The sequence below is a fragment of the Xiphophorus hellerii genome, chromosome 9, assembly GCF_003331165.1.
Source record: "Xiphophorus hellerii strain 12219 chromosome 9, Xiphophorus_hellerii-4.1, whole genome shotgun sequence".
Lineage (NCBI taxonomy): Eukaryota > Metazoa > Chordata > Actinopteri > Cyprinodontiformes > Poeciliidae > Xiphophorus > Xiphophorus hellerii.
Window position 1 is genome coordinate 19,934,231 of NC_045680.1, and position 54,528 is coordinate 19,988,758.

The 54,528-nt window shown below is 38.6% G+C and overlaps 1 protein-coding gene across 1 annotated transcript; it reads left to right on the forward strand.

Moving 5' to 3' along the window:
- Positions 1-2,684: 2,684 nt before the first annotated feature.
- sbno2b (strawberry notch homolog 2b) lies at positions 2,685-54,272 on the forward strand. The gene is made up of 31 exons (XM_032573233.1): positions 2,685-2,792; positions 6,624-6,703; positions 12,317-12,440; positions 36,300-36,473; positions 37,695-37,775; positions 38,201-38,306; positions 38,401-38,561; positions 38,654-38,787; positions 39,675-39,765; positions 39,877-40,020; positions 40,121-40,238; positions 40,315-40,420; positions 40,913-41,066; positions 41,187-41,363; positions 41,944-42,041; positions 42,608-42,693; positions 43,206-43,388; positions 43,494-43,615; positions 43,701-43,832; positions 44,230-44,365; positions 45,746-45,858; positions 47,721-47,792; positions 47,906-48,014; positions 48,102-48,173; positions 48,250-48,393; positions 48,570-48,664; positions 51,351-51,443; positions 51,542-51,673; positions 51,995-52,071; positions 52,300-52,490; positions 53,170-54,272. Exons 1-31 carry the CDS (start codon positions 2,685-2,687, stop codon positions 54,270-54,272), a joined length of 4,716 nt encoding a protein of 1,571 aa, XP_032429124.1.
- The last annotated feature ends 256 nt before the right edge of the window (positions 54,273-54,528 follow it).

Genomic DNA, 54,528 nt, shown 5'->3' on the forward strand with positions numbered 1-54,528 from the left:
CTCAGTTTTTTTTTTTGTTAGATTCAAAGCACACGTGAAGTTGACTAATCTGGTTTCACCACATTGCTGAATAAGACCACCCAGGGAGATAGCGAGGCTGAAACACTTGAAAAGGGAGGACAAAAAAAACAAAAAGAAAGGTAACCGTTGACGGTATGAGCAAACTGAAGAAACTACAATCCAAAACACTCTTAATTAAAATGAGTTCAAACTGGTTGTACCTGTTTACAGAGGTTTTATGGAGATTTTCCGGAAATTTAGGTATTATTTTTGAACCTTTTACAATCATTTACAAAATGTACACAATTTACAAGCCTCTCCTTTGGCATCGGAGAATCCTTGTTTCCTTTTTTCTTTGTGTAAACTAACTAAACTCTGTCTCTCTCACATAGACGATACTCGTTTTTGTCCCAATAACAGCTTGCCTCATCACCTCCGTCTCCCTCCACTGCAGGAGTTCGGAGTAGTACGGGTGGGGGATTTGTTTGTTTTCCCGTAATGAGAACAGTTACAGGAAGGGGGTTTATCTGGGAGAACTCTCGCCGTAATCAGTATCGATTATCCTGAGAAGCCGTACTGATTATCAGGGGTGGGTGTTGGGAACTGAGAACAGCAAGGGGACACAATTTTCTGTCACTGAGATAGTCACCAGCATTACCCTGGTGGCATTCGTGTCGGTGGTTGCAGATCAAAGTATTGGAAAGAATTTGTGCTTCTAATAAATGACCACATTTAACAAGATGCAGTTTCACCTTTTGATGCTCCGAGGGTGGTGAAGTCTGTCTCCTCGGGCTAATGATGGAAACGTTAGCGGTCTCAGTCATCACAACTTTGTACTACCACACTTTATAGAGCCTTCTTAAACTCACTTTTCACAGGATAGCTTATTTTTCAAATTAACCTTTTATCTGGAATATACCAGTTTTGTTTTCAGGTCCTTTGTCTTAGAAATCAGCCCATTCTTTGCTTCTTCACGTTTGCTTAGTGCTGGCAGCCTGCAAGGAAAATGGCTTCCGCCTTGTGTCTCTTGGCATTGTGAGTGGGGAATATGTTGGGTCAGGTCTATTTCATGCACCCCCACTTGGACACACAAAGCAGCTCTTAGTTAGACCCACATGAACTCTATTAGTATTTATTACCTCATTGTTCATAGTGAACATGTCTGGCATGTGTTCCAGACTGGGAGCAAACTGGGGGAAGGACTGAAGTAAGGATGGTGTGAAATAGTGAGGGAAAAAACAGAGAGTTTCTTGTGAAAATTACAGGAAGACTGGCATTTATCAAGCATTTAATATAGTCGCCGCACAGCACTTTTTTTTGTGTGTGTTTTTCTTCCATATTTTATGTTGGATCAGCATTTCACACAATGCCTTTGTAACAGAGAAGAGAAACTCAACTATGTCTAAGGGAGAGACTCATTTCGAAATCCAAAGTGTTTTAGTTGATTTCATAAATCCTGCAACTAAGGAAGCAGAAACTCGAGCTGTCATCCTTAAATTTGGAGTTTGTTGTTTGACTTGAAGCACATAGATAGTTTCTCTAAACTCAGAATAAAAAATAAATTGTTTCCAGTGAACCAAAGGCACAGAGAAGAGAAATATAAATTTACATTGGGTTAGCATCATCAGAGCCACAAGTCAATCAAAATGTAGTCTTAAATGGTCCAGCATGAAAAATTATGTTGTTGGCTAATTTTGTTTTATGTTAATGGCATTTTAATTGTTAATCTCACTAAAATTAATGCAATAACACAGTGGGAAGGCTTAGGAGATGATGTGTCTTTGTAACCGGGGAACAAGATGGTACTGTTAAAGTTGTAAGTTTGACGGCATTGCAGGAAATCTTCGTGAGCGTCATTACTCTAGTCTAGCCGGTCTGACCTGTCTTTATGCTTGACACATATACACTTTGGATTGTAAAGCAGACAAGTATATGGTGGTTTCATATGGAAACAATCCTGTACATGCACATTTTTCCAATCGCACACTGTTCCTGCTTGCTGCTTGTAAACGTATGGAACATTTCAAAGCGCATTCTGTTGTGGTTTGTATTGATTCTCTAATGAATTTAAAACATTTCGTAAAGTCAGATAATGAAGGATATCAATCAGTTAGTAAAACTTTGAACTTTGTTTAATGTATGAGATCAAACACAGCTGGAATTATGCTTAAAATGGAGGCTTTAAAAAAATCTTTTTAATAAATTTAATATGGGTCAACTTTTTTAGATGTTATATTACAACGCAATCTGAGCAAAAACATGAAAATTGTGTCTACATCCTTGATATATTTTCTATTTTAGACAATTATGGGAGAAAAAGAAACTCCCATAACTGTTGTGTCGAAAACTATTTGAAAGAAGTGAGACTAGACACCCTTTTAGTTTTGATTACCTTTGTTGTTTTGGTTTCTCAATATGAAGAAAGGAAAATTCAAAAATGACTCAAAAACCTGTATTAAATGTGCTTCTGTTAAATATGATGTTGATCTTGTACGGCATAAATAATTTACTAACATCACATTCTCCTTTTCTTCTCCCTTCCATGAAACCCCACCATCCTCCCCAGGTCATGGAGAGCACTTGTCCTTGTTGAAGTACTGACTCGGACACAGCCAGCTCGTGGGTGGCAGTAGAGGGGTGCATAGTCTAAGTCTGCTGGTAGTCATGTGTGAAGCTCTGGTCTGATGTCCACCCTTACCTCAGTGCTGGCCATGGACGGGGAGAACTACCTGCATCCAGAAGGCCCTCAGCTGAACAGCAGCATGTTCTCAGTGGGCGCCTCAAACATGGAGGCAAGTCATGTATCTGCATTAAAGCTGTTGAGACTCGTTGTTGAAATTCAGAATGAGAAATGCAGGAATCGCATTCATGTCAAGTGTTTCGGTTAAAATTAATTGTTTCCTTTAAGTAATTTCTAAAATGCACAAGCAGGCATCAGTTCAGACGACTGAGAGGTGGTTGCAAAAATAATAATAATAATAATTTGCATGCATTATATAGTAAGACACAGTTTCTATCATTGTCTCAAATTAAGTCAGACTGGATATTTATTTTATTTTCTTGAAATTCAGAAGTTTGCTTACAATTTATAAACCAACATCAATGTTCTTTTAAATAATTTAGGAAACCCCAAATAACGCTGTCTTGAATTGGCTTCTAACAGGTTAAAGTTTTAACTAATTTAAAGAACAGCTGGGAATTTTTTAAGGCAACTCATCAAATATTGTACTTTCTTCTGTGATACCCTGAAAAAACAAAAGTTAAAATCAGGTAAGATACTGTATATGATGAAGGATAGTGGATCCCCACAAGTCTGGTTCACTGATGTCTAAATGGCCGAAGGTGCCGCTTTCATCTGCTGAAACAAGTATAAGGGAGATCTCAGAGCTGCGAAGATGACAATACTCCAAAAGCAATATAAAAAACCCCAGACAATAATAGAAAAATAGAAGAAGCTTGTAATGCTGAGAATACCATCTGAACTTTGAAGTGTGGTAGTGGCACCATCATTTCTAGGTATCTTTCTGCAGAAGGGACTGATGGACTTCTCAAAACAGATAGCAACATTAAAGTCCCATATATACAAATTTTGACATCTCAAGACGTCAGAAAGTTTAAATGTGGACGTAAATGTATTTAAGTCACAGTTTCTCAATTCCGGTCCTCAGGCCCCCCTGCCCTGCATGCTTTAGGTGTTTCCCTTCTGCTACCCACCTGGATTGAATCTATGGGTGATCAACAGGTTTCTGCAGCACTTGATGGTCATGCAATCATTTGAATCAGCTGTTCTGGAATAGAGGCACATCTAAAACATGCAGAGCAGGGGGGCCTGAGGACCGGAATTGAGAAGCACTGATTTAAGTGCACAATGACCATAAACAAACCAACAAATTTGTTAGAAAGTGGCCTAAAAACAACAAGTCGATGTTTGGAGTGTCCCTCATGAATCCCCAATGTCAGACACACACACAAAAAAAATTCTAGGCAGAAGAGAAAAGGTGTGTGGTTGGGTACAAACCTGACTCAGTTACACCAGTTCTGTAGAAGTAAAGGGCCAAAATTCCAGCCAGCTGTTTGTGGAAGCTTGTGGAAGCACCTAAAATCTTTACACCAAGAAATACACTTTAAAACTGTTTAAAAGACATTGTTTCCAAAAAGCAAGTAGGTGTAAGTAAGCTTCTGAATTTGTAGAATTTTTTTTTTTTTAAATCCCTGTTCCATTATAGGGGGGCATTTTGCAATAGAAATAATTTTGGTAATTCTGTCATAAAACAAGGCAATTTTAGACCTAATTATTGTAACAAAAAAAGTTTTTGTTCTTTTGATAGAGCGTAAGTAAACATCTGGTTTCATCTGCAGGCATGTTTTCATGCAGTGATCAATTTTAAGATGCATCCAAAAGAACTAAGAGAAGGAAACACTGCATAAAAAAATAAATATTGCAAAATCTAAGGATAGCACATCATGATAAACTAAATTAAAATTTAAAAAATAGATTATAAAATAAGCTTCTGCCTATATTTGAAAGCTGACATAAACAGCAAGATTTTCAGTGCTGATATGTAGGAGCCAGAAATTTAATGTATCGGATTTTTTTTTGTTGTAACATGTAAAATAATCTTTAAGTCAGTGTAACCTCTTGAAGAGGAAAGCATGTTCTGATCTTGTTTTAACAAGAATTCATTAGACTGTTCTTTTTTACCGCTACTAAGTCTACTTAAATGTTCATTTCTAAATTTGAATTTTCAGAAGTAAAAACATTGACTTCTGTGCTGACTGTCTTACGCCTGAGGAAGTTGTGTCCCATCCACTCATTGATATTATATGCATCTACTCTGTGAGGGGCTGTGGTCACTTGTTGACACATAAATGTAAAGTTGCATGTCATCAGTGTAAATATAGTTAAAGTAAAATGTTGCAATGCTCAGTAAGCTAGGCTAGGGGGAGCATGCTGAATAAAGAAGATCAAAGAATGAAGCCTTGAGGAACTTCTCATATAACCTCATGTGATCTTTGTTTGCTTCAATTTATATTTGCCAACAGAAACAAAGTAGTTCATGTTTGACATGTATGATTATGACACACTTTGTGGTTTATATTTTTATACTTTACGCCTTTCCTAGCAAGAGAATAAATACCAAGTCTGCCTAAAAACTTTGACCATAAAATCTTTAATTAATTACTGGAAACAAAAACCCACCTTCCTAAGTAAATCACTGAAAAACTGCTGTCAACTTTATTCCTGTGAAACATTTTTGTACCGAGATAGACAGCAAAAATGGATAGTATAAATCACATTCTAAAATGTAGTGAAATGAAAACTGAATAAAGTTACGCCCAACATGATTCAGAATTTGACAGGTCACAAGTAATTCCATCAAGAAGTAGGCAGAAAACCAGACAGATATGGCTCAAAATATAACATTGTATAAAAGGAGCAAAAATTGTTTTTATTGCACGTTTTTAAAAAGGCACGTCTAAAATCTCTATACATCATTCAAGCTCACTTTTAACTACTCTTTGCATGTTTCGCTGGTGTTTTGATATTTTTCTTCAGTGAAGAGCACAGACTCATTCAGACTCGAAATCCTCCTCGTCATCACCATAATCTGCAATCTGCCTTCACAGATTCTCGGTCAGATTGAACTTATTCTTATTCTGTAGTTGACAAACACTTAGTATAATTACCAACTCCCCCTGACACTTTGAAGGTTTTAGCTCTTTATACAGTAAAGATTTTTCTTTTATGTTTAAATTTCAATACACAGAAGCACTTCAAACACTTTTCAGTAGGTTACTTGTCCGATATTATTCTGCTTGAGAGTGTTATGTTTACTTGATTGTTAATTGATCATTTACAAGTCTTTATTGACAGTGACTTTTATTCTTTTGTTTAATGTGAACCTGTGAAACTGCTATGTCAAATGCAGTGCGGTCCAAAAATTTCAGGCGTGCCTATCATTTGTGCCAGTGCTCCTAAGAAAAAATTTTAGACTAGAGACCTGAAATCAATAGAAAAAGGAAGCAATCCTCTGGTGGAAGTTTTGCAGAGTTGAAACCAAGGGGTTTTCCTTCCCTTTGCAGAGTATTATGAGATATAATTATCATATAATTTGATTTGACTATGCCAGCAGCCTTTAGGGTGTTTGCGCCATATTTCTTCATAACTTTGCTTGGATACAAAGTGGATATTTGGTTTCAGTATAATTAAAAAGAATATTTTTAAAGCCAAAGTCAAACTTAGTTTAAACTTCCCTCGACCAAAGAAATATTCCCTAAAATGTTTAACTCGTAAAAAAGAAGAAAAAAAATCCTACCATGTCTGCTTTATGTCTGAAGCTCCTGAGAATTTCTCAAAATATCCACTCAGTAAATTGAAACCACATCGGGATGATTGCTTCTGTGAAATTCTGTTGAATTCATTGAGTCACACAGAGGAAATATGGAACAAAAAAGATCGTTGTTCGAACTGCTTGGTCAAAATTTTTTGGTAAAAAAAACCAAAACAAAACACAACCATATTGACTGCGGACAAAACTATACTGACTTCTAGGTCATAACTGAGTGGATTTATCAAGTCCAAAAAAAATAGATGTTATTTTAACTGTCTCTCTATGTTTCAGAGTTCAATATTTACCTCCTCTGGTACCTGGGGACCCTTTTCTCAGCAGCCTGGATACTGCCCTATGCAATCTGGAAACCAGTAAGTCAATCTAAAATCACAACTCTCTTTCACAGCGCTTTCACAAGACTCAAATTCCAGTTTTGACAGCAAAAACATTGCAAGTGAAATAAAGTTTGACATTACACAGCAGTAAAATTTGACCGTTAGGAAACAGAAAGGAAATGTTTCAGCTTTTAAAGAAACGGCTACAAAATTTCTCGACTTAAATTTCACAAATGCGCCCACTTGGTGTGACCTAATGCTGTTCCCTCACCACCAGCTCACTTCACGCCAGATTGGTCTAATCTGTGAGACCTCTTTTATTTCCTGCTGTGGGCGGCTTGACGTCAGCCTGCATTTGGGGTAGGGGGTTGAGTGTTAGACTTCCTGCAAGTTAGAGCTGCTTGTGTGATCTTGCCACTAAATACGACGTGTCATTTTGAACACAGTGTTTATTAGTCAGTTGTTGTGTTTCTGTTTCCTGTGAACCGACAAGAAAACACTGCAGAAATCTATCTGAATGTACAGAAACGGTGCTGCTTTGCGCAGGTGAATGTTGGCCAACCGCCAATTTAAGTCTGTATTAAAGAGCATGGTTTATATGGCACAGTGCAGGTTTGAATTTTTTGTGTTAAAAAGGCTTGATATGGGGGCGTGCCGTGGTGGCGGAGGGGTTAGCGCGACCCACATTCAGAGGCAACGTGGCCTCGACGCGGCTGTCGCGGGTTCGACTCCCGGACCCAACGACGTTTACCGCATGTTTTACCCCCCTCTCCTTCCGCCTTTCCTGTCAGCCTACCTTGAAAAAGGGACACTAGAGCCCACAAAAACAATAATAAAAAACAAATAGAAAAGAAAGAAAAAAAAGCTTGATATTTATAATTTCTGCCTATGTTTGTCTGTGTTGTAATTTACTGTCCAGCAGCTGATTATTGTAATAAATAGCATTTTGTCCCATTTGCTGCATTTTTTAAATTACTTTTAATTCTTTCGAAATGGGCCCTTTACTTTTTCTTTTCTTCTTACTATGAATGATGAATTTTTTCTTCACATCAAGAGTTTCGTTTTGTTACTGCAATGTGTTTCTTTGAAAGTTATAACATCTGGTGACGTGAAGGCGCTTTGTGTGGTTTTCAAGTTCACTCAAAGTGGAGCTTTATGATGTCAAGCTCATAGTAAGGACCTTATCTCACTTTCTATCTTACTATGTACAGGAGAGATGCAAAAAAGGGTCTGGCTCAGAGAAAAATTTTGTGATTGATTATCAATTTCTTTTGAATTGGGCTAATTAAACCTTATCGAGCGCAATTAAAGTGAGGTAACCTTTAAAAAAAAAAGCCTAAAATTTGCATTATCTTCAATGGTTTTGCGTTTGTAAAATTTTTGTTTTCAGAGATTTCCTGGAACACTTAGGCCAGGTTTTTATGAAACAGGACAGAGCACATAAAGCAGTAATTTTTGTATGACTACCTTTTATTGTGTTTGCTTCTGGTTTTCTGATTCTCACGACCTTGTAAGTCCACCATGCCGCCTGATGCCTGGGTAACTTTGTACTCTCCTGTCCAAAGTAAAATTGGTTAGACTCAAAAGTGCAATCTTGCCTGCTCAGACTGTTGTTGAGAACGTGCAGAGGAGTGAGATGATCACATGACACCAGTGAGGAGAAAACATGCATGGGAAGTGCTATGTTTGCTCGAATGTTGACTTACAGTGCCCACTCACATCTGCAAAGCACATACTGTTCCTATGAATGATCATAAGAACCGTAAAGACAACTATATCAGCCTCTTCATAATTAATCCTCTTAATTTGTGTGTTAGCATTCAAATTGCTAGTCAAGCAGATCATGCTACATTATCGTAATTGTTGCTTTAGTGCTGGAAAGTGTTAAAACTTGCTGTGCAGCATGAAGCTGCAGCAGATCTTCTGATGTATTTTGTGGAACCAGCACCAGACTTCTACAGACCACAGAAACCTCTGTGCGTACTGTATGTGATCAAACACTATCTTTTTAGAAAACTGATACACTGTTGATAGTTTACATAGTTACATAACATATCATGTGTAAAATAAATGTCAGAGTTTTTAATTCTAGGCAGCTGTTGGCTGTTAATTTCCTACATTTTTTTCTTCCCTATCTGAAATTAAATATTGACACATTAATGTGACATTTTTCTCAATAAAGTTACGTTAATGGGATCAGAGATTTATTTTTTGATGTCTTCAAAATCATAAGCTTGCTTACATTTCCTCAGTATTTGGTACCATTGCCTTTGCTGGTATCACGATAGTTTGAGTTCTGAGTCCCATTTCCTCCTGACAGAACCGGCACAACCCAGGTTAGGGTGAGGGTCAGGTTTGTAGTCCGCCTCGCTCACACGAGCCTTCTCAGATTCTACTGAGAGGAAATAAATTATGTCTTTTTATTCAGTTGAAACCAGATATACACGTGTTTTATAAAGAGACCTGTAACCTTTTTTTTTTTCTGACATTAACTATAAACTAAATATTCCCTGTTTTAGGTCAGTCAGGATCAAGAAGATTTCCTACGTGCCAGAATATTGAGCAGATTCATTCCATTTTATTAAGTAGCATTTTATTCAGTTTATGAATTATTTTTTACCTTCTTTCAAAGTCATTATTGGTAAAAAAAAAAATAGAACCCTCCTGAGTACATTTGCAAACCATAATCTCTATGTTTATGTTGTTTTCTGAGCAAAAGCTTCTTCTTCTCTGAGCAGCCTTCCAGCCCATGTTGGTACAGGACTGATGTGTTAATACTTCACTTTCGGTCCAGCTTCGCCCAACAACTTCACATGGTGTTTTGCTTTTGTTTGGGGTTTACTCGCGCATTTCGGACCAAAGCATGTTAATCTCTGGGTCATAGCAGCGCCTTCAGATATCTAGAATTGAACCCAATGGTGAACCTGGCTGGTGGCGGTCAAATTCTCTTTATCTTGGCTAATCTGTTGTTATGATGCAACAGAAAGGAGCAGTGTGTGTAGGGGTTGTCATAATATATATCAAAAGCCAATTAATCATTACTGTGTAAAGCTATGATATCACCTGGACTCTCCCAAATTGTTTAAATGAATAGTAATCTTAGCACAAGTAAAATTTTGATTAAAAAACATGTATCTAAGGATTTGAAACTATCAATATGATGTAATTTTAAAACTATTATATACGTTTTAAAATTACATTTTAGGGTGCCTGATTAGCCAACTTGAGGCAGCCAGACAAAACTAATCAGCCAATATCAGCTTGTTAATGTAGAAAGAGTAGAAAGGGGAAAAAAATCATATTCAGCTTAGTAATATGTTGAAAGCTACTGCCAAATACAGCTGTATTTATTTTAGATTTTGTCCAAGTTAAGAATTATTATGACAAAAAATAAATTACGTAACTTATTATTACAAAGGACTTTAAAGTTTTATAATATTTTATGGCATTATATGCAATGAAACAAAAATAGTGATTAAAAATGCAAAGAAAAAAAAAGGAAAGCAGCTATATTGCAAAACAGTCCTCAATGACTGGGTTCAATCATATTTTGTGCATGCTGCACTTATTGATGATCTCATAGAGTTCATTGATGATCTCGTGGAAAAATAGGTCAAACTGCAAAAAGCCTCACATTACAAAGCCAAAGTTTTGATCCACGGTGGTGATAATGGGACATGTTGAAACTCGGTGGCAACTCCTACATTTGGTTTAAGCTCCTTCCTGTGTAATATTCAAAGATACTTCCTGCTCACACGCTTTCCACAGCTAAAACCAAAGGTTCGCGCAATGCATTCAGTTCCTATTACTAGAGCTTCATCTTCATGTTTGTGTTGGCTACAAGGAAGTGTTCTTCCATGGAACCTTAGCAGCTTTGTGTGTGCATGCGTGTGTTTGTGTGGGTGTGCTCCTTCAGTGGTGTGTCACGCATAAGCTACAACTTGATAATCATCACTTCTATGGAAGTAGTGCTTAACTGTTGATAGTCATTGGGATGAAATTTGTCCACAAAGGAAGAAATTCCTGCTGTCACCTTCCAAAACTGTTTTTTTTAAATCACTTAACCTTCACTGGAATTATAAATTAAATTTCCTGGGACTTATATTTCATTTTTATCCCGTATTCCCAGTCATTTCTACCTCAAACCTGTTTGGTTTTGTTAATTTTCCAATCAATGTTCCAAGAAATCACAGCAGTAATTTTGCTACATGACAGCTATGAAGATAAAAAATAGAGAAGTTTCAGTGCATAATTGCTTTTTAAAATGATGTGGTGCTTGTGCCAAGTTTAGAGATCGTGCACCACCAGAAAATAAACCGCTAACTGCTTTGGCTCAAGTGAGACATCATTGCTGAATGATGGGATTTTAAGCAATGAATTGTGGGTTTTAAAAACTGAGGGAAGACAACTTGTGGGACACAGAGAGGTCAGTCCATTGCTGTGCCTGTGAGCCCCTAACCAGCTTTGTTGATGAAAACTGCTGATACCTTGTCTGCCAAGAAGTTTTCTGTAATAATCATCCTCTGCTAGGGAAAGAAAAACCACAAAGGGGATTTCCAGTCTGGATGATTTTTACCAATCACACTGCGTTTCCTCCTTTGCTCTCCTTAAATCCATTAATCATCAGCAATTAACACCTGTGTTAGTGATTTTCCCTGTGCTGGCAAAGAATTTGTTGTTTGTGTAACTGTAAAAATTGTGGTTATTTTAATAGCTTTAATTTTGAACAGAGGTGCCATATATACAGTTTAAGCACAGACAACTGTAAATAATTTTTACATCAACTAATTAAATTTCTATATAGCAGTATTAGGTGGTCCTCTTATGGTGGTTAGGGTGTTTTGAAACCAAATCAATCAGTAACTGTGATCTCTGACCAGGAGTTTAGGACACAGGAGCCTAATCCTTTGAATAGCTTTGGCTCAGCTCCAGTTGTTTTAGTTTGAGCTCTGGTAGCTGATTGGATAGCAGGACAGTTTCACCTTTACGCTTCTTTAGTTTTGCTTTTGCTTTGAATGCTCACGTAACCCTGCTGCTCTGCGGATTTCTCCATAGGCTTGTGACTTATCGACTCAGTAGGAAACTGAAAACATATCATGTTAGAGGTACAGGATCTGATCGTTTGTGGCAGAAGTTAACTTGAGGCTCCAGAAGATGTTTGGTGTTCAGGAAACGTGGGTCTTGATAAAGGGTAGGAGCTCTCTCTGTCCTGCTTAGGTTGCTGTCGATGCCCGGCTATTGTCCTTATCATCTCTACCCTGTCTGTCTGGTTTGCAAATAGCCAAAGTTTCATTTGTTTGCCTCTTTGTCCGTTGAATATGCTGTCTATTCATTTGTTAGACAACCAGTCACCTTTTAACTACATGATTGAAACTGAACACTTTAGTGCTTTTTAAATGTAAGTTTTGTTTCTGTGACAATGAACTGTGTTTGGGATTCTTTGAAGCTGATTTGTTACCTGTCTTCTTGCTGCTAAGTATAGTTACCAAAAACTGATTTTGGTTTATATTTCACTGCTTTATAACGCAAGTAGCAGCTTAAACTTAGCTGATATCACTTCCCGTAATAATGAAAACATCAGCAAAGACTGTTCTGCTTCCGTACAATGCACTTTAAACCAACTAAATGTCAATTTCTTTTTGTCCGCAGGCAATACCACTTGAATAACAGCACTACCACCAACATTCCTGATATGCACATGAGCATGTACCCGGGATTCTCTGACATGGACTTTCCCAGCCTCCCTAAAAATGGGAATGGAGACTTCGCCCAGGTTGGTTCCATTTCACTACTATATTCATTGATCATCTGCAACAAAAGAAATGTAACATGCTGGGATTATGTGAGCAATATAAATGTGAATATGTCCTCCAAAGCAGCTTTCTATCAAGTGCTTGCTTTTACTTTCATGTGATGAGAAAGGGCCACACGTGTGACCCACCACCTCCTGCAGCTCATCTTTCATGTTCATCTATGACTGAAGTGTAACATGGTGTGTGCCTTCTTGCCTTTTTAGTTCATTTAGTTACAGTGACACTAACAGCAGCTACTGTGATGAGACAGATGGGCAAATTTCTAAATCCTGAATCCATTTAGGCTCTTGTCAAATATAAGCTTGGGTCAGTGAGTCTCAGTTTTTTGTTACACTATAATCGAATAGCTTTTGTGTTTAAAAAAAACATGAGAAATATTCCTGCTACTGCTGAAATTACAACATATTGATTGTTGCAGTTACAATAATATTTTTTGCAATTATTTTTGCCTGCCTTGATTTTGATACACAGACTTTAGTAAAAATATAAACAGCTGCAAAATTTAGTAGTAGTCCTAAAATGCATATTGCTGACGATATTGTTGTTGCTTTTCTCTTCAAACTTTAAAACCAGCTGATATCAGCTGGTCAAGTAGTTCAGCTTTTTGTGGCAGTAAAGTGTGTGGTGGGCAAATTAATAGATATGCCACTTGTAGCAAGCCATGTTTTCAAAGCACTATTACCTTAATAAGTGATGACGGATGCTTCTTTAGTTTCCACTCTGATATTATCTTTTGGCTTTTGCGACTGGGAATGTTTTCAAACATCTGAGTTGTTGTAAGCAAGTGACCTACAGCGTATAGTAATAGGTTGGGGAGGGACAGCACTGTCTTCTGTGGAAACACCGGTCACTTTGTCACCTCCCAAACACCATGAAGAGAAAAGCTATGGAAACCCTGGGGCTACCGTAGCTTCACTGTGTTGTGATTGTCAGTTCCTTCACTCTAAAGAAAGTGAAAAGTTGTGTTTTACTGAGTCACACTGACAAAACAAGTGAGCAAAACAAATTAAAAAGCACGATTTCTGAGACCTTAATGCAACAAATATGATGAATAAAGTACAGCAGCTGGTCAGGGCCCAGAAATTAGGAACTGTTCACACACTGTTATTCCATCACCTCAGTAAACCACATTCACACTCCTGAAGAAGGTCTGTAAAGTGTTTCTTTTTCTTTTAAAACACAACATGAGTTGACTGTTATCTTAGACTGATGTGTGCTCTTTTTTGCCTGATTGTCACTAATCCTTTAAATAATGCAGAACGTTCCAAAAACCTTAACCATTGCCAATCTAAAGTGACCAGTTTTCCCAACATGTTTACGTTTTTACTGTAGGAGGCAGTCAGAGGAAATTCAGGGAGCTGAATAAATAATTTTTTATGCAGTGAGGTGACAGCTGTAAACTCTTTGTCCCTTTACTTCCACAACACCCACTTTTAACTAAGCACTCGCATGTAGAAGTGTAGAACATGGAGGCTGTCAATACTAATTGATCTATATCCCAGTAACACCATTTTATTTTCTCCTGAAACCATTTGCTCCTCCAAGGTAGGAGAAAACCGGAAATTAAACTTGCAGGATTGCTGCAGTTATCAACCCAATGCAATCGTCTGGGCTTTCTTGGATAAGTTACTTTTTCAAATTTACTGGATTTGATTGTACTGTAGTATAAATAATAATCAAAATGGTCTGTATGATTAGAATGTATGGGGATAAATCTTATTGGCATTAAACCAATAAAAGTTTGGACAATTCTGGATTCTATATGCATATGAATTAGACTGATTTGCTCTGATTCAGATTGCATTTTTAATAGGTCCTATTTCAATTAAAAAGAAAAAAAATCTAACAATATTTATCATGTTTGCTACATCAGAGCATTGAGTTTCATAATGTGTCCAAGTCCATTACATTAGCTGTGTAATGGAGAATCTAACAAGTCTTTCACCAAGTCTCAGAGGATTTCGCTGTTTATGTTGCATCTCAGTGACTTATGCAGACAACATGATCCGTGTGTTGGTATCGTTTCAAGATTAACCCGCTTATTCACATTTGAGCAATACTAATATCCAAAAGTGAAGCATTCTGCATCAGAATTTATGTTCCAAATATTTTGTTTACAACCTTATATGACCGACACAACAATAATGATCATGCATGTTTTTTCATATTTCTTAAATAAAGAAAATCAATCAAATTTCCAGGTGCAACCACTGAAACTGTTTATTGTAATTGGTTTAGAGAAGTGACTCCAAAGTTGAAGCAGAGCAGCTTCACATCGCTTCAGCTTCCAGGTGTGTAAATGGGTGTGATGCTTGACTGGAACAAAGTGCTAAGTTATTTCTAGAACAAAAGCAACATATGAATGATTTCAAGAGAGAAAAGCAACGCGTCACCCTTGTCACGTGGATCGATAATGTGGGGATTCCCTAGTTTCACATGAGCCTGTGTAGTTGTGTCCGGCTAAGTTTTTTTCTCCTAAAGAAGTCATTTTATACATTAGTCATTCAGGTTGAGTCATATTGTATTCTACATTTGACTTTATTTGTAAAACAGTTGCATACTTTATTTTAAACTTTTCCAATTTTGGTTGGTGCATTCAAGCTCTGCCTTCTTGTGCCTGTCAGCGTCTCTGTGAAGGAAAAAAACAAAAGAAGAGACGTTTTGTGCTTGTGTTGTGCTTTCTCAGCTGTTCTCGCTGCATTTGGACACATGGCGTCATGTGAGTCATGTAGAGAAAATGTAAGTCATGGGGTCATCATGACTAATAATGCCGCACCTCACTGTCAGGCCATTTTCTTCCATTTCATTCCCACCATTTGTGCCAGTCCTGCCCTATTTTTCCCTCCTTCTCAGTCTGCTGTCTGGTGGCATCATATCTACTGTCTGTTCAATCGCCGAATTGTAATAAAGTAAATATTCAGAGTTGTGTGGCCGGGTCGATTGGTTTATGAGGTTATTTAGTTTATCAAGTGACGTTTGTGTTTACTTCCATCTCCTCATCTTATTTACTGCAATGGGGTCATTAGGGAAATCTCTTTTGGTTTGCATGGCTTCCCACAGTGTGAGGGTTTGTTTATGCATGCACCAGAACTCATTTCTGGAACCACGGTGCTGCAGTCTGTGGACAGAATGTGTTTCCTTATATCTGTTGCTTTCAGAGGTTTGTTTTGTATTACAACGAAGAGGCTCCCCTCTATGTATACACCCTAAGAATTACTAGATAATAGATTAACAAGACAATAATTGAAGTGGCATATGAGGACACTGGCATATAAATCAGATAATGTGAATTTGTTTCAGTTATCTCCATGTAAAACTGCGTAACACTGTAATATAAAAGGGTGTTGGTCAGCTCTGCCATAATTTCAGGCAATTATATTCAATGTGTTTGAAAGTTTCTGCTGAGTCTGATTGAAAAGGAGATTGTTTTATTTGAAAAACTAATTAAAGATAATTTATTCACCAATCAGAAGTTACTTTTCAAGTATACAACCATTTCGAAAACAGCTTTAAAAGCGCTTAATTTTTTTTTTCTCATATTGTTTCTACATTTTGAGCTGTTTATCAAAACTAATCAAAGATATAAACTTCAGGGATCCCTTATACTCTAATATATTCTGAAATCCCTCTGCTGGGTTCAGCATTTGAACTTTTGTTTCTTCTAAAAAAAAAAAAAAAAAAAAGACTGCCAGAATAAGGAGCACGTTTCAAAATCCAAAAGTGACTTTCAAAACAAAACATTTAATTTGTTGTTGACTGGTGTATCACTTCTACCACGATAACATTTTAAAATTGACACTAGCTGAGAGGTACCTTGTAATAAACAGCCCACTTGTGGCTCAAAACTGAGCAGAATGACACAATTAATTGACTAACAAGCAGTAGTTTGTTAAGCACCCCTTCATGAAAAGGGAATGAGAGAAATTCAAATGTCTGGCTAAATCGTAGCTTTTGTATAGAGTTACCAATATTTTTTATGAATCTGGCAACTTGATTCTTTGAATATTGACAAATTTTCTTTCAAAAGCTTTTTTTTCTGCATAACATGACATAAAATACAAGCAGAAAACTGTAATGTGAAGGATGCAAAAATATGTGAAAGGTTCCTCCATTAGCACACTAAAAGCAAATAAAATGGTACACTCAATATTGAAATAAAAAAGACTATGTATTCATACATTAGATTAAACTGAAAATGAACAAAAATAGGACCTTTTCACCCATAACTGCAACTCAAAAGGAAAAAGAATCTCTTTCTATTACTACCTTTTACTTGAAATGAAGTAATAGACATGCTAGTATTTCCATGTAAGTTACAAATTCCTTTATTTAATATATGTATTACCTATGTCTTTGTCTGGTTGAAGTATTATTTTTTTATTTAACCTTTATTTTACCAGGATTAAAAAAAACAAGATTAAAAACTTCTTTTCCTCTTTTTCAATCTGAAAAAGGCTACTTGATTCATTTAGAAATCACCATTAGCTACACACTTAGTAACTAAAACAGGGTAAACTTACATTTATTTTGTCATCTGCACAAACTCTGCACATTGACACACTGGCACATAATTCATCCTTGAACATGGATCTAAATGCGTCCCTGAAAACGTCTTCTGGAAGAAATGTAGTAAACAGACAACTTGCCTAGCTTCAAGTAGCTTTAGAAAATCTACTTTGGGTTCATCTTTACTGTCGACATCACTGCTTACATCAACAAGTTATTCTCAAGTGCAGCCTGTATTACTTACTGTTGAATCCAGTGTACATCTTGTTTAAACACTTTTAGCATGACAGACTGGCGCTACAGTGTCTCTGCTGACTGTTAATGTCTTCTGTGAAGTCAGAGTGTTGTGTATGCGTGAGTCTCGGTGTGTTAAGTAGGCGTACATGTTGAAACGCTTGTGCTCCTGCTCTTTATGTGCATCTGTACATCAACAATGAGGCAACAAACTTAGTGTTATATCATAATTTCAAGCGGCAGTAGTAGCTGTCGCCATAGTAATAGGTGGAGTAGTAGTAGCGGTGGTGGGCTGCATAAAAGCAGCTACATTATGTAATGCGTGCATGGTCAAAATAATTAGGTATTGAGTTTAAATACTTTAAATACATTTAAAACTACAATAGCTAACTTATAAAAATATGTTGGGGTTTTTTTTGTTGGTTTTTTTTTCATAATTTTTAAAACTAACAAATATGCAAAATTTTGTTAGTTATGAGATAAATTGACAAAATCTAGCTCCTGTGCCTCCTCCAGAGGCCTCTTCAGAAATAAACTGCTTGACCAGAAACAACCGATCAGAGTCAGGAGGATGGTCCTAGCACTTTCAGTCATGCTCGTGTACGCGCTCCTCATACACAAGCAGCACATACCTTGCAATCACAGGAAAACTGTTTTTCTGCCCTCATCGACGGTCATGCTAACTGCTGTGTGAATTTACAGCAGGAGCTGTAGCAGATCACAGAGAAGGGGGAGGGTGTGAAAAGTGAGTAAATGAGTTTTATTGACAGTGCTAATACCCTTTAGGATAAAATTGAGAAAAGTGCTACTTAAATGCCACAGGAATGATGAAATAATACATCACTTTATTTCATGATACACTATGCAGTCACTCCAGCTGCACTGATGAAGGATTACTTACCTAAGCATTCTGAGTGCTTGGAGTGGCTCCAATTGACTGCTGCTTTCTGATTAATACAGCTAATAATTATTCCCACTGCCATTGGGGGGTGTCATAGAGTTTCATTCTCAGACAGTTTACTTATGGAGAGGGGAGAAACTTACTATTTCCTGAAACTGTTTCCCCATGCTTAAGGCGAATAAACATGCATTCTTTTTAATCACCAACGTACAGAACAAGGTGAGAAATTTCCCCAGTAATAACACATACACAAAGTAACCTTTGAAATAAGAGCCACTCCAAATTGCAATAAAAGGATTATAAACCGTGGAAAGTAATTATTGGCAGAATAATATTTAGCATAACATTTTAAGGAGACTATTTTGTGTAGAATCAATTGTAAGGGGGGAACAAAAGTAAATTACAAAAACAACAATCTGAAAGAACCAACTGTAAAATCGATCACATGCCTCTGTGGTTTTAAAAGAACGGCACACTTCTTCACAGTCACATCTGCATACCTGCCCAGGCTTAAATGTGGTTTAAAAACCCTAAAAAATGTGAATATTTCTGCAGAGAATGTGAGTCGTTGCAACATTTACTGGAAGACAGCTGAAAAAAGGCAATTCACTCAGCATTCTGGCTAACCTCAAACAGTGAAGAACACTTTGTAAGCACAGATTTTGACATATGCAGTACATTGCATGCTGTATGTTTTTGCATGTTACTCAGCAGTATGCACATATAAACATGGTCCTTTTAGGGTCTTTCTACAAACTATTCTTCTTTGTTGTTCCTCCCATTTTTACACTCATCTTTTTGCTCTGTGCGGTTCGAGGAAGAGTGCATTTGCATCAGATATCCTTTTACAGCTCTTTTCAAGTTTGCAGGATATATCACATTTAAAACAGCTTGTTTTTAGCCGACCTTGCTTGTACAGCGCACTAACAGATGAATAATGTCTTTCTTTGTGACAGTTGCTCATACTGTGTCCCTACGTAGATTTAAAATGGGATATAATTCCAGCACACACAGGAGTAAAAGAGAAAACTGCTTCAGAAAACAGGAAGACTCTTGTGAGAATACGTAAACAGAGGTTCCTGTAAAAGCAGCACTAAGTGTTTGTATTTGAAAACTCCTGCAACTCTGCAGACATTCTAAATGCAACTTGAAACTTTTAAGAAATATCTTTTTAGGTGCAGTAGTCAATCATTCTTGCATGATCTTGTGATCTTACTGATGATCCACAGGTCCAATACGCAAAAAAAAAAAGAACAGATTTTTAAAAATTCAGTAAATGCATTAAGCTGAAAACTCCTTTTCTCATGTGTTACTACATCAAGAAACAGTAACATTCAGAATAAGGTTCCTGACTTCCTTCAAAAGCGTCCATTTAACTCATATGTATAGATTAGATAATCTTATAATGACTTTGTTTTCTCTTGGACTCAAAACTACAACTTCACTCAAAAGATGCTAGATGTGTTCATTCAAGTCTGCTCAATACAGCCTTGAATTGTTTGGTAATGGCAATTAAAACATTGTTGAAGCGGAAAAGAAATCTTTATCCAACTGAACACTAACACGGGCGTTTCTTCACATTTTTCCAAGTCAGTGAGGACTTGAATGTGTTTGTAATTCTGGGCTACTTCCCTGTAGGTTAGTCAAACAGAAAGTGTTTTTAGTGCCCCGGTTTGAAGGAGGAAGTTAAAGGTTAATTTGAAAGTTGATAAGCGTGCTGTTTTTGTGGAGTTACACGTGATTTACTTTAGCTTCAAGATGCATGTTAAATTTGATCTCAGTTCCCACCCTTGACATGTATCTCGTATGTTAAGTGGATTTAGAATGTATTTTAATCCCAGTTTACAGTTGAGGAGTCGTTAATTTCTACACTCATTGTGCACTGTGTTATATTTGGAGTTTGAAATATTCCTGGGTTTATTAAAAGATATTTTTTCACATTGATATTAATACAGCAAAGTGTTGACAGTTGTGCCACTTGCTCCACAAAATACAAAGTACCAGAAGTTTTGCAAGGCATATTTACAAATATCTAAACAAAAATAAAATTTTGCAGGACTTAAGAAATGTAGATGAGATTTTATAGAAAAGTGTCATTACAGATGCTTTTTTTAACCTTGTTCAAACTATGTATGCTGTTATTTTTATTCTTTAATGCAATAAGGTGAGTGCTTTGGCTGTTTGAGTCTAAGGAATCTCATCAATAGTGATTTAGTGTTCCCTGATGGCCCCCGGTGCTCCTCCAAACACACGAATATACGCACACACACTCACACACAAACTACTGAGAGGATTCCCACTCATAGAACGATGACACCATGGATAGGCGCCACGCCGCCTCTTAAGAGTCTGACTCCTCTTCTGTCCAGCAGAGATGGACATTACAGGACCTCACCGTCCCAGCTTGATATCATTTGTTCCTGGAAGCTGACTGCACAAATGGACCGACTCCTGTATGAAAGAGACAAATTGCATTATTTTAAATTCTTATTTACGAGGATCATAAACAGTCAAATTGCTTTCCCCACCAAGAAAAACTGATATGTCATCCTTGATCAGCGTCTTGGATTTGTCTGAATTGTCCAATTTGCAAAAAAAGAGAAGATTCCCAGAATAAGCTTTTGTGCACTTGTATGTCTTTTACAATCACGCCCTCAGTTCCAGTAAGCAAGAATGACTTTTTATGATGAAGGATTTGTCTGTGATTGTGTATACTGGCTGATGCATGCAAAACTCTTCCTCAAAAGGAAACTTGCAGTTCACCCTGGACTTGTTTCATTCACAATTTTAAGGCTTTTAGAATATTCTTAGAGGAGTCACTTCTACATTTTGAGCTCTGCTGTCTTTAATCATAGATTTTTATTAATGAGACAATATTTTGACACACTTATTTCTAAATGAAATCTGCTCCTGGATCTGTGTTTGGATGCTCACATTAGTGACTCACTTCTTCTTTTATTTTTTAAAACACGCTCATCAGGTATTACTTGCCTTTCCGCGTCTGAGTTACTGACAGAGATTAAAATTCAAATTAATTGCAAGAGCAGCAGACTCTTGCAATTAAGAGTCTGAAATTGAATATTTGCAGACAAAACAAAGAAACAAAAAGCAGAGGCACAGTCTAGTGGGGAGTCAGTCTCTAAATATAATAATCATTAAATGGTGGGCCAGGCCCATTAAACATAGCTGTAAGCAGCGCTGTGTGAGGAGCGGCCAAGTCCACAGCGCAACACTGTTTACACTACAAATGCGGTTGAGTTACACCATGTACAGTAAAATGGGCCTGACTGCCAGTAACTCTAGTCACTTACCAACAAAAGCATCATTTCCTGAAAGCTCCTCCCCTCCTCCCTCCCCTTTCTCCCCTCCCCTGCCCTCCCCTGCTCACTCACTCACTCACTCTCCAACCACCTTTCTGCACTCAAATGAACTAGTCCACAATCACTATTAGTGAGTCCTCTCTGTCAATACCTGCCTGTGTCCCTGCGAAGCAGGGGAGCATGTTTTAGACGTGCCCGTGTCTCTGTCTGCACCTGTGTGTGGTGGGGGGTTTGAGGCAGATGTCTGCGGTGAGCCAGGGAGAAGCAGTCACAGGGCCAGCCAGGGTCCGGGATGGGGTGGTAGCCCTCCAGCTGTGAGGTGGTCACCGGCGTTTTGGCTTCCTCATGGAAGTGACTGACGGATTCAGGGAATTGAGGTGAAGTAGGAGCTTATGTTGTGTGTATTTTCACCCGTGCCGTACCGTAGCGGTTGGACCCATGTCTCTCATGCAGCTCTGGACTAAATTATACGCTCAGCTGGGACGCCCGCTTCCCAAGGTACGGGTTCTGTTCACTTCTTTTTCTTTTTTCTTTTTCTTTTGGCCATCTCTATAATGCTATAGCTTATTGATTCATTGTCTTTCTACATGAAAATTGCTTCTGTTAATTGTTTTTAACACAAGCAAGACTTGTTTAAGAAATGGCTGATTATCAGTGTATGCATGTGCTTGAATTTTTAACTTCCTTGAATGAATTGTGAACATACTTCCTTATACTCACTGTGTTACAAGATGATTTTATCTTTTGTATTAAGTCCACACTTAGTACACTTGACCTGATCAGGTATAAACAATAGTGTTCATAGAACAATAATAGTGACAAACTATACTGTTGGAACATGCAGTTTTTATGTGTAAAACATGGCTGTCTGATCATAGGTAAAGAAATAATCAGATTATTTAATTGTAATTGAGATAATTATGCTCAAATTTCAAGCCACTCTGCATTTATTGCACTGAAAAGCAATAAATGTGAAGTAATATCTCAAATGAAATTTTTCTCTTTATCTTCTTCTATAATTTTACCCTCGCCACATGTTTTCCACATGAAAAATCTAATTAAATCCATAATTGTAAGAAATGCTGCCTAATTTTAAGGAAAAAACTGTAAAAAGCGTAGCTTCATCCCAACAGAAAGCTGCAGTGACCAATACACTCTCTCCATTGCTTTTCTTTCATCGTTAGCGTCATCATAAAGGCCGGAAAAACGTAGTTTTCCGAAGGAAAACCCATGTGTGAGATCACATAGGCATATTACAACAAAGTACAAAACAGTCTTCCAGTTTTCCAGTGGATTCCTCCTTCTATGGTTTCTCACATCGCAAAAGTGACAGGGGAAGTGGAACATGACCGAATCGATTGAGTTCTAGTTGAGTTAAACTTGATGTTTAAATTGAACAGGGCCCAGTTTAAGACCTGTAGATGTCTGCGAATAGAGTTCGTTTTCATTACAGACTGACACAGAGCTTTCATGCGGGTCCACTTCCAGTGAACAAGAACACATTGAGCTCATTTATTATTATTTGTTAAATAGGATTTGAAGTAGAAGTCAGCCAGTAAGTAATCAGAGCCTGTGCCAGTCGATCCTCCATCGCTCCACTGAGATTCATCCTTTCCAACAGGAACTCTTGACAAATAATTATCTACTTTGTTCCTTTCTTCCTTCCAGTAAGTGCTACAACCTGATACCGTCAGACTATATAGCACTCTTGTACATTGTCTTATCAGCTGTTAAATGTAGCTGTTTTCGCTATGAGTTGTAAATAGAGCCACCTGTTTTTTTCTCATACCAATTCATTAGCTGATATTCTGGTTAGATAGCAGTTCATATCTGTGTAATATGACTTCATTGGGGCAAGGAGGCATTTAAGCATTTATAAATAAGGCAGACAATAAAAATGTCTTTTTTTTAAATTAGTGCATTGTGGTGTTATGTTCATAAAGTAGTTTCTGGTTATAAAAAAGGAGTTCTTCTTATATTCTCAAAACCACAATAGTTATTTACACTTTACTTTCCTGCTCATTTCAAGATACATTCATCATTTATATTTTTATAATTAGTGAAGTAAAAAGAAAATCATCATAATTTTTACATTTTTAAACATGTACAAAATATATTCGGTAAACAAGTTTGAAAGTGAAGCTGATTGTTGGTGTCTCTGTTTAATGTATATTTTTAGCAGCATATCTCTGTCCCTGTATTTGTTTGTTTCCTGCTTAACGTCATTTCTTCTTGTTTACATTCAACCTACAACGTTATATCAATTTGTAAAGCACTTTACAATTTGTACTTGGATTTTATTAGTAGGCCATCGCAAACTTTAAATCAAACCTTTTTGCTTTCATTTTGTGTGGTGAGAATGTCTTAATTTCTATTTTTAAAAGCATGGGTAGACTCTCTAGGTGGGCACATGTTGTCAGTTTCCTGGTATTACTTCAAACCTCAAGTATGACCCTGTGCGTGCAGCTTACGGGAAGTGAATAAACAATAATGGAGAGGATGAGTGAGAAGCATTGGGCTGGGAGGGCCGGGGCGGGGTCTGCTCTCTGAGAGAAGTGAGGAGAATTGGTGTGAAATAAGTAGTATTTTTATCCTTTTAAACGTTTTATATCGTAACCTTGATTTGTGTGAGGGACTAACCTCTTTATTCCCATGTGGATCACACTCACTGTGTTAACCAGCAAATTGCTTTGTGTTGCTCGACATCAGAAGATACGAACAGCTGCTAGGGAAATGTGCCAGAAATGGGATAGAAGTATTTTATACAGTGTTTGAATTGTTTTTTCCCCCAACATAGTTTGTACAATGGAGAAAAAACGACATAAAGAAATATCTTGTAGTTTGAAGGTGACAGTGAAGTGTGTGTGGAATATTAGTTGAAAAGCTTGAGATGCTTCTTGAACGCCGACATTTATTAACTTTGTCTGACTTCTCAGTGAGATATTCCACACTTGACCTGTAAGAAAACATATTAATATGAAAATTCCTCCTTTGCCCCCAGAAGTTTTAAACAGAGTCAGTTCATGTCTGCATGGGCTTTTTTTTATTGGTTTTATGTTTTCTTATTTATTTTTTTTCAACCTAATATCTTGCAGCTCCGTCAGGGATGAAATGTTTGATTCAGGGCACACACCCAGCAGTCAACAGCTTGTAAAAGAAAATCTTTGCTCATTTTCACGCGATTCTTGGCTTTTGACCAACTTTACAATTTACGGGCACCGGCCTCACAGCTCTGAGTCACGGAGAGACATTGGATCTTTGACCATTGGCGTGTGACAATGTGGGTGTTCCCATGTACAGGCTTTAGGGGTATTTGAGGCAATATTTAAAGCTGACCTGTTTTAATTCAGTTTGTATTGATTTCACAATTAGAGGGAGAGAAAAAAATAGCAGATGCTTTTATTTCAGACTCAAGAACATTCTCTTTTTTATGCTTAACATCTTTAAATATTTCTTATATTACCCTCCTACATTAATGGAGCTAAACAACAAAGAAAATCTTTAAAGTATGGTTGTCATGGTGACCCCAGGATGCAACTCGGCTGCAGAGATCTTTTTAGATATTTTCCTTGCCATCCTTTTCTTTTTGCATTGTGGTGAGATAACCTTAGATCTTTTCCAGTCTCTTTGTTCCAGTTCTAGTTATTGCTCTAATTGTACATATGGGGCAACTTTGTCATGTTGCTATTTTCTTGTAGCCATTTCCTGAGTTTCTCGTTCTGTTGTCTTTTCTAAAAAGCGGCAAAGAGATATGGATGTCGCTATTGAATCCTATTTATAGATCAGAGGGCAATGAAGACTGAGTTTATGAAAAGAAATGTCCTAAGCACAATGATAAACATATAGTATGTGTTCAATAATGCTACAGTTATAAGGTTTGTCATATATCTTCACCAGAAATACCAATAAACTTGGACGACTGTGTATGAGGAACTAGTTTTCTTCAACATCACCAAAAGTCCCAGAGTTAACGCAAGAGCTCGTCTGTGATCTCTGCAACTGTCACAAATGGCAGAGGTCGCCACAGTGTTGCAAAAGTTTTGCGTAGTGTTCTTTCTTAAAATGTCATGCATGATTGTGACTGTGACTGTGACTCCATAACTTGTGTCCACACTCCTCTCACATTCACTTATTTCAGCTCTAGGGGTGCACAGATTGTCACATGACACATAAATACATTGAGACTCTGTCTTAGTTTTTTTTTTTTTTTTTTAATTGGGTGAAACATCCTTGGAGAAGGCTGATGTGGCTTTTGGTGTATATTTAGTCACAATAGTTCTTTCTAATTCATCGCTAGACGTTTTGCTGAGAATTTCAAGATTAAACTGTGTAGGAATCATTCTCGGTGACAAAAAGCGCTGGTTGGGGAGCAGCTGCTGTGGGGACCCTGATATCTATAAATCCTCACTGAGCATTATTAGGATGCTTTCAGAAATCTAGCTGCCAGGAGAAACATGCTTACCATTTAATTTAATTTATTTCATATTTTTGCCACTGGTTGAAACCACTGCAGAATAGGAGTGTGCCTTTTGTGCATTTCACATTTATGGCATTCACAGCATGTGGGTTTCTTTCTCAATCATAATATCTAATCTGGAAAACCTGCTTTCTTAGATTTTTATTTTTTTTAAAAATCTAAGAAAGTAGGAAATAACATTCATACTGGTAGAAAATAAAATAAAAGATATCCACTAATACTTTCTTACTAGTATAAATAGTATGTAAATGTTGCCACAGCCTCAGTTATTCCAATATGAAGTACATTCAAGAATGTCTGAAAATCCCAAAATGTTTTATGGAGTCTTAACATTTAACAGCCAGTTTGAATATGCAATTTGGATATCCATAAATCAGTTCTTAGTCATAACAACTAACAGTTCGGAACTCCAGAGTGAAATATTTTTATATTAAAAATCCAATTTCAGATGGCTTTAATATCATTTTTCAAAGAAGAAATTACATCACTTTTCCCATACTTGTGTTTTAAGATTGCAGCTGCATAAATACGTCCGTCCTATCCAGAATGAATGTGGTGGATGTCTGCAACAGAATTGCTGCCAGGAGAAAATCTAATTTAACTTATCCAGAGTCCCATTGTTATGTGGATAACTCTAAATAATCAATATATGTATTGTTGCGGGTTACTAATCTAATTACTATGGTCTAAAGGTGCTTTTAAACTCATGAAAAATATGAATCATAGATAATCCAAATTATAATTGTACTTTTATAAGATCTCTGGATGTCTGAAATTAGCTTAGTGAAATCTGTTATAGTTTTTAATTTTAATTGTCTGAAATTAGGTAATTTAGATAATTGCCTAATTATCTAATTACTTGTTGCAATTTCAGTTTCTCTTCTGCCATATATCCAAGCCGACACAAGAACAGAAAATGTGACGTCATATGTCACATTTGACGTTTGAGATCGCTGAAAGGTCGCTTGCGAATAGGAAGGACAGGATTCTCGATGTCTCGAATGTTTATTTTTACTGGAAAGATTGAATTTTGGATATTTGCCCCATAACATCCTCCCTTGAGATAATTAAATGCCAAAAAGGCCTGCTATATGGGCTTTAGGCTCTGCTGTCTACAAAACTTGTAGCACTGGGCTTTGAACTTGCTTCGTCTGCTCGTTGGGACACTTGACATTGCATCCTTTTATTTTCCAGAACATACGGAAACAGTGGAAAATTCCAAGGAGGAATGTAAGCAGCAAGCTGTCCTTGGCCTGCTGCTTAAAGACTTGGCACACCATGAAGGCCTGCTTCTCAGGAGGTTGTTGAACTGGGTATATTACTTTGATTGGCTATGGTTAGCAGGTCTGGGACAGGATTCACTGGACTCACTGTGCGTTGGTGAAATACACAACCGTTTTGACTCTTTAGGCTTTGAAAAGTTTAAACATTGAAACATAATCACTCATTATTCCCCTGAAAACGTTTCTCTTTTTTTTTTATCTCTGAAGTTGTTGAAATTGAGGCTTTTCATTGAAGACAACCAAGTATTTGAATATGTTTTCATTGAATAGATTTTTTGGGTCAGAGCAAACCTAAAGCCTTCAGTGTGTATTAAAACAGTAGCTGCCAGACAAATTGGCTCTTCTAAGCCATCAAAGGAAAACCTGATTTATGTCACATCAAAGATGATTCATACTGTCCAGGAAACTTCTGGGGTAAAGCGTGCCACAAGCCACAACAAATCATTTTATTACTTTAACTGTCAAGTTAACCAAAAGCAGCTGGTTGACACAAGCAGTCCCCTTTTTATAGTACCTCGCAAAACTATTCATACCCCTTGAACATTTGCACATTTTTAGATAGATCTGCAAACTCAATATGTTTAATTGAGGACGTTATAGAAAATCACAAATAATTGTAAAGTGGAGGAAAAATTATCCATTATTCAGAAATATGTCTGAAAAGTGTGACCTGCAGATGTTTTTATTTTCCTTCAGTCTGATACTCTGAAATATAATCTACTACGACTACGGTAGTTGTTTTGGAAGTAACATCATTTGCAAATAACGTATACCTTTGTCTAATTCAGTTTTAGAATAAAACCAGTTGTGAAAACTCTTAGAGAACATTAATTAGCAAAGTACATTATTAAGATCAAGAAATATAGGAGACAGGACTGGAATAAAGATATGAAGTGGTTTAGAGCAGAGTAAGGTACTTTAATTTCTTATTTAGCTCTGGACATCCTATAGACCAATGTTCAGTCTGTCATCCAAACTGAAATGAACTGGCAGGCTGACGAAGGATTAACAGAAGAAGCAGCCAAAACTCCTGGGTCATCTTTTGCATTTTGCTAAAAGCAATGTCAACATATAGAGGAAAGTGCTACAGTGAGATGAAACCAACATTCAATCAACTTTTGAGCCTGTGAAATGCCATTTGTGGTTGAAAACTAAACCTGTGCATCACTCTGAACACGCTTTTCCTATGAAGAGACATGGTGATTTCAGCATCATGCTGTGGGCATGTTTTTCATCAGTAGGTGTGAGGGAAGCTGGTCAAAGGTGATGAGAAATGGATGGAGTGAAATATAAAGCAGTACTAGAAGAAAATGTATTATGGATTTGAGGCAAGGGGTGGTGGTTCACTTTCTATAAAGACACTAGAACTGTAGCAGTTAATAAGATTAATCGGGATTAATCAATATTAATCAGATTATTGAAATAATGGTCGACTAATTTAGTAAATGATTAATTTTTAACTGAAGTATACTAACTCAAAAAAGGCCATTTGCTGAAAGAACAACACTCAGAGCAGTAATTTAGCCAAAACTGTACAAAATATCTACAATCTGGATTTAAAAAAACAAGCAGAAAGCTGTAAGTTTTTCACATGTTGATGTTAGAAGTATTTTTTAGCTGCAAATGCGTCCTTTGCTACAAATGATCAAACATGCACTAATTAGAGGAATGCTGTGTTATTAAATGTTAGACAATACAATTTTTATGGTGTTATTTGAAAAAGGAATTGAACTATTTGTTTATTTGCATCTGTTCATGTATTTCCAATATTGCATAAAAAAAGGTTTAAGTAGTTAAATGAAAATTCTTTAGAATACGTCACTTTTTTAATCCAACTATTCAATTAATAACGGAAATAACTGATAGACTAACCAATCACTAAAATAATTGCAAGTTGTGGCCCTTGCAATCATAAACATGCAGTTGGGGCTAAAAGGAAGGACTTAGATTTAAACAAATGTGCATGTTTGATTGGACCAATCAATATCCAAACCTAAATAAATGAGAATCTGTGGCAAAACTTACAGGTCGATGTTCACAGACAATCACCATTCAATGCGACTGATATAATTACTAATTGTTGGCCTGTCATTTAAATTTCTAATTTAAGTATGCGGTTGTGATTTTTAAGCATGAAAAAGTTATGTCTGAATACTTTTGTGATGTATTTTTAGTCTGGGTGAAAATCAAGACACATCTATGAAGGGCAGAGAGTCAAACGGGAGCTGTTTCAGTCAGCTGGACATAGGGGGCGGTGTGAGATGTTTCACAGCTCCACCACCCGTCACAAACACACACAAGGAAACCACAGAAACTGGCAGATGAGATATCGGGGCACGTAAATGGCTTGCTTTCAAAGTCTCAAGTCGCCTACAAACAGCTGCTACATCATTGGATTTTTAGATATCGATCTCATGACCAAAGTGTAACTCACATCCTCTGCCTCATTACTGTTTTTGCAGTCTTTTTTTTCAGCAGCTTCTACAGATAACAATAGTCAGTGTTAAATTTGTGTGTTAATTTTCCTACAGAGTGACTTTCACAGTCGCGTTTGTTAAAGTCACTCTTGTGTCGCAACCATAAAAACAAAAATCCCCACACTACAACAGATTACCAGTGAAGTGTTAAGTCTAACAGTGCTGTGACAGAAGCCTTTGGAAAATGGACACATGTACAGAGAAGTCAATAGACCAGATGGAAAAAAAGGGGCAGAAGTGAGTAAAACAAGTTGGTCTGTACCTTATTAATATGGCAGAGTGAATGAAAATATGAAGGGATGTACAGCTAAAATGGTGAGGTCATTTTAGGTGTCACTTTGTTTGTGTGTCATGGTAGATGTGCAGGGGAAAGGGGGTGGCCAGGCCTTTTCCAAGGTCTTCTGACCTTGGAAAAGCAGCCAAGCTGGCAGTGTGTGGGAGGGGAAAGCCCTGGGCAAAGCACGACTCAAACCTCAGTCTTTGACCGTGCACCAAAGCAGGTTATTGAGTTTAACAGGATGTGGCTCAAGACTGATAAACACTGGCTCATACCTCAGTAGAGATTCACCAGTCAGGCGTTTTTTATAGCTGGTACAAATTACCGTTTTTCTTTGAGAAATATGACTGATTCCAAGGACTCTCAAAAGAAAAATGATCTACTGCAGGTGATTTGATAGAGGTTTCTGTTGCCATTAAAGCATTTATCATGACCATTTATCAGAGCTTTATTTGACTCAAGAAAAAGGATATCAATGTTGATGTGGCTAGTAATGTGCTTATAGACCACAACTGGAAGGTGTACTGAGTTTTGTTTCATTTGATACACAAATACAGATACGTTAAGTTCAATATTTAAGCTGAAGAAATTGAGTGATTACAATCAATTCATTTCTTGTTGAAAGTGGCGTGTTTGTATCCAAGCTCGTGGTCAATTTTGGAAGAATATAGTCATGTCCGTGTAAGCAAAGGAGAGTAAAAGGACAGTTTTAAATTTTAAAATATCACTGCAAATTTTGCTCTAGTAGGAAGGAGAACTAAGTTTAGTGGAATGAAGGTTTATGAAAGCTTGGTAAGAGACGTGGTTGCTAGATTTCCATGTACGGTAGCAGCTAAGCTTATCACTGCCACTGTGTCATATCCGGTGTCAGTGGATCGGGAACGTCTGTCCCTCATTTCTCCTGACAGACAGCTTCTCCCGTGGCAACTGAAAGCTTTGCTCCCAGTTTGGTGTTTGCTAATTTTTTATATATATTTGTCTGAATGTACTTTTAACTGCAACAGGAAGAGTCGAAATGAAATATGTTTATTTTTTTCTGTCATATTAAGAGAAGATTAAATGTAAACCGACTGTAATTAAGTCCAATTGGAAATACTATGTATGAATTATAGTTTATGCCACACTTTAATAACTTTATGTTATATTGTAGCATTCACTCTTACAGCACAAAAGAAAAGAAACAAAAAGGAACATAGGTTTTATACTGAAAGTGTAGATTGGATTGTCGGCAAAACATATCTCACAAATAATGACAACCATACCTCACTGTTCTTTGGGGCATTTTTAAAACGTTTACTTGGTGTATAAAACATTCTTAGTTCCCCATAAGATTTACTTCACATGTTCACTCCTAAGGCAGACTGACAACAGCTTCAGATATTTGTCTTGACCTTTAGTAGAGTAACACCTAAATTTTTCCCAAGTTCAGACTTTGTGTCTTTCACTTAAAACAACTTCTGAATACAGTCTGAAGATTATTGTATGTTTTGTACATCATTACTGTAGTATTTAGTTCTAGTAAATTGAATAGCTTTAATTTGTATAAAATAATGCTTTACCCATTTTATTATTGGTGGGTCAGAAGGGGGCTGGTGCCTTTTCCCAGCAGTCAATGGGTGAGATTGTGCATGCTCTCAATGCGTTTGCGAGAGCATGCAAACTCGATGCAGAAACTCCCCACCCCACGATCTGAACCTGTTGCTGGAAGGCAACAATCCTGATAGCTGTGCCACTATGCAGCTCCTGTTTAGTTTAACCTGAACTGAAATTCAGGTTTCAGTCACATCATTCATCTGTAGATTTTTTTATTGTCTTTGTAAAAACATACAACAAAATTAAGTGCACTCAACAATTGTGTTTCATTTAAAATTGAAGTAGACAAATAGATAATAATTAACATATCCTCTCAAAAAAAGCTACATATTCTGACTGACCCTTGAATTTGTCTTTTACTTATACTAATCCAGAAGCTTCACCGTTAATACACAGCAAATGACTAAGGTGTGTGATTTATGTCCCAGCTCTGATTCTTAGATCTGATAAACAACACCTTCTGCCACAGCAAAACAAAAAAAAAATGCCCCTGCAGCTTTGCACATATCTTGCAAGCTTGTTTTTGTCTCCGTGTGCATGCATTAATCATCATCAGGCATGCAAATGGTGGTAGCGTTTGGAAAATGCTGTCTTAATGGACACATTGTGTCTCGTATATATATAGATTAATGCAGCAAATGTTGGTGGTGTTAGTTTAGGCTGGTAAAAATCACATTAGAGGAGAAACAAAAATAAAACAGGAATAAGTCAAAGGCCAAACAACAGAGTGAACAAACGACAGGAAAAACCAGGCCGGTGGGGTTTCAGACACACAACTCAAACTATTCATTAAGCTTTCAGACAGCATTATTTCCCAGAAACCAACAATGAAAGACACATTAGCATATATTTGCAGATCATGAATTTCGTGTACAGCAGGAAAGAAAAAAGAAAGTGTTATAACGACAGAGAGAGAGAGAGAGAGAGGCAGGATTAACAGTTAGAAGACTACAAGCTGTGTGCTGTGAAAGCAGTCAGATTACCATCGGGCCAGTTGGAATTCAAGCCTTATCTCTGCTTGGCAGGGCCCACTCACAGGAGCGGTAAATGAAGTAGCCCTGGGTACGGGCCTGCAGCGGGGCAAACACTTCTGCCTCTGTTACACCCGGCTGCACTACCCGATTAGCATGGCACCGAGCGCGGACGTGTCTTAGTTAAAACCGCTCCAGCTCTCTGATTCCTCAGCGTCAGGTTGGTTGAGTTAATAACAGCGCTGCACAGAACAATGACTTGGAATCTCTGAAGACTTAATGGCCAGACAGTCAAGTAATGGATGTTTCATTAGAAGAAAATGTGGAATGACTGCTTTATTTCTAAGACTAGTTTCCAGACTGAATAAATTGTTGTTATTTTCCTTGAACTCCTATTTAAAAAAGAGTTGTCCCTCTATTAACTCTCATTCAATGTCTGGTTTTCTTCTCATTTTCCATTGTGAAGGCTTGTTCTGTGTCCTTTTTTATTTCAAGTCTAAAGTACCGAGGGCAGTGGATGCCAACAAAGAGAGGGATGCGATGCGATGACAGACAGAGATTACTTTAACGAAAAAGAAATGGGACAGGTAGAACACGACAGGTTATGTGGATCACTACATAAAAGCGGGCTGTCCCACTTCGTTTTATCCTGGGTAGAGAGCAACCTTGCAGACTTCCTGCAGCTTTCATGTCTGATCCTGCCCTCAGGATCAGGCAGGATCCTGAGGGCAGGATGTCAGCAAACACTGGCACCCAGACAAAAGGAGAAAAGGAAAGAGTCAGTCACAGAGTTACCAGAAAACATTGAAAACTGAATGCTGCACGTCAAGAAAAGACTTTTTTGACTTGCAATCTGTAAACCATATCCAACATGTAAGCTACATGTAAACAGCTAACAGTGCTGCTGCCTCATATCATCCGCGCTGTGTACCATTCCTGCATGATGTCGTCATGTTGACACTGGGAGCTCTCATCTTCTCATGGTTGTGAAACTATTTCAGATGAACTGTGAGTAACGTCATAGTAGGTAGCCATGACAGTCGTCCTAGCAGCTTCCCGGCAGTCTTCAGTACCAGCATATGGTTAACAGTGAGTCAATATGACGGCTGACCATTTCACTCAGTTTCTCCTCCTAAGAGCTGTGTCATTCTTTTGTGAAAGGCCATTTTAGGTAATTTGGTGGAAAGATTGTTTTCTTTTGTCTGTTTGTTCAGTCTGATACGTCAAACATAAGTCTAAAGCAGTTAATCGCATTTATCTCTCTTTGGCTTGATCTGTCACTTAAAGTTCTTATGAAATACAATGAATTTTGTGGTTTTATTTGGACAAATTGTGGAAGAATGTAATGGGTGTGAATACATTTGCCTGTAAGCACAACTTTGTTTATGAAACTACCTTAATGGAGGGTCAGAAATCAATTTTTTTTTTTTCCGAAAAGCAATGTAAAATTGATATTCCTTTGTTTCTAAGTCATTAGGCTAATCCCTTGTAAGGTGCTTCTCTAGTCTGTACTTTTACTAGAAGAAATAACTACTCTGTCTCACTGTTTTGTTCAGTTGCATGCCTGGAAACTGGAAAACAGGGCCTACTCTAGATTTAGTTCAGATTTACTTTTAGAAGGTAAATCTAACATAAAACATGTCTAAATTCTTTAGCTACAATCACAATGGTTAAAATCTACCAGCAGCTGAGCATTTGTCAAGCATCAGCAAACATTTCAGCCCTTTTAACAAGCTGTTCATGACAAATATTGAAACCGACAGCCAAATCCTCGTCTTCAATTTCTTGCTAAAGACTACCGGTCACTCTCGTCTCCCTAGCTATTGCTTCCTGTCATAATTCTTCTGATCATCTGGATTTGTTTGTTCCTCTCTTTCTCTCTCTCTGCACAGTTTAGCTAACGTTAAACTAAGTTGTTTCACAAGAGTCTCCATTTTGTTTACATTTCCTCTCTCATGAGATCACATGAGGAAGTGGTGCATTGCTCCCTCTGGCACAATAATTACAATGATATCCTGCAGTGTGTGATGGGCTATTATTTACAAAGCTTATAATGCCTGCATGTGTGAGTTTCTGGAGCAGAGGGTGTGGGAATTTCCACACATAGCTGAGAGCAAATCGTGGAAGTAAACTTTGATGAAATTACTCTCATTGACTATGTGCTAAATTATAATGATCTATCTCCACAAACAGCTTGGTTAACCTTTACCCATCCCCCCCACAGACACACACACACACACACACCTACACACTTCTATGTTTACATGTCTCTGGGGGGCCATGGTGGTTTGGGAGAGTCTAGTTAAAGAGTTTGGCATGCAAATGATTTTAGAAAGGGCTATGAGTGGAGGGTGAACTGCTAGGCAGCCAGAGCTGAAATGACACACAAAACTCAGAGTGCCAAGCTCTCACTTCTCCGCTTTGTATCGCACACATCTGCACATGAAAACATTTGTTTGAAGAAGGATTTTTTAAAATTATTGTAAAGATCTGACATGCCTGTCTGTTATGATTTCTTATTAAGAGCTGTAATAATAGGAGAAGATAATAGGAGAACCGTTCGAGATATTCTTTTACAGCCTTTGTAGTCATCAATTATTCACATTACGAGCAAAGGCCATGTCACACCACATGTGTGGGAAAGTAGCGGTTAAACTGAAGTTTAGTATTTTAAAGCGAAGACAAAATCATCAAAAGTTGATGTTTGAAACTCTCATTAACATCTGATATCAGCCATTAGCATGATCAGTGCAGAGCCTTACCTGAAAAGTATGATTATATTTCCAAACATACTTAAGACCAGGACAAACAAGAGGTTGAAAGCCTAGATCAGGGGTGCCCAAAGTTGGTCCTCGTGGGCCAGCATCCTGCATGTTTTAGTTCTCTCCCTGGTGGTAGTAACAACCTTTTCAGCATGTCAATGTTCTTCTTAGGCCTTCTATGAGACATCATTTGATCCACGTGCGTTAAACCAGGGAGAGAACTAAACATGTAGGATGCCAGCCCTCGAGGACCGACTTTGGCACCACTGGCTTAGAGGGATAAAATTGTGCAACTTCACTTTACAGTGGACTCCTAGTATTCACGGAACCGCCTGGGAATAACTAAAATATGCAAATATTTTACATCTTAGAGCACTTAAACCTGCCCATTTTGTTTTTCCAAAATATATTTATTAATTTTCATTTTTACAAAAGAAAAGCTCAGCAGTGCAGTCTAGTGAGGAAAAATAGAAAGTTAGGGGGCTTACACATTTTGATCATTTTATAGTCCGAGTCTAAGCTAATAAATGCTCGAAACAGGATGCTGATGTGTTCTTCGTCAGCATCCTTCAGCATAGTCCTGGAAGGGTTTCCAAACATGCCTATTTTAATAATTCCTACATCAAACAGCTTGATATTCACTAATGCAAAAATTGAAAGCTGACTTTACAGCAGAAGCTAACATCCACGCTCTTCCTTATCTTCTTCACTCAGTAACAACTTCAGCACTCAGATGAATTCTTGTTGTCAGCTCTGTCTGGTAGCGCTTAGCGTGATGCAGCTCATCTGTACCGATGTTAATCTAAAAGAATCTCCATGATTCTTGTAATCATTTTGCATTTGACTTATTTTTGATTCATTTATTCATTTTTGCTTAACCTTTCCTTTAAGGGTGGGCTAGAGATGCTGCTTGTACCTGCATTTGTATGCTTGCCTCAGCTAGTGTAAGCTTTTATCATTTTTTGTTCATTGATGTCGAGGTTTTAATAAATGCCTCCTGTCTTCTTCTTGTCTTTAGGACCTGTCCTGCATTGATGACCTCTCAAACTCTTTGTTCTCTTCTCCCGCGGACTCGCTGTCGGAGTACGCCGACACCCAGTCCTACATCCCCTCCAATCACCCGGATCCAGTTCCCACACTCTGGGACATTAACACTAGCCCCGCCACCACACAAGCACAGAGCCACTTAGAGGTCAGTAGCAAGAAAGCTGCTATTACTATAACCACTTCTGAATGCTAATTATGAGAGATTTGTTTCAATGAGTGTACTGGGAAGGGTGGTGTTAAAGGAAAAACATCACGTTTTTGTCACATTCCCGTCACATTATTTGTATTATTTACAAATAATATTTGTAAATATTATTGCTGTGCTCACTCTTACGTTTTGTCGTCTATGGCAATATACAGGCTAACTCTAATCCGTATGAATATTATTTATTAAATAAATGCACTAAAACTGTTTTGACTAATGACATTAGATCAACTGGCAAAAAAAATGTAACCTTCATCAGTGTTTGATTTGATATTACCTTCTGCTAAACTGATTTTTTTTTCTGGTTAAAGAAATCCATTTGTCCTTCCTAGCTTGTTTATTGCATAGAGGTAAAACTCAATTGCGGTTTTATCCCCAGAAGAGTACTTGTTAATATTTGTATCCATGGATACCAGCATACTTCAGCTAAATAGGTATAAAAAACAGATTGCGACTGTCCTGCCTCTGATAAAAAGTTCTCCAGCTAATAAAAGCAAAAAGGAAAATTTTAAGACAAATATAGATATTATTTGACATTTTACCAGTATTCAAATAATGTTCTTTTTCCACATTTACTATGCTACCGATACTAGCATTTCTTTAATTCAAGAGTTATTCTCTTGTTTTATTGCATATCAAAGATCTATAGTTTGTTATTAATTTCTCTTATTTTTCAATTATTTTCCAGTTTTATTTTACAGCTTTTGATGAAGTCGGTGATCTTAAAAAAGCAACCCTTCTACCCCATGCTCTTGATGCGCTGCTGCCTGTTAGCGGCCTATGAAACTAGATGGGCCCAATGATATTTTTGATATGATCAGACTTCATTGAGTTCACCGACTTGCTGAAAGCTTTTATATTTTCCTTTTCATTCTGCCCTCATTTCAGCCATTATGTTTCCCAGACACGTGCCGCTTTATCTGCTTTTTGTTGTCGTTGGCTTTTCAGCGCCAGACGTACAAATTGCATTGTTGAGTGGTTCTCTGAAAGACATCCCTGAAATACCCAGATCCATAGGTTGACAAACAAACACAACCATTTCTCAGATTTGTGTTCTTTTTTTTGTTGTTTCTTTCTTTTTATTTGTTTATTTATTGCATTTAGCTCTGTGATCTTTATTTGAGTTTTTGAGTATTTCTTCATTTTATGTTTTGTTGACAGCAAAATGGCGACAGGTTTCAAGGCTTGACCAGTTTGGAAGATATTTCTGCTATAATCAGCACGCAAGCTTTAGGACTCCAGGTAGCAACCGTCTCCAGCCGTCTGATGGTTTAACCAAATGAGCCTCTCCATTATCAGTTCTCACTAATATACAGATACAAGCCTGTTTGGGTGTGTCTGAAAATCAGGAAAATTCCTATATTGTTTTCACTTATCTAGAGATCTTGTTTTGACCCGGTAGTTTGATCAGTCACACTGTAACATATATTCCACGTATCATAAATAAATATCCTTGCACATCCTCCAGAGAGAAAAGGATCCTCTGCTCTCTCTGATCTTCAGATAATATTTTCGTGACAAGACTCTAGTATGCTGTTGTTTTTTATACAGTTCTCTGCCTACATGTTTCACAGATTTTTTTCATTCTTCTGTAGTAACTAAACAAGTATAACGTCAAAATTCAGAAAGTCAGAGTGTGTTTTGCATCATTTTTTTGGTGTTTCCAGACTCCAGTAACACAACCACCACCAGAGGAAGAAGAGGAGGCTGAGGAGGAGGAACCAGAGGAGCTCGGCCATGTTGACACATACGCAGAGTACAAACCCTCAAAATGTGAGCTGCTAGACTCAATATCAGGATTTGATTCCTTCATATTTCTCATTTTGTGCCTTTTATACGTTTCTAAGACTATTATTTGTTATTTTAGCCACAATAGGAATTTCACATCCTGACATTGTTGTGGAAACCAACACGCTGTCCAGCGTCCCTCCTCCGGACATCACATACACTCTATCTATTCCGGACTCAACTATTAACAGTGGCCTGCTGTCTGCACTGCAGTTAGAGGCCATTATCTACGCCTGTCAGGTGAAAATACCTGCACGAAATCTTCAAATCATCTTTAATCGTTCATTAGTTCAATTCAGTTCTAAAGTCATGTTTTTCTTCTCTCTGTACAGCAACACGAGGTGATTCTCCAGAACAACCAGAGAGCAGGCTTCCTGATTGGAGATGGAGCAGGCGTTGGAAAGGGACGCACCGTGGCAGGAATCATTCTGGAGAACTATCTTAAGGGACGAAAGAAAGCACTGTGGTAAGAAGATACACACATCAGAGAGGTGCTAAATACAGTGCCTTGCTGTATCTTTTTGTCATTCTAAAACTATAAACCTACTATGTGATAGACCAAAGTTTGTTTTTTATGTTTTACTACTAAAAATCCGAAAAAGCATGGTGTGCTTAAAATCGTTTGCGACGTGTGCAAAACAGGTGGAAGAAGGTACTCTGTATTTTATTATATTATAAATAGCCAATATTTAAAGAGGGGAAATTATGTAAAATCAACTTTTTGAGCTTTACACCATGTTATAATGTTATTTCTTCATCAAAGACATACCTGGAGATTTGCTGTAATTCTTCCATGCATGATTGAGAAGTCCTTCAATCTCTTGTGGCAACCATTCAAAACGCTTGCCCTGACAAAGCACCGCCCATTTCCACAAAGCTCCTCCCAACAGCTGCAGTCTCCAGTCTCCTTAAAGAGACAGAGGCCAATTTCAAGGCGTCAAAGTGACATTTCTTTGAAGCTTTGATTGATGTATGTGGTATTTTACAACAATTGATTGTTACTTCTAGTTTAAAATAGCACTATCTAACTGTAAAATACATAATACCATCCCTTTAACATTTTAGTTTTGGGGTAAACTAACATTGCACGTCATTTTTCACCCCAAAATGAAACATGGTAGTGGCAGCATCATGCTGTGGGTATATTTTGAAGGAATTTTGCAAAGACAATTTGACAAAAACGAGAGTCTGGATAATAGACACATACCCCAAAAGACTTCAGCTGTAGTTCTAGGAGGAGGTGGGTTTAATGAAGTAAGTTTAGGCTTATTGTGCACTAAATAATGCTTATTATGTTCGAGCCTGTGAAATAGCTATCAGAGTTACATATTATTTTTCTGCTCCTTTCCTCAGGTTCAGCATATCCAATGACCTGAAATACGACGCAGAGAGAGATCTCAAAGACATAGATGCACCAAATATCCCGGTGCATGCCTTAAACAAGGTCAGTTAAGGAAAACAATTAGCGTAAAACTAAAAGGATTTGTTTCTGTTGTCCATGCGGGCATCAATTTGGATGGTTCTTTATTTTCAATCATTTTGAATGTTCTTATAGATAAAGTATGGAGACACAGCTACCTCAGAAGGAGTCCTGTTTGCAACTTACTCTGCACTCATCGGAGAGAGCCAGGCAGGAGGCCAGCACCGGACGAGAATCAAACAGATCCTGGACTGGTGCAAGCAGGACTTTGATGGAGTTGTATCCTTTCACACCCATGTTGCACAAACTGTCATTTCTGCTTTCATTTGAACTCTAAATCCATCTCTGTCGTTCACACCTTGACCTCTCGCTGCCATAGATTATTTTTGATGAATGCCACAAAGCCAAGAACGCCACATCCACAAAAATGGGCAAGGCAGTTCTTGACCTGCAGAACAAGCTGCCACACGCCAGAGTGGTGTACGCCAGTGCCACAGGTAAAGATGACAAAAAAACATCAGCTGATGCCAAGAAGGATATGGGACAGGATTTGAAAATATACGTGTCTTTCAGGTGCCTCTGAGCCAAAGAACATGATTTATATGAGCCGCCTGGGAATCTGGGGCGAGGGCACACCCTTCAGGACCTTTGATGACTTCCTGCATGCCATTGAGAAGAGGTATGTAGAGTGTGATTTATTTATTTGGAAAGAAAAATGCTTTCGAGCCTCTGACTTGAAGGTTACATCCTGAACTAATCTAGCTACTAATGTAGCTCTGCTAACTACCTAGCTAGCTTTTCTGCTTCTGTCATAGGTAAGTGCGGATGTTTTGCCAGTTGGCTGGATAACGTTTGTTTTTGCCACTGGCTCACTTCTGTTGCCAACCGAAACGAGGCTAGGTGCAGAAAAAAAACTTTTAAGCACTATGGAGGTTTTTGCGATGATGATTATAATTCACTAGGATCTGCCAACCATCCCTTACATTTATTGTTTTCCAATCTTAAATTTCATTCAATGTGGCATTAAAAGGGTCTTAAAAAGTCTTAGTTTTGACCTGCAGATACTCTGTTAAATCCTTTTGATGCTTTAGCTCTGATAGTAAAACACCCTTACAGATGCAGCTATTTCTGTTTCACCCATCGGTTAATCATGTAAATGATTTATTTACAGAGGGGTCGGGGCTATGGAGATTGTGGCCATGGACATGAAAGTGAGCGGCATGTATATTGCCAGACAGCTAAGCTTCTCTGGCGTTTCTTTCCGCATCGAGGAGATCGGCCTGGACAGCGACTTCAAAGAGGTCTACAACAAAGCTGCCAAGCTGGTGAGTTTTGCCTCTCTCTCAGAAGTGAATCGGATCACCCTGCCTTTCACGTTTTTTTGTCTTAATTTCTTTTACAAACATCTTGAGCTTTTTCAGCTGACATCTTGACTCTGTGTGCAGTGGGCGGAGGCATTGAAAATGTTCATGCAGGCAGCTGATGAGCTGGGGCTGGTCAGCAGGAAGTCCCTGTGGGGACAGTTCTGGTCATCTCACCAGCGCTTCTTCAAATACCTTTGTATCGCTGCCAAGGTGCGCTGCCTGGTGGAGCTGGCTCAGAAGGAGCTGGAGGCTGGAAAGGTCAGTACAGCACACCCTGGAGTACAAGTCTTATTTTTCTTATTGTTATGAGACAAAGATTAAAGCATCAGCTGCTGTTCTGCACACTGAGAAAGGGTGGAATATTTGTTTAAGTTCGTAATAATTTCAGGCACAGTTTCACTATTTGTTCTACAAGTTGTTTTTGTCAAACATTGTGAAAAAGAATGGAGATTGATTATTTGTATTTTTATGATCTGGATAAGTATGGGAAAAGAAAACATTTTGGAAAAACTCCCATTGTCTGAAAATAATTATCAGTTAAATTTTTTTTTTTTTATTTGTTTGTTTGGCCACGTAGTGTCTTGTTTTCTCTGGTTCCATATTTAAAGATGCTCCAATGTGGAGGCATTTGCTATAATGTTAGTGTGAACCTTTGAATTTAGATTTTAAAATGAGCTAAAAAGAAATTCAAGTACCGAATTTTAACTCATAATTTTTGCATCTTTCTGTTCCAAAACAAGTCCTTAAATAAACAAAATCTAGAAGTTAGTCTCTATTTAAGCTGATTTATATTCAAGAAAAGCTGATGTAAATTCTTTTTATTGTTATTCCATCATAGTGCATCGTTATCGGACTGCAGTCCACTGGAGAATCACGCACCAGAGAGGTCTTGGATGAAAACGATGGGCATCTTGACAGATTTGTTTCTGCAGCAGAGTGAGTAAAAAATTGTCCTAGTTTTTCTGGCTATTTGGTTTCATTTCTGATAGTCAAAACCACACCAGCATTAAAATAGTAATGTTTCAAACTTTCATTTTAAGTATATGACTGACGGTATTGACCTTGTTTTCACTGTTTGATGTCTGGATTAATTTCACTTTGCGTCTTTTTTGCGTCAAATGATCAAGTAGTGATTCAATTTTTGAGGTTGTTCCTCACAATGTGTGAGTGGCTCGCGTCACACAGCTTGGTTTGTGCTAGTTTAAAGCGTGTTACCTCTTTGTTAGCTGCAACTATTTAATCATAGAATGACTCATTCATGAAAAAAAAGGAAGGAAGTTTTGGGTGCTGAACTTAGCTGACCCCAAACCTTTTGCGGCAGACATGTCTGAAAGCCGGTTCATATTAGGTCGTCCAGTAGCATCTTCATCTGCCTTTCAGCACCTGGCAGCTTTAGGAAGCCTGAAGAAGGATTGCACAGTGTTGGAAATCTGCGCTTCATTGTCTTTATTGCTTTGACATCACAAAAAAAGTTTGTCTCTCTTTTTTCTTCCTCTCTCCAGGGGAGTATTCCAGTCTCTTGTAACAAAGCACTTTCCTTCAGAGAAACAAAGGAGAGAGAAGGCACCAGGGAATAAAAGAAAAAAAGGTACAAAGCACAATGAATCTATTTGACTCACAAAACCGCAGATGACAGGGTTTCTACAAAGTATGGAAGAGTAAGAAATTAGCTTTTATTATTTCCCGGGTGTGGAAAAGTATGAAAAAGACACACTAAAGAACTTTTTTATCTGTACTGTGCCTCATCACAGCATGATTTTTTTAAACATTTCAGCATTTTCGGTTTTTGACTTGCTACTGAATTCACACTCATAATAAAAAAATGAAATCACGGTTTTGGACTTTAAATGCAGCTTTAACGGGACCTGTGATTGATCAAAATGACAAACCATCAAAACTCTTTGTTTTTAATAGAACAAAGATTCCAATGTTCACCAAACTTGGTTTTAAATAATCTGTATTTAGTGTAAAAAAAAAAAAAATCCCAGTCCTTATTTACAAGGCCCGAAGAGTTTAGAAGTTACAGACTTTAAATCCAGATCTTTGGAGTAAAACACAATCGAGTGATTACTGTAACATCACCTCCAATTTTCCATTCAGGGAAGCCTCGAGGTCGCCAGGCAAAGATGCCCAAGCACACAGTGGACAGCGGCGGTGTGATCAACATCTCTGACGACAGCAGCAGTGACTCTGAGGGGATGGACACCGACTCCAACTCTTCGCCAGACTCCCTGCAAGACAACGATGACGTCATCTTTGTTAACCACACTAGCCACCAGTCAGGTAGAGCCTTTGACCATCAATATCTTTCCACTGTCGCCTCGCAAACAGGGTAGATTTTACAAGTCTGTGACTTGACTGTTCTCTTCTTTTTTTTCGCATTTACAGCTAGGATAGATGAGATGAAGCACAGCCTGCTCAATAAAATTGCTGTACTGGGAAAAGAACTACCTCTCAACACATTGGACGTGCTCATAGATAGGTTTGGAGGACCAGATAAAGTTTCAGAGGTATGAAGTTTGTCTATTTTTATATTTTGCTGAAAATGTTTGAATTGAAAGTCAGATTTTTTTAAAAATATATGTATTTTAACAGATGACTGGACGTAAAGGTCGCGTGGTGCGACGTCCAGACGGCACCGTTCGCTACGAGTCCCGGGCCGAGCAAGGCTCCACCATCGACCAAATCAACATCAAGGAGAAGGACCGCTTCATGTGTGGAGAAAAGGTCAGCAAAGACAATTTAACAAAATGAGGGTCCATCACTGTTGAAACAGCAAATAGAATAGAATAGAATCTACTGATCTCCAAGGAGAAATGGCTTATTTGTTGACAAGCTACTCCATTCAAAGTGTTAAGTACTGGCAAATACAAATACATGATATAACATTTATTAAATATGACCTAAATATAAAATACATAAATTAAATAATAAGTATGTACATAGTAATACACAGTATGTATAAATAAATAAAAAAATAACTCCAGCGTAAACTTAGACTCAAAGACACTTAAAGTCGGCTGTTGTATAATCTGATAGCTACAGGCAGGAAGGATTTCCTGTGGCTTCTTTATGGACGTCCTTCTGCATGACGTGCATTAACATCCAGGCTTGTTTGTTGCAGTTGGTGGCCATCATCTCAGAAGCAGCCAGCTCAGGGATTTCCCTGCAGGCCGACAAACGAGTGAAGAACCAGAGGCGAAGGGTCCACATGACCCTGGAGCTGCCGTGGAGTGCAGACCGGGCCATCCAGCAGTTCGGTAAGTCAGAGAAATGAACCTCCGAATCAGTCACTTTCTACTAAAAGCTATTTCTACACAAAGCTAGGGAACTTTGTAGAACAAAATCTGACCTTTTGAAGCAGTTTTTGTTGTCTGTTAGCACAAAACACAGAATTGTTTTTTCTCTGTCAGAAAATCATCACTGACCTCAGAACCCATATGCAGCCTTCAGAGTAATTATTTTTCTATGAATCATCAGCAAGTACAGGTTATGTTAAAGACTGCCCCCCCCGCCCAACTTTTAGATTTGTCCCAGGATTATGTCAGCTCTCTAAAGTTAGCTCCAATGCCAGAGTCTTTGACTTTGACTTTAGGTCAAAGGTCTTAAATTAGTAGGTTGGTCTTTTTTTAAGAGATTTAAACAAAAGTTGCCTTTATATCCAAATGAGGAGAAAAAGTTCTCCCAAATGTTTCTGAAAATATAAAAGCTGTGGCTATAAAATCATTCTGCAATTTTCTCTCTTGTTGTTTTGCCCTGACTCTGCTTGTTTTTATACCTGAGCTGAATAGTGACGTCCTCTTCCTCCTCTGTGGTTTCTGCAAGAGCACACTCCCACAAATACCTTCATTCATTTGCTTGACTTTTTTTTTCCAGCTATATATTTACTCTAATAGGTTTTTGTGTTTAGTTTGCCGTTTCACACAGATAGTTTCCACTATCTGTGAGCCAGCATAAATAGTGTATTTCATCATGAAACATTTATGTGCAAGTTGCAGGAGGTTGATGAGAAAAAAAACATTGGAAATTTTTTATTCATCCTATCAATCTGTTCAGACTTCATGGTCACCTCTTACCATGAAGCCTGTTTTCACAGTTTCTGCAAAACTGTGTTTGTTTATATTGTTTGTTACATAATCCGAAATATGTAACAAACAACATCCCCAACTTGTTTTATATTCGTTTCTGCCATTTAGAGCGTCTTATCTTAAAATCTGCAGTCTGGGGCATGCTGTGGTGGCATAGGGGATAGCGCGACCCACGTTTGGAGGCCTTGAGTCCTCGACGCAGCCGTCGTGGGTTCGATTCTCGGACCCGGCGACATTTGCCGCATGTCTTCCTTCCTGTCAGCCTACTTTCATATAAGGGACACTAGAGCCCACAAAAGAGCCCCTGGAGGGTAGAAAGAAAAAAAATAATCTGCAGTCTTGTGACAGTGACTTGTATGTCATTAGGAAACCTCACATGGAATGAAGTTTTTCACTTTTTCACATGACATACAATGCACCTACACTACTTTAATGAAAGGTGTGGAGTTGTGAATCACTACACAGAGGACGAATTAAGCAACAATCTGTTGTCATCATCTTCAGAAGATGTAGGTACAGACTCACCTCCCCTCGTCTTCTGTTTTTTTCCAGGTCGCACTCACCGGTCCAATCAGGTCACAGCACCAGAGTACATCTTCCTCATCTCAGAGTTGGCCGGGGAGAGACGTTTCGCATCTATTGTGGCCAAAAGACTCGAGAGCCTGGTAAGTGATTAGACATGGCCTGAAAAAAACTCAGCTTGATCAACTTTAACCAGTGGACAGCTGGCTGGAGACTCAAATATCCAGTCATTTTTGTCCTCAGTGAAAGCATCATGTCTACCAGGTGGTGGTAACAAAACACTCTTCAGTGTAGAAGTTGTTACTGCAGGAAGACAACTTAGACTTAGCTGTATTTAGTAACCGTGATGTGGGCTTTAAATATGGATGTTCTTTTGTATGAAACGTGTTTTAAAAATCTGAATCGATAATTAGAGTCAGGATTACACACCTGGTCACTGCTAATTTGGAAATACTGGATAATCACAACTGCATGAGAATTTTGTTGTTTTCAGAATAACAGTAAAAATGGAGTATTCCCCAAATACATTTTTATAACCACTGGAAGACTGGGAGGCAATCATTTTTATGCTGATCTGAAATATTTTTTTGTAATAACCTTTAAGGTGAAATCAGAATTGACTGAAATCCCAAAAATCTTAACGGTGCATCTCCAGTTTGATGTGTCTGTCATGGTTTGTACTGCATCTTTATTTTTCCTTTCACCAGAGGAAATCTTCTCCATGACTAGAGGTGTTCTGTTCTTTTTTAATCTGTGAAAAAAAATTGTTTTATTGTAAACAAAGAAGATCTTCTCTTTGTGTTTATTTTCTGTGGAGTCTGGGTTTTCACTGCAACTTCACCCGTTGTCTTTCCTGTTCCTTTGGGATGTTTGCCCGAGGATTCTTTGTTTCTTCACAAACCTCAACACATTCTGGGTCTTTCCCCTAACGGAAAGCCGAGCGAGCAAAGCAAAAGCACCCCTGTCTTAATGATTTAAGACTACAGTTATTTTTCCATCATTATCGAAGCTTTTCTGCGCTAGCACTCATCTATTTCTATAGTGACACAGCATGACGGCTGTTTTAGGGGAAAACGGTAAGGAGGGGGGAAGGGAACGGTGGTTCCAGGAAGTCGTTTCTGCCTTTTCGCCAGCTGAGTGTGTGGTAAATATGTATCAAGAATAGTACGCATCTGATCCAGCTGTGTGCTCAAACCAGACACAGTCAGCCCAACCGGACAGCTTTGCAGCCAATAGACACGAGAATAGTTGTGGAATCAGTTTTGGCAAAGAGATCCCGCTGTTTTCCTATCATTCCTTTATTTTAGCTGGCGCTGCCTGAGACTTGGCTTTGTCTGACATTTCCCTCACGTACTCAGAGTTTGGTTTGAACGTGATTATAGTGTGAGAGAAAACAAAAGAACTGAACAAATGTGAATAGCTTTAAAGTTAATTTGACAAACAAAGAAAGTAGAGCATCAGTTAGGCAACAATTTTATTGTCATCTGTGTGTCAGGTATGGGTATTGACTGCAGTGAGATGCTAAACAAAGGACTGAATAAAGTATGAACTCAGTACACTTAGACTAAAGTTTTTAGAATATTATCAGTTGGTTTTGATGCGTAGACTTAGGTGATTTCAGGGTATATTCACACCAGGCGTGTTTAGTCTGTTTAACTCTAGAACTAACTGTAGTTCTAGAGTTAGTTCTAGAACTAGAACTAACTAGTTCTAGTTACCTTGCACCTTGGGGAAGTGTGCATTCCCAAGGTGTGCACACTTGGGAAGGTGTGAATGCACAATCGAACTCTGATGTGGACCAGAAAAGCTCATTCTGGTCTGCTTAAAAACCCTTGGTCACTGTTCAATTGAGGTGACCTCTGGTGCAGTCCAAATGAATTCGGTAAATTCTTACGCATTGCTAAGAATTTACCACCTTAGCAATGCGTAAGGTGGTAAAATGTTACTGCTTGGTGGAGCATTGAAGCTCATGACATTGAATTGTTGTTGCTATTCCTGTGTGCAGGGTGCTTTGACCCACGGTGACAGAAGAGCCACTGAATCGAGGGACCTGAGCAAGTACAACTTTGAGAACAAGGTGTGTGTTTTCAGCAGTAGTTTACTGGAATGTAACACTCACCCTAATATATTAAAATTATGTAGTTTCTTGAAATACGCTCATAAGATTACAAAAACATTTTCTTTCCGCAGTATGGTACCAAGGCCCTGGATAAAATCACCAAATCAATCAATGGCTACATAGAAAACAAGGTGCCTCCTCCCAAAGGATACCCTGAAGGGGACGCCATGTTCTTCAGAGGTCAGACTAGATTCAGAGAACACCTTTCTCCAATTTACAGTCCCCTGTTGTCTGGTACCTAAAATGTTTTTATATCTTTTATTTTAGACATGAAAGTTGGAATGATGGATGTGGGCATCATCTGTAAGGAGCCTCGCTTTGGCATCAGTACTGAGAAAGGTAAGACTTTCCAAAAGGCATTTTGTTTGAACCGTGTGTTTGGGTTTCGTCACAAAGCTGTGTTGTGTTATGTCAGACTGCAGCATCACCAAGTTCCTGAACCGCATCCTGGGCCTGGAGGTCCACAAGCAGAACTACCTCTTCCAGTACTTCACAGATAACTTCGACTACCTGATCGAGAAGGACAAGAAGGAGGGAAAATACGACATGGGAATCCTAGGTACGGTGTCTCAACAGGGTTACTTTTTGGGTAAACATAAAATAGCTCATAAAATCCAACTAATGTGGATCTTTTATCGCCACACAATCAGCTTCTGGTGGGTGTGGGGTTTATAATTTGTTGGTTTACAGGTAATAAAGTGTAATCCTCTATTTACTGTCTTGCGACTCTCCCAGATCTGGCCCCCGGCAATGATGAGATTTATGAGGAGAAGCAGGAAACTTTCCTGACAGTCGGAAATCCTCAAGATGGACAGGTTGTTCTTTATAAGGTAGGTACTGCACAACCTCACCTCCGGTGTGTTATGGTTTATGTCAGCTGTGAGACTCTTGTCAGTGTCATTTTTAAGGATTTTCCGATGCTTAAAATCCTAGAAAATAGGAATATTTTCCTATCCATAGTGTTTTCAAGGTTTCAAAAGTGCTTGGTATTCTGTCTGCACAGTTTTGTAATAAAGTTATAATAAACTTTTAGGAACAAAGCGTCTTTACAGTAAGTCAATTGATTATTTATGTTGTGTTTAAGCATTTAATTTAAGCAGGAAGGTTGTTTAACTAAGTGCAAAGCAATTTGTTCAACCTAATGAATATTTCATTTTCCTAATGACTCATGACTTATTGATCTGTGTAATTGAATTAAAGGTTGTCTTACATTTTGTATATTACAGTTATTGAAACTGTGGAATGTTTTTGTTAATTTAGTATTTTGTTCTTAGTTCATTCAGGTGTATAGGGTGAGTGAGAGAGACTTTTCAACCAAAAAAAATTGTGTATTTTAGTTTCCATTACCCCCGCTATGTAGAATACAATCACAATATGCTATTAATAACAGTAGCTAATGGTGTCATGTATTAATGAATTGAAATTGTCGTCTTTAGATTCATTAGATTCACTTGTACTGTTTTTATCTCGTGTGGTGCTGGAAAAGTTTTCAAACGTTCCCTGAAAAGTGCTTAAATTTTACTGTGGGAAAAGTGGACAAACTCCACTATGACATCATTTAGTTGAAATACTGTGCTACCCATCATAAAGAAATGATGTTTCAGATATGTAACATAACGGTAGATGGGTCATAGTGAGGTATGACCAGCATGTTTTCACAGTACATTGTGTTTTTGTTCTCCGCTTAGACTTTATCTGGAAAAACTCTTTAATCTCTTGCTGCCTCTTCCTGTTAATCCAGGTAAATTTATAGGGCTCTAATAAGCAGCTTAGTCATCCACTCACAATAAAAACAACAGCCAAGATTTCAAGGCTTTCAGGTGGATTTTGCATCAGAACATCGTTTGATATGAAGAAAAAATGAAAAACTTTTTCCATGTAACCTGCCCTCCCCCAAGCGGTTGCGACTGCAGTATTAGAGTTTTGATTGATGTCACTTTGCCAGCAGTAAGACTATGATTATACAAGCTTAGCCCGGGGCTGTGGAGCCCATGCAGATTCTAGTTGTAGGTGGCAACAGGATAATTACTGGTATCTGCCACTTTTAACTGCCAGCTTCAGGCTAACCTACACTTGACATTTCAGAGTCGGCCGTCAAACTGAATCCTGCGGACAGAGACCATTTTAATAAGCTCAGAGAGGGAGTTACACGTGGTTAGATTCACCTGTGTGAGTCTAGGACCGTCTGATAACAGAGAACAGTCTGGTGAAAATGATTTTTTTCCGCTTGTAGTTTTTTAAGTCAGACCCTGCTGGCTGGCTTCAGCACATGGAGCTTCTGCATAAGATGTTCCTGGTGATACGCCTATTGGCGCCACTGCTGTGCTCATCATGTGCTTATACATATCCACCATAACTAAAACCGACGTTAGGTCTTCGTTGGCAAAAAAAAATACATTTTAATCTCATCTGACTAAAGTGTATTAACTCCCGTTAGTCCTAGAAGTCTTTACAGCACAAGCTGCATGTTTATGTTTGTGATGGTAGGACAGGAATAAGCTTGTTGCAACAAGTCATGAATCAAATGATAAATTAAGATGAATTTACAGAGACTTCATTTTATTTATGGTTTCTGTTTCTGTTTTATTGATTGATTTTGGTTGCCTGGTTTTATTTTTAGATATTTAAAATATCTTCCAGTCCCGGTGTTGAGTGTTCTTTAGAAAATTGAAGTTTATTGGTCTTCGCATTATTATAACATTATCAATATATATTTGAAAATGATCTAAAAGCAATATTATCATCTATTGGAATAATTACTGGGAAAATTTAAAGTCCAACAAAATTTCATAGACAGGAAATGTTTTTGTTTTCTGGTATCTCTTCCAAACAAGTTGTCAGCATGTGGATGATGTGTCGCAAAGTTTAATAAGTATAGTTCTAATGATTATTGAGTGGTATGAAGCTGTAGGATTGTTTTGCTCCCCATAGCGTCCTGTTCACTCTGGGTTCTGCCAATATAAATAAGGATCCTCATCCAGCATAGGACCCAGTGGCTGTGTCATGTCTTATTTACACCCCACTGAAACATGAAGTAAAAAATTATTTATAAGACATTCCTGAAAGGTTTACCTGCTTGCATTTGTGAGTTTCTGAAAGATTAATAAATAACCAGAAACAAACAAGTGGCAGAAATATGTAGAAATAGATGATGGTTTTACACAGCAAAACCAAAATAAATATTTCACAGGATATTAAGGTTTATTACATTTTTGTTAGGAATTACAAAACATAAGAAACGGTAAAGGTAAAAGATGTTTTAGTAGCTTACAGCGCTAACTTGTAGCTATCCTCTTGAGTGTTGCTTTATTAGTCTTCAATATTTGTTGAACAGATGTTTGCAGACACCTAAATTCTTAAGACTAAGTTTTGCGGGGCAGTGTTCTCATTTCTTTAAGTAAAAAGTGAGTTCATTGTGTGGATATTTGTTAGATCACTACGATATTTGAAGACAGATATTTTTCTGTCTTTCAAAGTCACATCACACGGTTGACTCTCATGTTTTTTGCCTTGCAGATCAGCGTGGACAGAGGAATGCCGTGGGAGGAGGCGTACAACAGGTCACTGAAGCTCACCGGTCCTGAGGAGGGATTCTACCTTTCCCATAAGGTCCGTTCGTCCATCTCTGTCCAGGCTCCCGAAAGCTTCCCTGTGTGCTTTAAATTGATCAAATACTAAAATTGTGTGGGCGTGTGTTCTCTCTCCAGCTGCGAGGTAACAGCCCGTGTGTGCTGCTGGCCGAGCAGGGAAGAGGTAAAAACTTCAACATCTACAAGCCCAACATTGGCAAGCAGACGCAGCCCGAGAGCCTCAGCAACCTGCAGCAACGTTACAGAAAGGCAAGAAGTCAACTAACTGGACATATTGCTTTCCTATCCACTGCGTTTAGCACACTTAAGCAAACCTTTTCTACTTTCATCGTATTCTTGTCTATTATATGATATTTTCTCCACCTTAATTTGAGCAAATATTGATTATTTCCTGACATTGCCATTTAAAAACTAATAGCTCTGGAAATTGCTTTGAAAAAGATGGGTGTTCATAGCCTAGAATCTGCTGCCCCCTGGTGGACTTGTTTCGCCAAAGCCGTGTTAGTGCTTTGCGAGTCTGCACTTGCTGAACTTTCGACAGATTATCATGTTGACTCTGTGCTGTTTCAGGTTACTTTCTTGGAGGCCAGGGAGAGCTGGGAGAACCAGTTCACCTTTTCCTTTAAGAACTGCAGCCACGCCAACTGGTGAGTAACAAAAACATCCACAACATCCCCGAGGATTATCAGCTTAAGCTTCCTCTGATCAGTCCGGTGTCTCTAACTATTATAGGTTGTAAAATCATTGGAGTTATAAATAAATGTCACACTTAGCAAATAAAAACAATAAAAATAGAAGAAATCCAATTGCCTTCTACCTTAGTGTTTGTCAAGTACTGGATGGCTGTTAATCCATTTCCTGTCTGCCTCTTCAAGGAATGGGAAGTGTAAGAAAATCGAGGAGGGCCAGGAGTGTCTGGCGGGGATGCGTCTCCGCCAGTATCACATGCTGTGCGGAGCTTTGTTACGGGTGTGGAAGCGGGTCTCCGACGTTGTGTCCGACATCACCAGCTCCAGCATTCTGCAGATCGTCCGCCTCAAAACCAAGCAGCACAACAAGCAAGTCGGTGAGTGCATCCAACGTTTCAGCGTCGTGCACACGACCGCGTGGAAGTCCTTGGAGAAGACTGAGGTCTACGTGTGAATGATTTTCACAAGAATTAGCTGCAAATGTCATAAAAATAAAATGTTCTTATATTCGAATGAAGTTTGTGAGCATCCATCTTTAAGTTTTGCCATAGATTCTTGATGATGATTCACGTTCTTGAAGGCCAATTTTGTTTTCAGAGACTTTACAATTCATTTTAGCTGCGGTCTCGGTTATATGTGGTTTTTATTTCCATTTCATTTATTGTTTTTAGATATTTAAAATATTTTCCACTTGACCGTTCCACACTTATTTTGAGTTTCCACTGAGAGAGCAAACTTGCACCATTATCAATATACTGCTTAAAAATTGGCTCAAAACAATTATATTATCGCTTATCAAAATCATTTCTGGTACAATTTATTGTCCAGAAAAATGTGCTATTATGACTACTTTTTGTAATTTTATCACAAAGAATCCAAACTTCATGTAGTTTGCAACATGACAAAATTTGCAGTTAAATTAATACTTTTGCAAGGTAACATTATGTTTTAATTAAGGGGGCTGCTGAATAGAGAGTTGTTTGAAGTGTTTAAGAAGCGTTCGATCGGTCTCTCGGGACTCATTGGTTTCTTTCTCTCCGCTGTTGCTGCACACAGGCATCAAGATCCCAGAAAACTGCGTGGCCCGCGTGCGCGAGGAGCTGCTGCAGATGGACGAGGAGGTGAAACGGAGGCGGAAAGAGAAGGAGCAGCAGGAGCGCATGCGCAAAATGGAGCAGGAGAACAAGCACCTTCTGGAGAACCTGTTCAGCCGGAAGCCCATCCAAAACCAGACGCTCGTTCATCCTCTGGTGTCCAACCCGTTCCCCAAACAGAACCTGAACGCTCTGCAGAGGACTCAGCTTGGCAGCTTCTCCCAGCCGTCCTCCCACAGCCCGTCACTGTTCCCTCTCAACGGCTGGCCCAACAACTCCTCCTCCTTGTCCTCTCCCTCCTCCGCCACCAACGGCCAGGTCTGCCAGTCCAGTCACAGATTCCCCCCGTTCTACGGCTCGTCGTCTTTCATGTCTTTCCCTCAATCCAAGAACCCGCCGCTCCAGCTCACCCAGTTCTCGCCGGCTCCCCTTCTGTCTTCCAAGAACCCTCTGGACGAAATCTTGGACCTGACCGTGAGCCCGCCTTCTTCGTCTCCGGACAGCACCACGGCCAACCCGGCCGCGTTCGTGGAAGATTTCAACCTGGACGTTCTCTTGGGCCAGACGGCGCCGGACATGTTGACCGCTCCGCAGACGCAGCTGCCCCAACTCGACCTGCAGCACATCCTGCAGCACACGTCGGAGTCAGCGGCGACGCCGTCCAGCCAGTTCGACCTGCAGCGCCCGCCGGAGCCGCAGCAAGAGCAGCAGACGCAGGAGCAAAGCCGCGACTTGTTGGTCAACAACCACCAGGACATACTAGAGCTACTTTGCGCAGGCCTGTCTCCGCCCCCGCCCGCGCAGAAAGCCGTCTCGTCGTCTTCCGCCCTGTCCCACTACCCCAATCCGCCCTCCTCGTCCTCATCATCCTCCTCCTCGTCCTCGCTGTACTCCAGCGCGGCACACTCCTCCTGCTTTCCGGCGAACTCGCTGCTGCCGCTCTCGGACCCTTTACCCAACGGCCAGTGCGGCGTGGGCGCGCTGGACGTCCGCGAGGCTCTGAACAGCATGCTGCAAGCCGGACCTGACCGCAAGTCCGTCATCCAGTACCGTCAGCAAGACTGAGAGCTCAAATCGTTACAAACTGTCTGGAATCTGTCCTTTTTTTTTTTTTTTTTTTGGTGTTTTGGTTTTTGTGCTTTTTTGTTTTTTTTAAAGCAGATCGCATCTTGTTTGCTGCTGTCTAGAACCTGTCCTACCCTCCTTCCTCTCCCCCTGACCCTCTGACCCCCTGATCCCCTCAGGGCCTATAGTCACGTCACTGCCTGTCCTGTGCTGGACCCCCTCCCGCCCCCGCGCCCCCTGAGGTGATGGCAGACTC

Bases quoted from the DNA above. Each gene is read 5' to 3' on its own strand.
- sbno2b (XM_032573233.1), top strand. From the start codon at position 2,685: ATGTCCACCCTTACCTCAGTGCTGGCCATGGACGGGGAGAACTACCTG. The intron at 40,021-40,120 runs GTATCCTTTCAC...TCGCTGCCATAG, and splicing joins AGCAGGACTTTGATGGAGTT to ATTATTTTTGATGAATGCCA. The intron at 41,067-41,186 runs GTGAGTTTTGCC...CTCTGTGTGCAG, and splicing joins ACAACAAAGCTGCCAAGCTG to TGGGCGGAGGCATTGAAAAT.